The sequence below is a fragment of the Helianthus annuus genome, chromosome 15 (assembly GCF_002127325.2).
Source record: "Helianthus annuus cultivar XRQ/B chromosome 15, HanXRQr2.0-SUNRISE, whole genome shotgun sequence".
Lineage (NCBI taxonomy): Eukaryota > Viridiplantae > Streptophyta > Magnoliopsida > Asterales > Asteraceae > Helianthus > Helianthus annuus.
The window spans coordinates 67,831,469-67,903,557 of record NC_035447.2 but is presented as its reverse complement, the minus strand read 5'-3'; the positions used below and the strand labels follow the sequence as shown (position 1 = coordinate 67,903,557).

Sequence of the window (72,089 nt, the reverse complement as noted above, 5' to 3'; positions counted from 1 at the left end):
TCTTGGGGTTTTAAATTATTTTCATGATTTTTAACTGTGTCTTAAGCTTAGATAATTTAAAACAAAGTTATACAACTAACTTTAAACAAGAATCCTTAGCAAATAATCTTACAAACTTCACATAGAGGGTTGGAATCATGGAGTTTCCAAGCTTCCATGGAGGAAATGTTGAAAAATTTTGAAAGAAGAGGAAATGAATAAAAGTGGAAGGGACAAGATGGTCCTTGGGAACCTTCTTTTAGCACTTACCTAGGATGGTATGAGTGAAGATCCCAGGAATCTCTGTCTATTGAAGTGGTAAAAAATGAGCAGGAATCAGGCTGCATTTAAAGAAAACGACAGCGTACTGGACACGGCCCTGTGTCCGCTGGACACGGCCCCGTGTGCAGAGGAAATCCTGACACATTTTGTCCGTATTCAGACAAAATCAGCAGAGAATCTTTCAGGTGAGCACGGGGGCGTGTTGACCTGGACACGGCCCCGTGTCTGGAGGCTGTCTTATGGAGTTTTGTTGCTTCTAAGGATCTCGTTGATATCGAGTGGTTCCTTACTGGTTGGAACAACCCCAAAGTGCCTAAGATACCTTAATTGTCCTAGACTAAGGCGAGAACGCAAGAGGTTGTCGGTGAGGGTAATTCCTATTTTCATTCTAGGTGGACAAGTCCAACCCATTCCCGGGCTCTCGTTAAAGAAGGTGTATGCCGAATCGCTCAGGTCTATGTATGCACCGAACGAAGTCGATGGAGAGTCCTTCACGGCACAATCGGCACAGGGACGACTATCGTCCAAGTCTTCGCTAGGTATGAAGGTATTTTTGGGAGCAACGAGGTTGTCGGAATGCGGGTCCAACATTTCTTCATGGTCATTGTCTTGGGGCGGATCGATAAAATCCTTCCTAAGTTCTTTTGACCAATTTAGAATTAGCTCTTCTAGTTGAAATAACTCGTCAAGGAGCATTTCCCCTAGAATATCTGGCTGGGGGCATTCGAGGGAGAGATAGTGCTTATTTTTACTTTCGCCCCTCTTAAGGTTATAAGGAATTGGTGGGTCTATGTAGTGGGGCCTATAATAGAAAGTAACATTTTAATTCTTCATGTTCGCCTCCACACAATTGACACCACATACAATAAGAGTACCGAAAGTAAAAAGAATTACTATCACTCATGTTTATTTCAGAAATTACCAACCGCCGGGATCTAACGGTTCTGTTTTCAGTAAGTGAAACTTGAGCACGGGGGCGTGTTGAGTGAGCACGGCCCCGTGTTCAGCTTACTATCTGACTTAAAACAGGATTGGCAGTTCCAATGATTGAGCACGGGGGCGTGTTCAGCGGGCACGACCCGTGCTGAGCTCTGCAGAAGCTGAAAAATTAAGAAAATCCTAAAAAATTAAAAAGAAAAATAAAAATATGATTAGGCCGTTGATTCCTAACTTTCTTAAAATCCTTGTGTCCCCGGCAACGGCGCCAAAAACTTGATGTGCGTTCGGTGTAATATAATTTAGATGTATATTTAAGCCCTTTTTACACTTTTAACCAAGTTTTAAATTTATAAAACACGATATTTACTAACACTAAACACACATATGGGCAAGTGCACCCATCGTGGATGTAGTATAGTGTTGGTAAGATACCGAGGTCGTCCAAGGACACAAGAGCTTTTAGTACCGGTTTATCCTCAACGTCTAATCAAATCAAAATGTTAGAAAAAGGTTTTTAAACTAAGAAAATAAAAACTAACTAAATGCTGAAAAATAAAAATAAAATAAAAACAGATAGACAAGATGAATCACTTGGATCCGACTCGTGTATTAGTATAACCTTTGATTATTTTCGCACTTTTGCACTTGTTTAAGAGATTATCTTAGTTATTGTAGTAGGCCCCTCTTTTGAAGGCGACGTTACCCTCAACCCAGTAGTTTGAGTCAGCAAGGATACAATCCTAAAGGGTCGGATTATTGAAAGATAATGAATTAAGTTATTAATGCAAATTATGGTAGGCCCCGCTTTTGGCGGTGACGTTACCCTCGGCTAAGTAGTCTGAGTCAGCAGGGATACAGTCCTAAATAGCTGGGTTATAGTATTAATAGTAGTTAACTTATGAGGGGGTCAAAGAGTTTGGATCCCCGCCATCCAATACCTATGGGCATTGAAGGAGATCCTACTAAATTTGACCGAGGTCCCTTGCAGGACCTCTAAACGCTAAACAAGGGCAAGACCCTTACCAAACTGTTCCCTTAACCCCCGACCAGGTAGCCAACATACCTCCATATAGACCGTGGAGATATGAATGGTGAAAATCTTTTATTTTATATAGACAGTAAAATAATGCCAAGACACCACGAACAAACGATAAGGAAAGATCACCTTCAACATAAGCAACTAGTTATTAAAGTCATTAATACAAAACCAAATAAAAAGTGCAAAAGATTAAAAATAAAAAGTATTATACTAAACACTTGTCTTCACCAAGTGATGTAAGAGACTTAGGCAAACATGGCCTTGATTGTCAAGAACTCTTACGATCAATCTTGGATCCCGAGACGACTCACACACTCTATGATGGACAATGGATGATGGTGGTGGATGATGGTGTTATGGTGGTGGTGGGTGGTGGATGAAGTGTGAGAGAGGTGGTGTGCCAAGGGATGAGTTGAAATGAAACCAAGCACTCCTATTTATAGGCTGAACAGAAGGCTGGGCACGGTCCCGTGTCCGCTGGACACGCCCCCGTGCCCGTCTGACACTCTCTCTCTTCATTAATTGTAATTCGCAATTACAATTAATGCGCCTGCTGTACTTTCGCCACGCCCCCGTGCTTACTGGACACGGCCCCGTGGTGGGCAATGGAAGCTTCTATAGCTTTGTCTTTTCTGCTGCTTCTTGGGCACGGCCCCGTGCTGGCTGAGCACGGGGCGTGTTCAGTCTTCTGACTTCTCTATTCTTGCTTGGAAGGATGCCGTTGAGGGGTCGGGCAATCCACTTTTGTTCCTTTTCTTGTATTTATGTTAGATTTAGCTGTCTTTTTGCTTCTTTTGTGAATTTGAGCTCATTTCATCCTGAAAATACAAAAGGAAGACAAAAACACTCTTTTTCCAACATTAGTACTTAAAAAGGGTTAGTTTTATGCCTCATTTGATGTAATTTATATGTTGCATTTTACACACATCAGTCGCCGGAGGTGACGGGGTAAGGAGGCCGCTGTTGATCGAAGTTGAAGATGTGGTGTTGAAGCTCGGTGATGAGGTGACGGTGTGAGGAGGCCGACAGGGGGAGAGACGGAGAGGAGGGAGGCGTCGGAGAGTTGGTTGGCGGCGGAGGGGAGGGTGGCGGTGGGAGAGGAGAGGGGTGTAGGGTTTGAAGTGTTTTGTGATATTAGGTCAAGAAAGAAAAAAAGAGGTTTGAAGTGTTTAGAAGTGGGAGGTCCACATCTATTTGGGAAAGAGGACGCACAAACAATTTTAAATGAAATATCTTCTGAAAAACAAACAATCTGCAAAACAAAAGGTCTGTGCGTGATCTGCGCCGCACAGACAAAAGAGGTTAGGAAGCTCTTCTCTGAAAAAACAAACAACCCCTTAATAGTTGTCTCTATACATGGGTTCTTGACACAAAGCTCACCAAATATAAATGACTGTACCATTCCATATATCAACGTGATCTTATGGATTTACACAATCTACATGTACGCTGTTTTGATTTAGCCACCTTATAAGTCGCTCCACATTACATGTCTATTAGTCATGATCCAGTTAAGCTACTTTATAATTCGATCAATCATCGTTATTGGGTAAAACGTTAACACAACCTCTCTAGCAAAGTTCACAAGTTCAATTAAAAACATATACATAACCAAAGTCTAAACTTATGGTTGTGATCATGAAAAACAAACTACTCAGCCATAAAAATATATGATGCTAGGTTATAGATACACGACTATAAAATACTAGTCAACTATCATCGATTCCCTTCCAAATTTGATCTCAAAAACCCAGCCCAGGAAACTGTTTGTCAATCCTCCAAAACTAGGGCTGCAAACGAACCGAACAAACACGAACAAGACCTTGTTCATGATCGTTTATTAAAAAATATGTGTTCATGTAACACTTACTGAACGAGATTCTATGTTCGTGTTCGTGTGTAAAGGAAATGATGTTGTTGATGTTCGTTTGTTAATTTTAGGCATCGAACGAAAACGAACGTTGATGAACACAAATGAGCACAAACTAATGTTCATGATCACAAATTGAAACAAACAAACGTTGATGAACAAAATATATAATACATCGCCACTTATTAAATATTTTATTTGTCGGAAAAATGAAGTATTTAAATAAAATATAAAAACTAAAAGCACTAATGAACAATCAAACACAAACAAACACGTTACCGAACGATTACGAACATAAATGAACAAAATTGCTTGTTCATGTTCGTTTGTTTAATAAACAAACGAACACAAACAAACTTCCCACTAAACGGTTTATAAACTGTTCGTCGAATGTTTGGTTCGTTTGCAACCCTATCAAAAACTGTCGTTATTTTTCTTGTTTAATTATCCGCAGGCTTCACATTCTGTTGTGGGCCTCAGCTAACTTTTAAACGCAACCCAAATCATTTTTTAAATGCAGCCCAATATAATATTTTTGAAGTCCACCGGCACCACCTAGCTACAAAGTACAAATTGTTATGAATATATTTATTATTAATGTGGTTATCAACACCTATAATAGATTAGGCTTGTTCCACAAGTTTTCCTCAATTATATGTAGTCTTTTATATCTCTTGTAATATACCTCTCAATCAATGAAATATTATATCTCTTCTCCCTATTATTTTCTTCTTCTTTATTTGCTATTAGGCTAGTTTCACAACACGTTATCAGCACGAATTGCTTTGGGAGTTGGATTGCTTCATCATAAGGAATGCGGCGGTTGCGGTTGTTAGAGACGACCATGACCGATTAACCGGGACTGGTTAAGGGGTTTAAGGTGATGGTCAGTTGCTACCTACCTTCATGGAAGCTTGTCGCAAGGAAACAGAAAAGAAACTTGCAATCAACAAAATACAAGGTAAGTATACTGCTCTTTAAATATTACAAAACTCCATCTTGTTTGGGATATCTTGCGATGTGGGTACCTTTGGCGGCTAACTTACATATCATAAATCTAAAATAAAGAATATGATAAGTTTTCATGCATATTCATTGTTTAGGTTTTAGCACCACCAGATCTTAGAAGGGATATGTTTGTTTCCCATAATATGTTAAAATATGATCCTAAATTTCATTGATTAGTAAATATTAGACAATTTAGTATGTCATAAAAGTAATACAGTTAAATATAAGAATTGATCTTGTAATTGGCTTCATACTGATAATTCATTATGTTTGATGCATTGTTTTTTTTATGATTGTGATTTAGTTGGTCGTCGTTTGAAAAAAAAATATAGTGTTTCCATCCTATGGAGATCATTTATCATGTAGGGACCTATTTGTTTTATATTTTTAGAAACAATTTATTTTGGTTATTTTAAAAGGAATAATTACTTCAAAATAAGTAGGCGAATAAAAATATTCTCGTGATTCGTTTGCTTATTTGTTGTATTAACTTTAATTTTAGCTTACAATTAGTTTAGTATAATACAAAAGTATGTGAAAGACTTACAAGATATCAAATATGATGGAATTAGTATATTATGTTTCTAGAAAGCTTAATTTGTTATTTATTTTATCTGTTTGAAGAACAATTACATTTTGTTTACTTTCGTATTGGTATAATCATAATGAATTTGATATTAGTTTTCCTGCTTATATGTATATTCTTTTTTTGAACGGCAAATTTGAATCACTGACGGACCACTGGAGTATCATCGTGCCACCAGCGGAACCACCCGATCATATCCATCTCCACTAGGCATAATGCCTATACACCAATTCAGGAGGAAACCCAATAAATATGGGAAAACCCCCCTTGTGGGAATCGAACTTAGGACCTATTGGTTCCAAAGCCTTATCCCACACCCAAGATGCCACTAGGCTATAAAGCCATGGGCGCTTATATGTATATTCACAAACACTTTGAATTTGTTACAGTATACACGTAATTTGTCATGATTATTTTTCTAGTAAATGATAAATTTTGTTGCCAACGTTTTAGTTGAGTTATATATATCTATTCTAACAAAATCTAAAAACATCTTTTAAAAACAATGGTATTTTTCAATTTGCTACCTAGGTCTGAAGGTACGTTTCATATTCAACATAATTGATTTTATTTATTTATTTATTTTTATTTTTTCTAAACTAGAAATTTAGCGATTTCATTTCATGTAAACAAAGTTGCCAAGTTACATCAAGACAGAAGGTATGTGGGCAATAAGCTGCGCCACCACCCCTTTCTGAATTGCAAACCCTAACCTACCAAATACAAAACCCTGCCCTCTAGGGCTGAACAATTATTGTGGATGAACCGTTGGACCCTGGTCAGACCTAGGTATAAAATTTGATATTTGTGGATATTGTCATACCTGTTTTCATATTTAAGTTTATTAGAGTTTATGAATAGTATAAAATTTGAATATATGAATATGTGTGACACTTCTCAATATCATTTATATATGGACAAACATAATATATTATTGTAAAGAAATACTTAGTTAAAGTAATAAATGATCATATGTTATTGTATATTATGAGAAGATGCTAGAGATATTCGTTTATTCTTAAAAGTAGAGGAGCAAATATTTGTGATTGGTTATATCACGACAGATTATATCAATTTGTTTGTAACTGTGATGAAACATCTAGTTTCAAAAATTTTCTTTATTATAAGTTGTTTTAAAAGGTGACATGCTATTACATTGTGTATTTTATATTGATTCGATGGTATACCTTGTGTTCTATACATCAACATTAATTTATATAGAAAGAGGTACCGAAAAGAACAACTAAACAAAAGTTATGGTTTATAATCACTCATGTGAAAAGAGTATGAATATGCTTAGACATGACATTCAAAGTGTCATATTCCCTCCCTGAATCTCATTAAGTTTGTAGAAGGTCATAATATTTTATACTGATAAATTTTATATGACCTAGACATTATTTCCCAATTGATGTTATGAGAAGAACAAATTTGTCACACATCATATATACTCCTGAAGTAGTAATATCGTTAAAACGATAAGAAGGCTTGATATAACTTTATATCCGTATGTTTGAGAAATTAATGAAAAACCAGGAATGGTTTGATATGGTTTTTTTTATATGGATGAGAAAATAATGAAACACCATGTAACTTGTTTGGTTGTACAATCATCCGTGAAAGGAATATATATTGACAATTGTGATCGTTAACATAATTGTAACAATTCTAAATAAAACCAACACCCTCGTAATTTTTCCAACACCCTAATATATTTTAAAATATCCCGATATGTCCCAAAATACACCCCATACGCAAAAACGGGCCTCAAATATATTAAATAGTATTAAAAATAATTAAAATTTTTGGGCTGAGGCGGGCCACGTAAGCCCCACCCCAAGCCTGACGCGGGCCGCGTCAACTTAAGGCCTGGCACGGCCCTGGGCCGCCACGTGGCCCAACATCTGGCGAGCCTACATAGTGACCCAGCTAAGCTACGCAATGACTAGGGGTCAACACGGGCCGCATAGGCCCTTCTTTTGTGTTACGCGGGCCGCGAGAGAACCAGACTCAACAACTATAAATAGAATGCATCGGATCTTCAGTCTGTTCGTCCCATTTTCTTTTCTCAATCTCAAAATCAGAATAGTAGGCTTTATACACGGGTATTATACCCCCCCTTATTAGTAAGGTTCTGCTACGATGTAAGTATCATAACCCCTGGAGATGTATTAGATACTCTGCCCGATTGATCTAGGGTTCCGTAACGGCTGTCGTGGTTCTGCCCGACGTAGTCGTTGGAATGCCGTCTCGGGGAGGGTATTACTAATGTTAAAATGGGTTATTATACTAACACGCATGCATTTGTGTAATTTATAGATTGTCATCAGGAAACCCTTACGGATAATCTAAGACAGCAATGTGAGTAATCCTCTTTTTGTTAACTGTTTTTACAAAACCTCACTTAATTTAATTATACATTAAACAGTTATTGGGTATTTGTAAGGATACAATTACAGTCGGTAAATTTGGGGTTTTGTATACAAAATTTGTTACCACCTGGTAAAGGAGTAACATGACCATAAGTCGGAACGACAGTACCGTGTGGTGGTAATTGATATGACTTGGAAACAAATGTAATTGCGGATGCGCCCTCAATACTGTACAATGATTTTTAAAACTTGATTAAACTGGGATTCACTCACCAGTATTTCCCACTGACAAAATATTTTTAAAACGCGTTTCTGGTAACAAAATGTGAAAGTCAAACAGAAGCCAGCTGGACAGCACTGAAGGCTTGGAAAAGTGGCAATAAAGTTACCTAAATAAAAAAAAGAAATAGATGTTTTTCTTAAATAAAATAGGGTGTATCCCTATGAAGATATGTGTACTGAAAACTTGGGTTTTACCCATGTGTTTAATGTTATGAAAATGTGGTATTTTACTCTGATAAAATATTTCCTAACTACGGTCCTGATGTAATTTCCGCTGGCAAATTAGACAATAACAGGATACCACCGAAACTGGCTCACGGCTCCCGCTCCCAAGGTGGGATCAGGGGCTGTGACAGAAGGTGGTATCAGAGCTATGCCACTGATTCAGCCGCAGAAGTGTTCTGCTGACATCAAAATTCAAAGTGTTAGAAAATAAACAACGGGAATACATGCATAATTGTATTTTCTTGTTATGTGTTATCTGACTATTTGTTAGTTTACAGTATGAGCGACCAAGGACCATCTGACGCGTATCATCAATTGTCTGGTTCGCCTAGCAGCGAAGGTGCCTCTTCTCGGCCTGCCCTCTCGGGGTACTCTGCTGATACAGAAGAAGGAATATTCATATTTAAGGCTCAATCTGAAAAGCCATTTCCTCAGTAAAAGAGGGGATGGTTCAGTAGGGGAGCACACGAGCGTAGAAACCGTATGAAAAAGTTACAAGACCAGAGAGCACTAGCCGCAGCCAAAAGAGAAACCGATGCATATGCCCAAGGTATGCTTAATAGGGGTATACCCAATATCCATATTTTAGCAACCACTGCAGCTGACCCAAACCTGGAGCAAATGCTAGCACCCCAACCACAACCACAAATTCTTGACCAACCAATGGAGATAGAAAACCCTGAAAACCAAGTAGAAATGCATGATTTCAATCCGGAGGAAATACCTAGGGTACCTGCACCAAATCCCCTAGACCCAAATTACGACCCATGGTGGGATGACAACAGGGACTATGTGCAACATTACCCCATCCATGAAGATTTTCCCATGCCCAATCTAGGAGCCTACCCAGGGTTAGATCCTCTAGATCCCTATTTCGATAATGATACGTACATTAGGGAGATCTTAGAAAATCCTTACCCATACCAGGCCCCGTACCAGGAACCCACACCCCAGATTCCAAACCCAGTCCTAGAACCTGCACCCCCAATGAGTGCATAAAACGTACAAGAACTTAGGACTTTTGGTGAAGAAATTTTAGAAAGCAGTGAAAGAATGAGACAGGTGGGAGAGCGTCTCGTATGGAAATACGACAAACGCAATATGGATTTTTGGAAGAATCCATATCCTTGAATCGATGGTGGAAATGGTAGAAATAATATAATAATAATAATAATAATATAATATAATAATAAAATATGTGTGTATGTGTTTGAAAAAAAACTACGGATGCCTATTACTAGTAGTGTAGTTTTAATTTCAGTCGGTATTGTAATTTTTATTTTAGTACTGGTGTGTAATAGATGCATAGTATATGAATAGAGTAAAGTCGCAATGCTCGACGCTTTTGACCAAAGTGCGTGTCATGTGATTGGCTATATTCAAATATTATTGGTGATATTAATATGTGGTAAATGTTTAAAATTCAGATGGACAATGAAGTGAATCAGGAAAACCAGAATGATAATATCCAGAACGACAACCACTCGAATAATGATAATGTGAATAACGAGAATCCGAACAACAATAATAGTGGAAATCAAGTGGATAATAGTGCCATCCAACACATAGTGGCACAAGGAATCATAGATGCAATGCCATTTATTATCCAAACTGTTAATGAAGCAGATAATAAAAGTAAGCATAGCAGTAAGCGACCAATTGAACCGGAACACAGCGTGAACAATGGACCCTTACTTCAGGTGCCCATTCCTAAAAGAAGAAGAACCATGCCATATGGTTGTTCTTACAAAGAATTTTGGTCCTGCAAACCAATAGAATTCTCGGGCAATGAAGGACCCATTGCAGCTCTACGCTGTATAGAGAAGACGGTGGCTGTTCTAAAAATAAGCAAATGTGTTGACGAAGATAAGATAATGTTTGCTTCTAATCTATTTAAAAACTCAGCCCTAGAATGGTGGAACACTATCCTCCGGTCAAGAGGAAGTGATAGGGTATACAACATGGAATGGGAGGAGTTTAAAAATATGGTAGAAAGGAAATTCTACCCTCCCAATGAAAAGGAACAGATAGCGAATAAATTTTTGAACCTTAGAATGACCGGAGTAGATAGTAAGGGGTATACTACTACATTCGTTGAACATGCTAGAATAGTAACGACCCTTGCATAACCTGAACCGGTATTAATCTCCCGATACATCTGGGGATTAATCGGGGAGATTAGGAATGTAGTCAAGGCAGCTAGACCTCAAACCATAGAAGAAGCTGTAGAACTAGCCAATACCTTGACAGATGAATTAATTCGTACTAGAGAAGAAGACCAGAGGAGAAACCTAACACAAAGGCTTACTCAAGAATTCCGTTTCGGGAATTCCAACCTTAGGAATGTAGGTTCTACCTCTGCACCATACTGTAAAGCCTGCAGAAAGAAGCATTCAGGAAGATGCTCCACTTACTGCAATTTCTGCAAAGTACTAGGACACAAGGAAGAAACCTGCAAAAGGAAACCAACTAATGGATTGTGCTTCAACTATGGAGAAAAAGGTCACATCAAACAAAACTGTCCGAAATTGGCTCCAGCTGCGAACAACAAGAACACTAAAAATGCTAGAGCATTCGTTCTAACTGCAGATAAAGCCAAGATGATTCCAGACGTGATAGCCGGTACGTTTTTAGTTAATGATGTTTTTGCTAAAGTATTATTTGACTCTGGTGCAAACCAAAGTTTCATTAATACTTCGTTTTGCAAATTGCTAAATCAGTCATTAACTAAACTACCATAAGAATGTCTAGTAGAGACAGCTAATGGAGAAACTGTTAGGATTTCTAAAATCTTGCAGGGAGCAAGAATAGAAATTTTAAATCAAAAGTTTAGGGCAAACCTTTATCCCATGAATCTGGCAGGATTTGACGTCGTATTAGGAATGGATTGGTTAATAGCCAAAAAAGCCAGTATTTTATGTGATCAAAAGTCAATTCAAGTAAATTCACCAAAAGGTAAAACAATCACAATTAAAGGAGATAAACCATCTAGATCCACAAAATTCATCTCTATGATGAAAACTAAAAGTTATATAAGAAAAGGTTCTATAGTGTATTTGATTTCCATAATCACTAACACTAAAGGAAAAGAACTAAAAGACATTCCACTAGTGTCTCAGTTTTCAGATGTATTTCCAGAAGAATTAACAGGACTGCCGCCAGACAGAGAAGTCGAATTCAGAATTCACCTGTGTCACGGCCCCCGTACCCGGTTTGACCCGGTCCAGGAGCCGCGGGACAGAAAATCCCGTGGTACTTATATTTACAGCGGAAGTCTTAACAGGATCGTTTTAAACTTTGAAAAATGCCCGAGTATTATTTATTTACGTTTTGAGATAAATCCCGTAAATATCATAATTCCATTATTTTACAAACATGTTTATTTATTTATTTGAGCCACTATTTCAAGCTGGATGGTGCTCCGTAGCACGTGTACTGAAATCACAGTATGTCACATGAAACATGTTGTAAAAATGTTTTGTCAGCGGGGAAATACTGAGTGAATCATTCATTTTGATAAAATGACACATAGTTATAAATTACAGCATAAGAGCGATTACGATGGCAGTATCTTAATTAATATCTGGTCTTGCCACCCGTGTGACGATGGTCATACCACTATTGGGTCCAGTCACCCAATTAGTGACGTTTTGTCACTGTTAGGTCTTATTAGCCTAACCCGTGTTAGGGCTTATTGCCTAACTGTGAGAAATTAGTAATGTGCACAATACCCCACTAACCAGCGGTCAAGATAACCATGACTTAATCCCTGTAATTATAACGTTTGGAAAATACTTTGAGGTATTGTAAAATAGTTTGAGAAAAAGAGAATGACTCACATTGCAGATTTAACGGGCAAGGTATAAGCCTACTGATTAGCCTTGATTAAACCTAATTTGATAATAATGCACACACAATAGGTTAGTAACTAATTCAGCAGTTACGTCAATTCACGAGATCAAACCCTCACAATGATTAATAAGTGCAATTGTAACAACTGTCACTAAAACCCGTAATTAGGATAAAAATTATCCAATAAGAAAACCCTAATTAAGACACCCAAATAATTTGGCATGAACCCTGAAATTTCCAGAACAATCGGAATCAGGATCAGGGCCCCTAAAACTCGAGGGGGGCAAACCCTAATTGATAATTATCTAATTAAAATCGTTGCTAAAGGCTGATTGGCTGAATTTTTGACTCACCAAGGCTAAGACCCGAACTCAGCTAGGCTAGGAAATAGGTTGCACCCTTTACGGACCGTAAAGGTTAAGCCTTACGGACCGTAAGCCTACCGGTCAGCCTTGCGGACCGTAAGGGTTAGGTCATACGGTCCGTAAGCGAGTCGAATTTCTGGCTATAAATAGCCGACCTTGGCACTTAACTGTTGAAACAAAAGCGACGTAGAATCGCTGTCTGTACGTCGACTTAGATCGATTACAGTCCACAACACACACACGATCACGAGGTGCTGCCGCAATCAGGGTAATAACTCGATCGCTATTACGATTCAACGTCCGATCGATTATAACTATCCAACGATAGTCCGGGTGCTGCTCAAATTGAGCTTGTACTTTGATTATTCGTCGTGATTTCGACTTGAATATTAGAGTGTTGTTCGAATTCGGACTATGCTCTGTTATTCGTTGTGAATCCGATTGAATTATCGAGTATTGCACTGATTAATCGTTGTGAAGGTTTAATCTCGTGAATTGACGTAACTGCTGTATTAGTTACTAACTGCCTGTGTGTGCATTGTGTTAAATTAGGTTAATCAAGGCTAATCAGTAGGCTTATCTATTGCTCGTTAATCTGCAATGTGAGTCATTCTTCTTTTAAAACTGTTTTCTCACAGATTGTGAGTAAGTTGTACAAAACTCCAAAGTTATTTTCAAAGTTATAAATACAGGGATTAAGTCTTTGTAATCACCATATTACAGCCGGTATGTGGGGTTTTGTATACATTACTTGTTTCCCGTCACACTTGGACAAACGGGTGGCCAAGGGGTGATCTGACCACAGTCACAGACACCATTGGACAAATGGGCTAGCCAATGGTTGGTCGATTGACAAGTACTGTGGGTAGTTGGTTTGATATCAGAAACATTGTAATTCCCCTTAATACTGTAATTTATAACTAACGGGTCGTTTTAGAAAACAGAATGATTCACTCAGTATTTCCCCGCTGACAAAACCTTTTTCAAACATGTTTCAGGTGATCTGTGTGATCCAGGAAAAGTACAGTAAAGCACTACAAGCTCAGAGAAGTGGCTCATTGTGAATAAATAAATAAAACATGTTTTGGAAAATAATGATTTCTGTGTGAAATCAACTTATTGTAAATTATGGGATTTTATGCCTAAAAACTTTGGGTAATATATTAAACGAGCATTTTACGGTGAAAAGATCCTGTAATAAAAGACTTCCGCTGTCGCATAAATCAGATACCACGGGATTTCTGTCCCGCGGCCCCAGGAACGGGTCAAACCGGGCCGGGGGCCGTGACAGCAATACTTAATAATTCAATCGGATTCACAATGAATAACAGAGCATAGTCCGAATTCGAACAGCACTCAGATATTCAAGTCGAAATCACGACGAATAATCAAAGTAGAAGCTCAATTTGAGCAGCACTCAGTCAATCGTTTGATAGTTATAATCGATCGGACGTTGAATCGTAATAGCGATCGAGTTATTACCCTGATTGCGGCAGCACTTCGTGAATTGTGTGTGTTATTGAACTGATTTGTATATAACTCGACGTACGTTCAGGGAATTTCCGTCGTTTCAAGCACAGAAATCAAGTGCCAATGTCTGCTATTTATACACGAATTTGGAATCGCTTACGGACCGTATGCCACTTCCCTTACGGTCCGTAAGGGAAGCATTCTAAATATAGGGTGCCTAGGTTCGGGACTAGCTATGCTGAGTTGATAAAATGGTCCAATTAGATCTACACAACGTTTAATTTAGATAAACGTCCAACTAGGGTTTACCCCCCTTGAGTTTTAGGGGTCCTGATCCTGATTCCGATTGTCCTGAAAATTTTAGGGCTTGTGCAGAATTACTTGGGTGTCTCCATTAGGGTTTTCTTATTGACTAATTATCATCCTAATTATCGATTTTAGTGACAGTTGTTACATCCTCCCCACCTTACGAAAAATCTCGTCCTCGAGATTTACTGAAATAGATGAGGGTATTTTCACCTTATTTCTGATTCTAGCTTTTACATGTATTCTGGTCCTCTTTTGGCTGTGAACAGCACTAGTTGTTTTGTGCTTTGAAAGACTTGATCTTCTTTATCTTATTTGTAATAGATTCCCTATCATTTAAAATTTGCCATTTACCTCTTTACCTTGGAGAGATACTACCAGGGATTTATCTGATAGACATTTCTTAAGGTTGGATACATGAAACACATCATGTACTTCTGCTAATTCTTCTGGTAGTTATAAATGAGAAGCTACTGGTCCTAATCGTTGGATCACTGGGAATGGTCCTATGTATCTTAGACTTAACTTTCCTTTCTTACCAACTCTAATAATTCTTTTCCAAGGAGATACTTTCAATAGCCTTTTTGTCCCCAACTCGAACTCCAATGACTTTCGTTTATTATTCGTATAACTCCTCTAACCGTCTTCAACCTTTCCTTCGTAATACTAAATATGACAGTCGTAGTCACTTAAGATTTCCTTGTTGTTCAATTATGTATCTTAAATTCTTTATGACCCATAAGGATAGTAAACTTACTTCCCTACAGATAATGTTTCCTAATCTTAAGGGTAAACTTATGGCTTCTAATTTTAGGTTTACAAGTGGTATGGCTTTCTTCGTGCTTTTGTAATTGCCTTGATGCATACACAATTACTTTTTTTTTTGCGTTGCATTACCATACATCCAAATTCTAGTTTTGAAGTATCACCGTATACTTTAAAACCTTTTATTCCTTCTGACAAGGCTAGAATTGGAACCTTATGCTTAAAGGCTTCTTCTAGTTTAGGTTTTTATTCAACCTTAACTGTTTTAGCTTAGATATATCTATCTGGGAGATATTCTTAATAAACTGCCTATAGCATCTGTCTAAATTTACAGAATTCCTAATTTCCCTTTAGGGATTGCGGAATCTTCCATTTAGTAATTTGCTGTTATCTTAGCAGGATCTAAGTGAATACCTTCATGATTCATCATGTGACCTTACGTGGTTTATTTCCTGTAATCATAAACACTTCTCCGGCGGGTGCCTGGATTTTCTATAAAGTTCTCATCACCGAGAATTCGAGCAGGGTTGGTGACGGGTGGTCCGTAGGACAACCCTTAAAAGGCTTAAACATAACGCACATTCTACATTTTATCCGGTTATTTGCGTGAATTAGGTAATCACAAGATGCTATTGATGCAGGTGCTAAAGTGTACAAAATGAAGGTTTAAGGAAGCTTGAAGGATGTTAGAGGCTGGCGTGATCAAGATGTGTGGAAACAAAGGGAAATGAAGGAATTGGAAGCAAAATATCACTCAGAGCCGTAAGCTACGCCACCTGGCCGTAGCTTACGGTCCCTATAACATACAAGAAATGAGTGCCGTAAGACAGGAGCGAAGCAGCGTAAAGGTTCACTGCTCACCGTAAGCTACGGCCTCCTGCCGTACCTTACGGTGCTGATGGAAGGATTGTTGTTCGCTGGGTGGCGTAAGCTACGGCAGGCGCCGTAGCTTACGGCGCCGATTGTTCCAAAGTTGTAACTCTTGCATTAATTGGCCGTTTTATGGAGCTTTAAGGGTTCTAATCATGGGTCTTCGGTTACACCTGAATGGAACACGACTTGGGAGGATAAATTAGAGTCTTGAAGGCCTTGGAACACATCTTTGGCTTGATCTTTTCACTAGAATTTGGGGAAACAATCTTTGCACTATATTCTTGTCTTTGTTGGTGATACTTGTGAACTTGGTTTTTATTTCTTGTTTGTCATGATGTTAGCTAAAGCCATGAGTGGCTAGACACTTTAATGACTATCTTGTGGTGAAGGTTTGTTAGACTTTTGTGTTCTTATTTGCATTTCTAGAATATCAATCCTTTTTATTTAAATTGATTGTTATGGTGTGTAATCGATTGTTAGTAACAGGTTGAATCTTATTTTAAACTAATTAGAAACCATACGTTCTTGGTGCCGTTGGCAATCGAGATATCATGGGTATAGTTGGGTTTGGGTAAGGTTTGATTGATCATCGGGTGATAACCTCACGTTCTCGGAATCTGAGTACTTCGTCCCCTTTCATCACTGCAAATGTTTATACATGAACTATGTCTATGTAGTTCTTTCTAGTTAAATGATTAACACAAAAGTTGAAGCAAACCGGATACCCAAGATAGTTGTTTATTTCTCAATTGTTTACAATCTCAAATTTTCAGTTTGCAAAGTAGTTAATTAATCTTAGTTTTTAAAATCAATCAAAATCCAAACAACTCTTGAATTTTACTTTTTCTTGCAATTAGTTTAATTTTAGTTAACTTAGACAACTTTCAAATAACACATTTTCCACAAACTCCCTGTGTTCGATACCCGCTTACCACTATTTACATAGTTGTTTTTGGGATTAAATTTGCGTGACCACGACATCACGTCAAATTTTGGCGCCGTTGCCGGGGAGTAGTGCGCAACGTGTGTTATTTTTGTTTTTGCTTTAAGTTTGTTATTTTTCTGGTTTACGCGAGGTGTGTTAGTGTGCAGGTATTTACAGGTGCATGCGTACTAGGAGCTCTCACAAGCTATCACCGTTGGCGTTTGATCCGGAAATCGAGCGAACTTTGCGAGCAAACAGAATTTTGCTAAGGGAAAATACAATCAATAGTTCACCAACAACACCAGTTACACCAATTCGATACATGGATCCACCACCACCACCACCCACTACGGGTGAATTTACCTCATCATTCATACCAACATCCACTCAACCTTCACCTAACACTACCATTCCACCAAATACTACCGAACCCACCATACCTCAACATGTTACACCAACCAACACCACACAGCCCATTACTACCCAAGAAGAGCCAACCGTCACCTTTAACCCTTCCACTACTATACCACCATTATCCCATTTTTTCCCGGGTGCGGGTCCATCATATTCGAGCCATACTATGGCACCAATTTCGTCTATTGTCCATGCTACACCGTATCGACCACCAAATCAATCGGGTTTCCAATACTCGACTATTCCATTTGGGCAATCATCGGGAATTCAAGGAGATGGGTATGAAGAAGGTTATGAGGAATTTGAAGGTTTTGATGAAGACGGATACGGTTATGGGGGTGATGGAGAGCAAGGGGAGTACGGTTATACGCAAGGCCAAGTACAAGTGATTCCAAATGTTGGTGGGGTTCAACAATTCATACCTCAACATATTAGGCCAAGGCCACAAGGGCCGCAAATGCAACGCTCGGTTCCTTTGCAACAAGTTCGACCACAACAGGTGCAACCGCAAATTCAAAGGCCAATTCAACAACCAATCGTACCACAAGGGCCTATACAAAGACCAATGGGTCAAGTTCGTCCACGAGGTCGATTTGGTGTGCCAAGGAGGCATCTTAGGGAAAACGCAAGGGGAATTGAAGCACATTTTAGACCGGTGATTACTCACAATCCTTCACCGGTAGTCATTCCTCATAACAACCAAGGGAGAACTTTTGAAGTAAGAACCAATTCTTTACAAAGTTTGCCGAAATACAAGGGGCTAGCAACGGAGGAGCCTTATTTCCATTTGGAGGCATATGACTCAATTTGCAATACTCTTGGGAGTCAAGGTTTTTCGGCCGATGATATCAAGTTGGTATTATTTCAATTTTCTTTGGAGGACAAGGCAAAGAAGTGGTTCTACACTTTGCCTTCAGCATCTATTTATACTTGGGCGGAGATGCAACAAACATTCTTAGACGAATTCTATACCGCCCAAAAGACCAATGATGCGAGAAAAGGATTGAGGAGCTTTCAACAACAACAAGGCGAAATGTTCCATGAAGCATTCGAGCGGTTGAACATGATGATTAAAAATTGTCCACACCATGGGATTGAGCTTTGGGAGTTAATGAACGCTTTTCATGAAGGGTTGTGTGCCGAAGATGCACGAGATTTGATGTCCATCACAAATGGAACTTTTGGCACAAATTATGAGTATGAGGATTGGGAATTTTTGGAACAAATGGCGATCACCTCAAAGAGAAAAGCTCAAGCTTCAAGGAGAGCACGACCGGCCGTTACTCGAACACAAGTGCACGCGGTTGATGACGGTAATATACAAACTTCTAATCAAATTTATGACGTTTGTGCATTGTGTAATGAAATAGGTCATGCGGCGGAAAATTGCCAAGGAATGGTTGAAGGGCAATTTGAAGAAGTTCATGCCATTCAAGGTCAAGGAGGGGGTGGTAGAAATTACAACATGAATTCTAACACTTATCACCACGGGTTGAGAAATCATCCGAATTTTCGTTATGGGAACCCTTCGAATCAATCGAACCCGAACTTTCAAGGTAGCCAAGGGAATTATGGTTCGCGCCAACCTTACAATAATCAAGGTGGATATAGAGGTGGGAACAACCAAGGATACCAAAGGCAATACCAAGCGGGTCAAGAAAAAGGGGGGTCTTCGGGTGGAAATGAAATGATGGAAATGTTGAAGAGTATGCAAGCGGAGATGCAAAAGAGAAACCAAATGGATGACGCACGCATACAAAAGGATGAGGCGCGAGACAAAGCAATCCAAACTTTGACCACTCAAATGGGTCAACTTGCAACCGAAGTGTCCGAATTGAAGAAGGGTAAAGGTCAATTACCAAGCGACACTAAGGTAAATCCATCTCACGGTACGTCAAGAGGTAACAATGTTAATATTCATCATGTGAGTGTTTTGAGAAGTGGGAAAGAGTATAAAACCAATCCTTCATCGGATTTGGTTGAAGGGGTGGTTGAGGATATAACGGGTCAAGAAAGTGAGGAAGAAAACGAACCACCCATTGTTTCTTCTAAAAAACCCAATTTTGAAAAACCCGAAATTATTAAAGAAAAAGAAAAAGTAAATGAGGGTGAGGGGTCTAGTGAAGTACCGTTTCCTTCGGCTTTGCTAGATCCGGGTAAAAAGAATTTTATTTCAAAACGGGGTCCTCAAAAAGAGGAAATGTGGGAGGTATTCAAACAGGTTAAAATTAATCTTCCTTTGCTTGAAGCTATTAAACAGGTACCCGCTTACGCCAAATTTCTAAAGGAATTGTGTACTCAAAAGAGGCAACAAAAAGTGCCTAAATTGGTAGATTTGACGGAGCGGGTAAGTGCGGTATTAAAAGGTGACCTTCCTCCTAAGTTACAAGATCCGGGAACGCCTTTAATAAATATTCAAGTTGGAAATTTTCAAACTACGAGGGCATTATTGGATCTTGGAGCCGGAGTAAGTATCCTACCGGGGGGGTTATATGACCAATACGATTTTGGTCCATTGAAGCGGGTTGAGACAACGGTTGTATTAGCCGACTTGTCTCATAAACTTCCCCGGGGTATCGTGCGGGATGTTATAGTTAAAGTTGATGAATTTTATTATCCCGTTGATTTCCTTGTGTTAGATTACTCATCCGCGGACCCAATTCAACAACAAAATGTTATTTTGGGTCGGCCATTTTTGAACACCGCACATGCTATTATTGATTGTCGCTATGGCACAGTTGACATGACATTCGGTAATAGAAAAATGAGGTTGAATGTTTTTACTAACGGTACTAATGTGTATGGTGATGAGTGTTTCTTGGCAGATTTTATAGATGGCTATGACCCGAAGGTGTTCGAAGAAGAAATTTTGGGTTCTTGTGTTTGTGATATGTCTTTGCAGGTTCATACATGCGAGTTAGAGGTTGAAGAGAAGGAGCAAGAAGCTCTCGCGGTGAAGGAAGGAAGTCCACCATGGACTTACCAAACGGATACATTACCGGTGGAAATCGATTCGGGCACCAAGCCTTCTTTGGAAAGTCCACCAAGTGTGGAGTTGAAGGAGCTACCAAAGCACCTAAAGTATGCATTTTTGGGGGAAAACGATACCTTACCGGTAATCATTGCTTCCAACTTGGAGGTAGCTCAAGAGGAAGAATTGATGCGGGTGTTGAAGGCTCATAAGGCGGCAATTGGGTGGACGATAGCCGATTTAAAAGGCATTAGTCCATCAATTGTGATGCACAAGATTATTACAAGCGAGGATGTGAAGCCGACCCGTGAAACACAAAGAAGGTTAAATCCGAATTTGAGAGAGGTGGTGAAGAAAGAAGTCATCAAGTGGTTGGATGCGGGGATCATTTACCCCATTTCGGATAGTGCATGGGTAAGTCCTACACAGGTAGTGCCTAAAAAATCCGGCATCCAAGTAGTGAAAGATGAACAAGGTGAGCAAATCGCCACCCGCCCGGTAACCGGGTGGCGAGTGTGTATTGATTATCGCAAATTAAACGCGGCTACCTCAAAAGACCATTTCCCGTTACCCTTCATTGACCAAATAATTGAAAAACTTTCCGGTCAAAAATATTATTGCTTTTTGGATGGGTATTCGGGATATAACCAAATTGCTATTCACCCGGACGACCAACACAAAACCACGTTTACATGTCCATATGGTACATTTGCTTTTCGGCGAATGCCATTTGGATTATGTAACGCCCCCGCCACGTTCCAAAGATGTATGATGAGTATATTTTCGGACATGGTCGGGGAGTCTCTTGAAGTGTTTATGGACGATTTTTCCATTTTTGGTCCAAGTTTTGATTCTTGTCTTAATGAATTAGAAAAAGTTTTAAAAAGGTGTGTTGAGACAAACTTGGTACTAAGTTGGGAAAAGAGCCATTTTATGGTTCAAGAGGGTATTGTTTTGGGGCATGTCATTTCGGACCGGGGGATGGAGGTAGACAAAGCAAAGATTCGGGTAATTTCATCTTTACCCCCACCAAAGAATGTAAAGGGGGTGAGATCTTTTTTGGGACATGCGGGGTTCTACCGAAGGTTTATTAAAGGCTTTAGTGTGATCACAAAACCTTTATGTAACTTATTATTAAAAGATGTTCCCTTTGATTTTACTGATGAATGTTTGCAAGCGTTTCATGTGTTGAAGGAACAGTTGGTGAAGGCTCCCATTTTGCAACCACCGGATTGGTCAAAGCCGTTCGAGATTATGTGTGATGCTAGTGATACAACTATTGGAGCAGTTTTGGGGCAAAGGGTAGATAAAAAGCCGGTGGTGATATACTATGCAAGCAAAACATTGTCCGAGGCGCAACTTAACTACACCACAACCGAGAAAGAATTATTAGCGGTGGTGTATGCCTTGGACAAGTTTCGATCTTATATTTGGGGAAGCAAGGTGATAGTGTATTCGGATCATAGCGCGGTCCGATATTTGATGGAAAAGAAGGATGCAAAGCCCCGGTTGATTCGTTGGGTGCTTTTACTACAAGAATTCGATCTTGAGATTCGGGACAAAAAAGGGTGTGAAAATGTTGTTGCGGATCATTTGTCCCAAATCCCGTTGGAAGGTGTCGATGACCCAAGTGAAATAAATGAACGGTTCCCCGATGAAGAATTGTTGGCCGTCTCCACTTATGTTGCACCTTGGTATGCCCATTATGTCAATTATTTGGCTAAAGGTGCAATTCCAAGTCATTGGACTAGGAAGAGACGACAACAATTCCTTAGTCAAGTGAAGCAATATATATGGGATGAACCCGACTTGTTCAAAATCGGGGCCGATCAAATGATACGGAGATGTGTTCCCGAAACGGAAGTTTTAGAGATCTTGATTCATGCTCATTCATCGGCGTGTGGTGGGCACTTTAGTGGGAACAAGACGGGTTATCGGGTGTTATCGAGTGGGTTTTATTGGCCCACGATTTTCAAGGATTCTTGTGAGTACGCCCGGAATTGCATCAATTGTCAAAGAATGGGAAGTATTTCGAAACGTGATGAAATGCCGTTAAATCCGATTTTGGTAGTAGAAGTATTTGATGTTTGGGGAATTGACTTTATGGGTCCTTTCCCAAACTCAAATGGGTTTTTATACATTTTGGTGGCGGTCGATTACGTGTCGAAATGGATTGAAGCTATTGCCACAAGGACCAATGATCACTCCGTTGTATGTAAGTTTGTGCAATCTAATATTTTTGCTCGTTTTGGTGTGCCTAGGGTGATAATAAGTGATGGCGGGTCGCATTTCAAGAATTTCAATTTTGGGAAGTTGCTCAAGAGATACAATGTGAACCACCGCGTTGCTACACCATACCACCCGCAAACGAGTGGTCAAGTCGAAGTATCTAACCGGCAAATTAAAGAGATTTTAATGAAGACGGTGAGAACGGATCGGAAGGATTGGTCAAGCAAGCTTGACGATGCATTGTGGGCCTATCGAACGGCTTACAAAACTCCACTTGATACCACTCCTTATCGGATGGTTTATGGGAAAGGATGTCATTTGCCCATGGAATTGGCACACCGGGCGTATTGGGCAATTAAAACGGTGAATGCAAACTATGATGAAGCGGGTCGGGCGAGAAAGCTTCAATTGAATGAAATAGAGGAAATAAGAGATCAAGCCTATGAATGTGCATCCGCGTACAAAGACAAACTTAAAAAAGTTCATGATGCGAAAATAAAGAAAAAGAACTTTGAAGTGGGTCAAAAGGTGTGGTTGTATAATTCAAGGCTGAAATTGTTTGCGGGGAAACTGAAAAGCAAGTGGATGGGTCCTTACATTGTCCGAAGAGTGGGAAGGTTCGGAGATGTTGATATTCAAGACGAACGAACAAACAAGCAACAAACGGTTAACGGGCATCGCCTCAAACCGTACTTGGAAGGGAATGATATCAACAACCTTGAGCTAGATAAAGTGGGCTACATTTTACGCCCAGTGGATGAAGAGGAAACGTGAAAGAGGCCCAGGTTTGGTATTTGTAAATATTTAGGATAGTTTATTTTATTTCAAATAAGTCTCGTTCAAACCAGTGTTCGAAACAAGTGTGGGGAAATTTTCACGAATTTCCCGAACATAGTGTTGAGGACAACACGGGTTTTTAACGGGGGGTAGGGTAAAATTTATGTTTTTCTTAAAAATTATGAAAACTCATAAAAAAAAAAAAAAAAAACAAAACAAAACAAAACAACAAATTCCGAAAATAATAATAAACCCTTCTATTAACCCCAACCACACCTTTTCCCTTATCCCCAACCACACTTTTTCTTATTCTTCTTAACCACACCTTCTCTTATTCTTCTTCTTCTTCACTAGAACCTTAAGAACCCTAATTTCACACTTCCATATCTTACTCAAATCTAGCCCGATTTTAGTGATTCTTGGGTCTATTTTGGGTGGAATTTCACAAGGAATTCAGATTTAGTACTGAATATTGAAGATTCCTTAGTTTTCTGGGTCGAATTTCAAACCCTAGGTGCCGAAAATTTGGGTCTTTTTGTGGGTTTTTGTGTGAACTTCAAGCTTTAGTGATTCTCATCTTCTACAACACCAAGGTATGCAATTTTTGTTCATTCTTTGAAGTACATTGAGGTTTGTAAGTTTCCATCATGTTTTTACTTACACACTTGCTTGTATGAGATAGATGATAGAATTTGTAAACCATTGATTGTTATTAGTATAAATGTGTTGATGTTTTATAAAACTTTGTTGGAAAATTCTGATTTTAGGAGACATCATGCCAAAATTTTGTTTGAAAAAATAAAAATTTTGGGTTTTTGCACATTTATATCTATAACATGAAGCAAGTGTGGGGAAGATGGGATAAAAATAACTAACTTGAATTGTTTGCGTGGTTGTGAATGTGTGTAGGTATGGCATCTAGGAAAGGAAAGGGAATTGCAAGTTCTTCCCAAGGGGATGCGGCACAACAGAAAAGGAGGAAATTGGCTCGGATTGGTGACCCGGATTCGGAGGAGGATGCACCGCCAAGGGGGCCAAAGCCGGATTGGACAACCGGTTCATTGTTAGACCAACCCGCGGAATGGAGAGAGGAACTTTTTCACGATCAAATGAACAAGTTAAAACAAAGGGGAGAAGCGTTTATTTGTGAAAAAGAAATCCGGGAGGCGGATTTTGCCCCGTTTGGGATCATCGCCAAGTTTAACGCGTTGGGTTGGGGAGCGGCCACAAAATGCTATGATGGTGAGACGAAGAAAATGTATGACAAGCAAATTCAAGAGTGGGTGGCATCACTCGAATGTCCCCCATTCAAGGCTCCGAACAAGATGCGGTTAGTTGGGAAGTGTAATGGTGTGAAAGTGGAAATGTCATATGATTCTTTGCGCCGGGTGGCGAAGTTCGATGATGGGCCGGCCAATGAATATATCTACCCGAGTCTTAGGGATCTTTATCATGAGCCCGCGAAACATGAACAATGGCAAGCCATGCTTGATTACCTCTTCCTTCCGGGCACAACACATGGGAAGTTATATAGAAGAAATTTAAGGATGGAAGCAAAGTTGATATTGACGTTGTGCATGTACAATGTCATGCCTAGGCGGGGTGACAAGATGGAGGTGCGGTTTCAAGAAGTACTAGTTTTGTATATGTTGATGAATGGGTCACCAAAGGTTCCTTTCCGATTTTTGGTACTAAACAACATCTGGTTGAGCAAGATTAGCGGGGAAAGGAAGATTATACCCCATTGCCGGTTGATTACGGCATTACTCAAGAAGTATGGGGCAATCAAAGGAGATGAAAGAGGTTCTTACAAGAGGTTTAGACCATTCGACCTTAAGAACCTTGGGTCGGATTGGACGTACACCGAATCGGATAGGTTTCATAAGTTGAAAACGGATGGTAGAAGGTGGAGAGCGTTAAAAGTAGACGCGAGACCGTTACGACCGGGGGAGGAAGAGGAGCCCGAGTCAACGGATGATGAAGTGAGCGGGGATGATGATTACCGCGAAGACACATTCACGGTAGATGCTCAAGTAAGAGGTGTTGGTCAAGCGGGGGTTCAAGGAGCCGGCGTACAATCTGGCTATGTGGGAAGTGCATTTGACTATGCACAACAAGCTTACGACCCGTATTGGGCCCACTCGGGGGATATGGGTCAAATCATTCAACAAAGGCGACCACCCACATTCGGCAATTGGAGTGAACCAAACCAAGTGTTATTTGATCATCAAACTTTTTTGGGTGCTAGTGCGGAAAGGGCTATCAAAAGAAGCTATGATAGGAATGAGCAATTGAACCGCGCTCATAGATATGCCCATGAAGAAGAGATGAATAACCGTTACTTGGATGATCGACAAAGGCGCATGCATGATCAATGGCATGCGGGGCAACCGGTTGTGGGAGATCCACCCGTTGTGGACTACACCACACTTCCACCATATGATGGTAGTGTGTCATACCCCACCCCACCATTGCACCACTCTCAATGGGTGGATCCGCATGCTATGAGTTACCAACAAGCAAATCCAAGTAGTGATCAAGGAAGCAGTAGTGGCGGTGGAGCATTTGGTTTTGGTGAATGGACGGATGTGATGACGTCCATCTTTGGGCCTCCACAGCCGAAGTATTACTAGCCAGGTCGTATTCCGCTCCTTTGTACATTTTTGTATATATGTTTATGTGTTTATGTTTATGTTGCGGTTGGGAGGTTGGGTGGTGTTTGTATTAATATGTTGATGGGTTGTGAGAGTCGGTGGAGTTTCTAAAAAAAAAAAAAAAAAAAAAAAAAAATATTTGGGTTTGAGAATATAAGCCATTGGGGATGTTTTTGTTGAAAGCGATCTTTCCCTCAAAACCATACATTGGGACAATGTATCCCAAGTGTGGGGATGGGGGAAATTTTTGAGAAAATTCAAAAATTTTTGCAAATCCAAGCGAAAGTGTAAAATTTTGAACACTTGATATTGTTCTAGTTGACACACCGACACCCATCTCTAATCCTTTCTTGGTGAGAATTGAGCCACGCATGATTGTTAGTGATATTACCTTGTTTGAGTGGCGTTGTGTGTTGTGTGTTAATAGAACTTGTGTGTGAATACTTGTTAAATCCTAGAGTCAACATGCTTTTGAAGATGATAGGGGACTTCTAGGATGCCTCGTCTAGATGAGTGCGAGTGTGGGATTTGGGGGGTTGGACCTCATTAATTATATATATGAGCATGGTTGCGAGAAGGGTGGGGGTTTGGACATTTAGTTGCCCATTTTGTGCTTAAAGCCTATCATTTGTTACCCCCTAGTTAGTTACCCAAAAATTTACCCGATTTGACCCGGTCTTATAGTATTAGTGGTTGTTTAGTAATTTGTGATTTAGTTATTTGAAAAAAAAAAAAAAAAAAAAAAAAAGAAAGAAAAAGCAATGAAAAAAAAAAAAAGGGTAATGTTTAGTTGTTTGTATATAGTAGTTAAGTTTGATAGTTGTTCGTTTCATGGTGTAATAAAAGACCGGGTTAAATCCTTCGCTACTACATATATATTCCTTTTCCTACCCTTGCACCTAGCCCCATTACAACCCGTAAGTTTTTTTGATTCAAAAGCATGCTAGACATTGGTTAGGAGGCAACTTGGTTTTCATACAAGCTTATTGTCGCACACACACATATACGCATTGAGTGGTTTAGCATAATTTGCTAATTTTTCTTGTCACCGAGAGTTTTGTGAGGGGTGTGTCTTGTGGTTCGATAAAAAGCTAGTAAAAGGACGGCACTTTGGTTTGGTTTGCATGATTGGTTGCTTATAGTTAAAAACAGTTTTTGAAGTGGTTGCTTGGGACAAGCAACGGGTAAGTGTGGGGATGTGACGGGTGGTCCGTAGGACAACCCTTAAAAGGCTTAAACATAACGCACATTCTACATTTTATCCGGTTATTTGCGTGAATTAGGTAATCACAAGATGCTATTGATGCAGGTGCTAAAGTGTACAAAATGAAGGTTTAAGGAAGCTTGAAGGATGTTAGAGGCTGGCGTGATCAAGATGTGTGGAAACAAAGGGAAATGAAGGAATTGGAAGCAAAATATCACTCAGAGCCGTAAGCTACGCCACCTGGCCGTAGCTTACGATCCCTATAACATACAAGAAATGAGTGCCGTAAGACAGGAGCGAAGCAGCGTAAAGGTTCACTACTCACCGTAAGCTACGGCCTCCTGCCGTACCTTACGGTGCTGATGGAAGGATTGTTGTTCGCTGGGTGGCGTAAGCTACGGCAGGCGCCGTAGCTTACGGCGCCGATTGTTCCAAAGTTGTAACTCTTGCATTAATTGGCCGTTTTATGGAGCTTTAAGGGTTCTAATCATGGGTCTTCGGTTACACCTGAATGGAACACGACTTGGGAGGATAAATTAGAGTCTTGAAGGCCTTGGAACACATCTTTGGCTTGATCTTTTCACTAGAATTTGGGGAAACAATCTTTGCACTATATTCTTGTCTTTGTTGGTGATACTTGTGAACTTGGTTTTTATTTCTTGTTTGTCATGATGTTAGCTAAAGCCATGAGTGGCTAGACACTTTAATGACTATCTTGTGGTGAAGGTTTGTTAGACTTTTGTGTTCTTATTTGCATTTCTAGAATATCAATCCTTTTTATTTAAATTGATTGTTATGGTGTGTAATCGATTGTTAGTAACAGGTTGAATCTTATTTTAAACTAATTAGAAACCATACGTTCTTGGTGCCGTTGGCAATCGAGATATCATGGGTATAGTTGGGTTTGGGTAAGGTTTGATTGATCATCGGGTGATAACCTCACGTTCTCGGAATCTGAGTACTTCGTCCCCTTTCATCACTGCAAATGTTTATACATGAACTATGTCTATGTAGTTCTTTCTAGTTAAATGATTAACACAAAAGTTGAAGCAAACCGGATACCCAAGATAGTTGTTTATTTCTCAATTGTTTACAATCTCAAATTTTCAGTTTGCAAAGTAGTTAATTAATCTTAGTTTTTAAAATCAATCAAAATCCAAACAACTCTTGAATTTTACTTTTTCTTGCAATTAGTTTAATTTTAGTTAACTTAGACAACTTTCAAATAACACATTTTCCACAAACTCCCTGTGTTCGATACCCGCTTACCACTATTTACATAGTTGTTTTTGGGATTAAATTTGCGTGACCACGACATCACGTCAGTTGGCTACTAACCAATCTATTTCTAACACAACATCAAACTCGGCTAATTTTATAGGAATTAGACTGGCGAAGAATTCTATGACCTGAGAGTTCTATATTTTCCTTTTTGCCTATTTCGACTGTAAAGATTTGCCTAAGTTCGATTAATGATAGGTTAAGAGTTTGACAGAATGAAGTATTTATAAAACTTTGGTTTGCACCAGAGTCAAATAATACTTGCATAAATGTTTGTGAACTAAAACGTACCAACTATGATGTCAGGAATTAGTTCAGCTTCCTGAGTAGTTAATTGAAAAGCTCTTGCGTTTTTCTTAGTATTCCCTTCTGCAGTCTTTTCGTTTGTTGGATTGCCTAATTTCGGGTAGCTTATTCTGAAGTGTCCGGGTTCTCCACAATTGTAGCAAATTATTGCCTTCTTTTTCCTGCAATCCTCTTCTTGATGTCCTGGAATTTTGCAGTAGTTGCAGCATCCTCTGCATTTTCCAAAATGTTTTCCCTTGCAGGTATTGCAAAATGGAATAGTGGAAAATCGCCCATTTTCTCTTTTCTTGAAATTGTTACTAGTACCTATATGAAATTCTTGGGAAATTTTCTGGGCCAAATCCTTTCTCCTATTTTCTTCCCGAGTGCGTACCAGTCCGTCAGTTAGAGTGTTAGCTAATTCTACCGCATCGTCAATCGTGCGGGGTCTCGCAGCTTTGACAATGTCACGAATCTCACTAATCAAACCCCAGATATAGCGAGAGATAAGTACCGGTTCTGGCGAAGCCAAAGTAGGTACAATTCTGGCATACTCAAAGAATTTTGAAGTATACCCTCGACAATCTACATCTACCATTCGGTGACTTAAAAAATTATTCGCCATCTGCTCTTTTTCATATTCGGGAAAGAATTTTCTTTCTATTATTTGCTTAAATTCTTCCCAACTCATGGCATAGGCCACGTCACTTCCTTTAGCTTGTAATACTGTATTCCACCATTCTAACGCTTCTTCCTTGAAAAGGTGCGAAGCGTACATAACCTTATCTTCCTCAACACATTTACTTATTCTGATCACTACCTCGGTTTTCTCTAACCAACGCAGTGCCGCAGTTGCCCCTTCATTGCCTGCGAACTCTACAGGTTTACAGGCAAGGAACTCCTTGTAAGTGCAACCAGGCGTTGCAGCTTTCTTTTTCTTAGAGAGCGGAGCTTGTCGTAGTTCCTCATCATGATTAACATGATTATTGCCTCCGTTTACGCTATTACTGAAGTTATCTTCAGAAATACGTTTGCTAGGAATGATTTGTTGTGGTTCTATTGGATTTTTAACAGCAGCAACGATTGCTGGAATAGCGTTGGCTATCCCTTGAGCTATCATTGTTGGAATAGTGTTAGCTATCCCTTGAGCAACAATATTTTCTATATCCTGCCTAGTCATATATTGATCCCCTGATTGTTGCTCGGATTGATTGACCTCGTTGACAGGTTCATTATTAGTGTTTTCCATCGGATCACTAATTTATAGATAAATAATTAGTATACCAGAAGTAATTTCAATGTCACCCTTAATTGCACATAATTACGTAAACAGCCAAAAGTTGTAAATTTTCTAAAATTTTCATGGTATTATACTTCTATATACAACCGTCCCATTACTTATTTTACACATACTAATTTTACTATTACTATTATACAATCATTTTTATAAATCTCCTATCTTTTTGCCAAATAATATTCTAGTAATGGTGTTTCTTCTGATCGTATTTCCAGGAGATCTGTTTCTCAATCTCTTGGATCCTATTCCCAACATTCATTAATTCTTTAGTCAAAGTGGCGAAGTCTAGCTATATTCTCGGTTACTTATTGGTGGATTTGGTTCTGGATCGTACTGAGGAAAAAGCTTATAGGGATAATTTTGAATCTGTATTTCATTAGTCAACCATTCGTCTATTCCTAAAGGTTGCGGGTGGATCGAAGGGTTTGGAATAGCTGGTTCTACATCTATTACTAGTTGTTTTTCATTAACAGACTTGATAGAATTATAATCTGTCAATGAAAAATCAAATTCTTCCTGGGATGGTAACCCCTCAATTTGCCTAGAGCTTTTCCCGATTTCTATTTTCTTAGGGGTGGGTTTTTCGAGAGGTACAGCGTTGAATTCTATAGGTTCTTCCCTTTCTGCTATATATCTATTGAAATCTCTGGAAACTTCTATTCTTACTGGATAGAGATTTAAATTCTGAAGGGCGTCAGACAAGTCACTCATGCTGTTTAACATAACACAGTTACTAAGTCAGAAGTTATAACAAATTTGATAGAAAAATTTGAAATATCCTTTTATACTGTTTAACTATCAAAACAACTAAAATTTAAAATACCCTAGGTTTTATTTGTAAGTTTATTTACTTACTGAATAAGACTTCTAGACTATGAATAATAAAGGTACTAAAACTTTGGTCTAATTTATTTAAAATTTGTATTAATTGCTATGTTGGCTAGCATATAAAGATCTGCCCTATGCTGTATATAATTAGTCAGATAATAAAACACATAATCATCAAATAACAATTAGAATTTCCTAAGTATTTCTCAATTACTTTAATAGGCTGAAATCAATAGTAAGCTTAAATCAGTGGCTCTGATATCACCTTTTTCTGTCACGGCCCCCGTACCCGGTTTGACCCGGTCCAGGAGCCGCGGGACAGAAAATCCCGTGGTACTTATATTTACAGTGGAAGTCTTAACAGGATCGTTTTAAACTTTGAAAAATGCCCGAGTATTATTTATTTACGTTTTGGGATAAATCCCGTAAATATCATAATTCCATTATTTTACAAACATGTTTATTTATTTATTTGAGCCACTATTTCAAGCTGGATGGTGCTCCGTAGCACGTGTACTGAAATCACAGTATGTCACCTGAAACATGTTGTAAAAATGTTTTGTCAGCGGGGAAATACTGAGTGAATCATTCATTTTGATAAAATGACACATAGTTATAAATTACAGCATAAGAGCGATTACGATGGCAGTATCTTAATTAATATATGGTCTTGCCACCCGTGTGACGATGGTCATACCACTATTGGGTCCAGTCACCCAATTAGTGACGTTTTGTCACTGTTAGGTCTTATTAGCCTAACCCGTGTCAGGGCTTATTTCCTAACTGTGAGAAATTAGTAATGTGCACAATACCCCACTAACCAGCGGTCAAGATAACCACGACTTAATCCCTGTAATTATAACGTTTGGAAAATACTTTGAGGTATTGTAAAATAGTTTGAGAAAAAGAGAATGACTCACATTGCAGATTTAACGGGCAAGGTATAAGCCTACTGATTAGCCTTGATTAAACCTAATTTGATAATAATGCACACACAATAGGTTAGTAACTAATTCAGCAGTTACGTCAATTCACGAGATCAAACCCTCACAATGATTAATAAGTGCAATACTTAATAATTCAATCGGATTCACAATGAATAACAGAGCATAGTCCGAATTTGAACAGCACTCAGATATTCAAGTCGAAATCACGACGAATAATCAAAGTAGAAGCTCAATTTGAGCAGCACTCAGTCAATCGTTGGATAGTTATAATCGATCGGACGTTGAATCGTAATAGCGATCGAGTTATTACCCTGATTGCGGCAGCACTTCGTGAATTGTGTGTGTTATTGAACTGATTTGTATATAACTCGACGTACGTTCAGGGAATTTCCGTTGTTTCAAGCACAGAAATCAAGTGCCAATGTCTACTATTTATACACGAATTTGGAATCGCTTACGGACCGTATGCCACTTCCCTTACGATCCGTAAGGGAAGCAGTCTAAATATAGGGTGCCTAGGTTCGAGACTAGCTATGCTGAGTTGATAAAATGGTCCAATTAGATCTACACAACGTTTAATTTAGATAAACGTCCAACTAGGGTTTACCCCCTTGAGTTTTAGGGGTCCTGATCCTGATTCCGATTGTCCTGAAAATTTTAGGGCTTATGCAGAATTACTTGGGTGTCTCAGTTAGGGTTTTCTTATTGACTAATTATCATCCTAATTATCGATTTTAGTGACAGTTGTTACAACCTGCTACCAGGAACAGCACCGATTGCCAAAGCACCTTACCGTTTGGCACAACTGAAGAAACAATTAGATGAATTACTGAAAAAAGGATTCATACAACCAAGCTCATCACCATGGGGAGCGCCGATTTTGTTCGTTAAAAAGAAGGACGGATCAATGCGTATGTGCATTGACTACCGTGAATTGAACAAAGTCACGATTAAGAATCGGTACCCATTACCGAGGATCGATGATCTGTTCTCGATTTTTCTCAAAAATCGATTTAAGGTCAGGATATCATCAATTAAAGGTATAGGAAGAGGATATTCCTAAGACCGCATTCAGAACAAGGTATGGTCATTATGAATTTACTGTCATGCCATTTGGTTTAACCAATGCCCCAGCTCCATTTATGGACATGATGAACCGAATATGTAAGCCATATTTGGATAAATTCATAATTGTCTTCATAGATGATATTCTAATTTACTCTAAGAGTAAAGAGGATCATGCAAAGCATTTGCACGCACTTTTAAGTCTATTAAGAAAGGAAAAGCTTTGCGCTAAGTTTTCAAATTGCGAGTTTTGGTTAGAACAGGTACAGTTTCTTGGACACTTAGTCGATCATGAAGGAATTCATGTGGATCCAACAAAGATCGAGGCAATTACCAAATGGAAAACCCCTGAATCACCAACCGAGGTTAGAAGTTTCTTAGGATTGGCCGGTTATTATAGAAGATTTATTCGAGATTTCTCTAGAATAGCCATTCCTTTGACTAAGTTAACCTGTAAATCCATTAAGTTTGAATGGGGACCAAAACAAGAAGAAGCATTTAGAATTCTTAAGCAAAGATTAACCCATACACCCATACTAGTGTTACCATAAGGAACTTAAGACTTTGTAGTCTATTGTGACACTTCTAAGTTAGGTTATGGATGTGTATTAATGCAACGTCAAAAGGTTATTGCTTACGCCTCTAGACAACTTAAGAATCATGAAGAGAATTATTCAACCCATGATCTTGAGTTAGGAGCTATAATTTTTGCCCTTAAGATTTGGAGACATTATCTTTAATGTAGTAAGTTTACCATATTCACTGATCATAAAAGTTTAAGGTATGTTTTCGGCAAAAGGAGTTGAATATGAGACAAAGACGTTGGATGGAATTGCTTAGTGATTATGATTGTGATATCCAGTATCATGAAGGAAAGGCGAATGTAGTAACAGATGCTTTAAGCCGAAAATATCACGAAAAGCCAAAAAGGATACGTTCTCTTAAATTAAATCTACAAGTAAATTTAAATGATCAAATAAGAGAAGCACAAGAATCAGTAATCAAGGATGATACTGAAAAATTGAAAGGTATGATTAAGGAATTAGAACAAGGAACAGATGGAATTTGGAGATTCCATGAAAAGAGAACGTGGATACCTAAATTAGGAAATCTACGTCATCATATATTAGAAGAAGCCCATAAGTCTAAGTATACGATGCATCCAGGAAGTGATAAGATGTATCAGGATGTAAGGAAAAATTTCTGGTGGATAGGAATAAAAAAGGATATAGCAGCCTACGTTTCTAAATGTTTAACCTGTTCACAAGTTAAAGCTGAACATCAGAAACCCTCAGGATTGCTGCAACAGTTAGAAATACCAGTGTGGAAATGGGAATTAATAACAATGGATTTTGTTACCAAATTACCCAAAACAAGAAAAGGTAATGATACAATCTGGGTGATTGTAGATAGGCTAACCAAGTCAGCTCATTTCCTACCAATGAAGGAAACTTTTAGCATGGAACAATTAGCCAAATTGTATGTAAATGAAATTATTTCATTACATGGAATACCTTTATCAATTGTTTCTGATAGGGATAGCCGTTTTAACTCTCATTTTTGGTCAAGTTTCCAAAAAGCAATGGGAACCAAGCTGAATCTAAGCACAGCTTATCATCCTCAAACGGACGGACAAAGCGAAGGGACAATCCAGACGATGGAGGACATGCTTAGAGCTTGTGTAATTGATTTCGGAGGTAATTGGGACGATCACTTACCTTTAATATAATTTTCTTATAATAATAGTTATCACACAAGTATCGATGCTGCACCATTCGAAGCACTTTATGGACGAAAATGCCGAACCCCAGTCTGTTGGGCAGAAATTGGGGAAAAGCAACTATCTGGACCTGAGATAGTGCGGGAAACAATCGATAAGATCATTCAAGTCAAGGAACGACTGAAAGCAGTACGTGATTGACAGAAGAGTTATGCCGATAACGGGTGTAAGCCGTTAGAATTCCAGGTAGGTGACAAGGTATTGTTAAAAGTCTTTCCTTAGAAAGGAGTGGTAAGATTCATCAAACGAGTAAAGCTAAATCCCAGGTATGTTGGACCTTTTAAGATTATTAGAAGAATAGGACCTGTAGCCTATCAGCTACAACTGCCAGAGGAAATGGCAGGAATACATGATGTATTTCATGTATCAAATCTCAAGAAATGCCTAGCCGATGAATCACTTATAGTACCTCTTAAGGATATAGAGGTAAATGAACAACTCAAGCTTGTAGAGAGGCCTCTACAGATCAAAGACAGGAAAGTCAAGAACCTCAAGCATAAGAGATTAGTTCTGGTCAAAGTGAAGTGGGACTCCAAAAGAGGACCTGAGTACACATGGGAGCTTGAATCTGAAATGCAAAAGAAATATCCGCACTTGTTCTAGTAGATCTCGAGGACGAGCTCTAAAACAAGGTGGGGAGGATGTAACAATTCTAAATAAAACCGACACCCTCATAATTTTTCCGACACCCTAATATATTTTAAAATATCCCGATATGTCCCAAAATACACCCCATACGCGAAAACGGGCCTCAAATATATTAAATAGTATTAAAAATAATTAAAAATTGAATTTTTGGGCTGAGGCGGGCCGCGTAAGCCCCACCCCAAGCCTGACGCAGGCCGCGTCAACTTAAGGCCTGGCACGGCCCTGGGCCACCACGTGGCCCAACATCTGGCGAGCCTACATAGTGACCCAGCTAAGCTACGCATTGACCGGGGGTCAACGCGGGCTGCGTAGGCCCTTCTTTTGTGTTACGCGGGCTGCGAGAGAACCAGACTCAGCAACTATAAATAGAATGCATCGGATCTTCAGTCTGTTCGTCCCATTTTCTTTTCTCAATCTCAAAATCAGAATAGTAGGCTTTATACACGGGTATTATACCCCCTTATTAGCAAGGTTCTGCTACGATGTAAGTATCATAACCCCTGGAGACGTATTAGATACTCTGCCTGATTGATCTAGGGTTCCGTAACGGCTGTCGTGGTTCTGCCCGACGTAGTCGTTGGAATGCCATCTCGGGGAGGGTATTACTAATGTTAAAATGGGTAATCTAAAACGCGTGCATTTGTGTAATTTATATATTGTCATCAGGAAACCCTTATGGATAATCTAAGACAGCAATGTGAGTAATCCTCTTTTTGTTAACTGTTTTTACAAAACCTCACTTAATTTAATTATACATTAAACAATTATTGAGTATTTGTAAGGATACAATTACAGTCGGTAAATTTGGGGTTTTGTATACAAAATTTGTTACCACCTGGTAAAGGAGTAACATGACCATAAGTCGGAACGACAGTACCGTGTGGTGGTAATTGATATGACTTGGAAACAAATGTAATTGCGGATGCGCCCTCAATACTGTACAATGATTTTTATTAAAACTTGATTAAACTGGGATTCACTCACCAGTATTTCCCACTGACAAAATATTTTTAAAACGCGTTTCAGGTAACAAAATGTGAAAGCCAAATAGAAGCCAGCTGGACAGCACTGAAGGCTTGGAAAAGTGGCAATAAAGTTACCTAAATAAAAAAAAAGAAATAGATGTTTTTCTTAAATAAAATAGGGTGTATCCCTATGAAGATATGTGTACTGAGAACTTGGGTTTTACCCATATGTTTAATGTTATGAAAATGTGGTATTTTACTCTGATAAAATATTTCCTAACTACGGTCCTGATGTAATTTCCGCTGTCAAATTAGACAATAACAGGATACCACCGAAACTGGCTCACGGCTCCCGCTACCAAGGCGGGATCAGGGGCTGTGACAATAATTGAGAAAATTGTAATGATGGTCATATTAAAATGAGACCGACCATCAGAAATGCAACGTGATTATGTAAATAATGAGATTGAACACCACAAGTGGCAAATAAAGAGACTAATTATAACATATTGTTTGAACTTTGAAGTTATAATATATTCTCTCTTATCTTACTTTTGTATTACATATGTGCTAGTAATACATCTACGATCATAAACTAGACATTTATGGATCATGATATTTGATTGGCATGACCGGTTAGACCACGCTGAATCAATGATGATGTGAAACACAATGAAGAACTGGAAGATTCTTCCTGACAATTAAAGATGTCTTTGCTCTCAAGAAGAAATTAATTATTGACCAACCAAGATAGGATGTGAATCCCTAAATATTCTGGAATAAAGAAAGGACACGTATATCCAAATATGATACCATTTAGTGTTTTAAATCGATGCATCGTTTAAATGGTTATCAAATCCACAACCTGAACTTTGTGCAATTGTGGCTTATCTAATGTGATAGCAAGCATATTAATCTAGATTAGTATATCTATTTGGTAATAATGAATTTGATCCCAAGTTATTAACGATCATTGGAATAAGTGTTACTGTTGAGATGATCACTAAACGACTACTATTGATTACAAAGCCAATGATCATGAGAGGAGCAAAAGTTCATTTAGGTACATGTAATTTTACATATAGTACCATTAATTGACATCAAGCCAATAAGTTATAGTTCTCCCCATACAGTTGGTTTTTGGTCAAGAACCAAAGATGTCTCATCAAAGATTTTGGTTGTGTGACATATATTGAAACTCATCCACCACACCGCACAAAGATGGAACTTCTAAAAGGGATGAGAATATATGTTGGGTAAAAAATAATTGTCTATGATTAAATAGTTAAAGCCATTGGTGAAAGATTTGCTTACGGCTCATTGGTTTTCACTTTTGTGAATGAATGTTCCCAACATTAGGGGGAGATAACACGCAGTTGGAAAGTGAAAAGTGGAATGAATTATCATGTCATCTTGATCCTCAGACTATAAACGGTGAACCAAAAGTTCAAAGGATAATTCATTTACCAATATTAAAGAACAAATTAGCAGACAAATTCACTGACCTAAATAGAGTGACTAAGTAAGTCACATAATCAACTGCTTATGCTCCAGTCATATTTGTGTCCCAAGAGGACAACCACATGTTTTCTAATGAGTCTATTGCACGCCTGAAGCGGGGTAGACTAGTCAATTCCAGTAATACAATTCCTCACAAATTGGAGCAAGTAATTAAGATGGTCAAGTCGAGGTTACAATAATAAAATCTTCTGGAAAGACAGTAGACATGATGGTTCAAGAAGAACCATAGGTACCTGAAAATAAAGAGATCTCGATAAACTGTGTCATGTCTAAGATATATATGGAATCGAAACAAAATCAACGTCGTTATACTTTTGTATATAATATAGCGCTTGAAATGATGAAATGACGAGGATCAAGATTTAAGATCTGCCTATGAATGAAAATACATAAATGATTGGCCAAAATGGAAAGACGCAAAGTATGGCAGATTTAAATTATCTAATGAAATGGAAAGTTTTCGGACCAACAGTCCATACAACTGAATTTGTAAAGTATGTTGGATATTAATGGGGCTTTTATGCGAATCATGTGAAAATCAAATTGAATGAGATAAGGCAAATATGGTGCACAAGGATTTTCACAAAAACCCATGATTGATTATAATGAGACACATTCTCTAGTGGTGGATGTAATAACTTTCCAATATTTTATTAGTTTGGTAATATAAAGAGAGAATTGATATGCGTCTTATGAATGTTATGTATCACTTGATACTAAAAGTTTACATGAAAGTCCCTCAAGTATTTGAATTATCAAAAATCATGTAAAATGAGTTCTCGAGAACGATATGATCGTTGTATACAAATTCATATTTAAATACGTTGAATATAATTGGAGCCCCTGATGAGTATAGTAAAGCATTTAAGTGTTTATAAGGTTAGTTAAAACATCTCAAGGATGTAATTCTTGTGCACCAATAACTATACATAGAAAACTAGTGCCTGGTTATTATGGCATCTTAATGTACAATGTATAAGAAGTATGTATATGATTGCAAATGCCTAAAGCATTGATTTCAAGTCCTCAAGAATGTATCTTTATAAAGTTAAAGATAGTATGAACTAAAATAGTCAAGTTGAGTGTTGTACAACTCATGATATATTCTGATAAAGAGCAATATAAGTTTGATAATATTATCCATCTTTATCAAATGTTCTTTCTTAAAAGTTCACTATAATCGCAATTTACAGTGATAATGTCTGAGCATCATCAAGAGAAACTGACGAGCTTTTAGAAGGGGAATTTTTTTAATGACCCAAGCACAGCCTAACTATTACTCGGCTTGCAGTTCGAGTATATTTGTAATCATACTTTTATTCATCTATCAAACTACATCTAGAAGATGTTGGTGGGACATTTTAGTATGTAGAGAGCTCAACTTTATAGTATGTTAAAGGTTGTTCAGATACTTTTTATAAGAAATGATTATTATCATCTCCTACCAAAGTAGAGATTCTCATTTCAAAAGTACCATGGCTAAAGTGCAATTGTGCATTAACTTAACTTTCTAGTTATGCATGATAATATAAATTTTTATTTGAATTTATCAACATGATATTGCACATGTCCAATGAGGAGACATCTGAATGGTAAAGCAGATATGTCGATACCCTAAAGGTAAGAATAATATGTGCTATATTTTACTAACCCATGAAAGCTAGTTCTGTTATTCTTGTAGATATAAAGAATGTAACACAAATAGTCTTGGATCATATGGTATTTGTTCGCAAGAGGAAGCACTAGAAGTCTCACAAGAAGATTTTACAGCATTACTCAATATAAAGGATTGCACTTCAAGGCATCAAACGACAAATCATTCTACAAAAGTTTTGAGCAACTTTCGAGGATGATGGACACACTTTACTTAAAAGATACATATTATAATGATGGGGAGATTTATTCAAGTTGCACTCTTTTTCCCTTAACTAAGTTTTATCCCAATGGGTTTTCTTAGTAAGGTTTTTTAATGAGGCAACATACCTGATCCAGAAGTATCAGGGGGAGATAATGCGTATTACACGCTGCACTCTTTTTCCCTTAGCTATGGTTTTGTCCCACCGGGTTTTCCTAGCAAGGTTTTTAACGAGCTAGCATCAAGCGTATTATGTTGATAACCAATGGGGAATGTTATGAATATATTTATTATTAATGTGGTTATCAACACCTAAAATAGATTAGGCTTGTTCCACAAGTTTTCCTCAATTATATATAGTCTTTTATATCTCTTGGTAATATACCTCTCAGTCAATGAAATATTATATCTCTTCTCCCTATTATTTTCTTCTTCTTTATTTGCTATTAGGCTAGTTTCACAACACATATAGTGTTTTTTGTAATACCCAGTTCCAAGTATGGAACCGACACCGAGTATGATTACTATTGGAAATCGAGTATTGAGAGAAACCACACCTTATGTACCCTGATAGGGTATGATCGGTCTCGGGTATAACCGGGTATTGGTTTAAAAAAGTTTTTTTTTTCTTATTATTTTACACAAAAGTAAATTCATTTAAAAATTAAATTTGGTTTGTAATTTGTAAAAGTAATTAAAATAAATTACAATAACATAATTTCACTCAAGTACAAATTATTTGCTTTATAATATGCATTTTTTATAAACTTAAATATAAAAGTTGTAAAGTAAACATAAAAATATACTTTAAAATTCAGGTATTCTACCAGGTATTAAAAAACCCGGTATCGGGTATAGGGCAAAATTGTTCCGCGTATAAATCAGGTATGGTTTCGGATATGGGTATTGAGCTCAAAATGTGTACCCTATCCATATCCTACGGATACGGGTACAATACACACCCTCCAGTCTAATAGAAATCTTTTCTTTTTAATTTTGTTTAATAGGGGGCTTCATCCACACTATGCAAATAAAAGGGGGCTCCATCCACACCATGGATCCCACGTGTCGCTTACATGGCCTGATAAAGCCCCTAGGGGGCTCCAACCACACCCTCCAGCCTAATAGAAAAATTAACTTAGTTAGTGGTTGGATGAAAATTTATAAAAATTATGCGACAAAGCTATTATTTTTTTCATATAAAAATTGCATGTATATTCTTTTTTATTATATATGTAACAAAATTAATTAAATAAAAGAAATTTAAAAGAGTTTGAGTAAATTGCCAAAATTGTCCTTGTAGTTTTATATTTGCCAGTTTCATCCAAATATCCTCAACTTAACAGAAAAAATAAACTAAGTTAGTGGTTTGAATGAAAATAGCAAAAAGTTACAAACGTTGGGGGCAGTTTGGTACAAAAGTGTCATTTTGGACGAAAATGGCAAACCTGCCCAAACCTCAAGGACGATTTTAGCAATTAGCTCTAAATAAAATATAAAACTAAAAGCACTAATGAACAATCAAACACAAACAAACACGTTACCGAACGTTTACGAACATAAATGAACAAAATTTCTTGTTCGTGTTGTTTGTTTAATAAATGAGCGAATTCGAACAAACTTCCCGCCGAACAATTTACGAACTGTTCGTCAAACGTTTGGTTCGTTTGCAACCTCATCCGAAACTACCGTTGTTTTTCTAGTTTAATTATCTACAGCCTGCAGGTTTCACATTCTGTTGTGGGCCTCAGCTAACTTTTAAATGCAACCCAAATCATTTTTTAAATGCAGCCCAATATGATATTTTTGGAGTCCACTTGCACCACCTAGCTACAAAGTACAAATAGTGTTTTTTAATACCCTGTTACCAGTATGGAACCGGCACCAAGTATTATTGGTATTGGAAATCGAGTATTGAAAGAAACCACACATTATGTACCCGGGTAGGGTATGATCGGTTTCAGGTATCACTGGGTATTGGTTTAAAAAGGTTTTTTTTCTTATTATTTTACACAGAAGTAAATTCATTTAAAAATTAAATTTGGTTTGTAATTTGTAAAAATAATTAAAATAAATTACAATAACATAATTCCACTCAAGTACAAATTATTTGCTTTATAATATGCATTTTTATAAACTTAAATATAAAAGTTGTAAAGTAAACATAAAAACATACTTTAAAATTCAGGTATTCTACCAGGTATTAACAAACCCGGTATCGGGTATAGGACATAACCGGTTCCAGGTATAAATCAGGTACGGTTTCGGATATGAGTATTGAGCTCAAAGTATATACCTTATCCATAGAGGTGGCAATCTTGACCCAAAGGCTTTCAAGTGGGTTAGTTTGGGTTGCTTTTAAAATTATATGGGTAAGATATTTTAACTAAACGGGTCACAACGGGTCAATTGAAATTTCATCTTGTTATTTTCGGGTCAAAGCGGGTTGACAACTTTAAAGAAATGGGTCGATGTGGGTTAGCACCTTAAAGAAACGGGTTAGATTTCGGATCAGAATGGGTTTCGAGCCGGCACAAGTATCCGCACAAGACGGGTTACGGCACGAAATAGGTTTTGGATCGGAACGGTTTCAGTTCGAATTGAGTTTCGGACCGAGACGGGTTTTGGCACGCGGCTTGTTTTGGATCGGAACGGGTCGGTTCGGATCGGGTTCAGACCGACACGGGTTTCCGTATGGGACGGGTTTCGGATCGCAACGAGTTTTAGGCCACATGAGTTTCCGCACGGGACGGGTTTAGGCCGACACGAGTTTCCGCACGAGATGGATTTCGGATCGCAACGAGTTTTCGCACGGGACGGATTTCAGATCGCAATGGGTTTTAGGCCGACACGAGTTTCCGCACGGGACGGATTTTGGATCGCAACGGGTTTTAGGCCGACACGAGATTCGGCACGGGACGGGTTTTAGGCCGACACAAGTTTCCGCACGGGACAGCTTTCGGATCTCAACAGGAGGTTTTAGGTCGACATGGGTTTCCGCACGGAACGGGTTTCGGATCGCAACGGGTTTTAGGTCGACACGAGTTTCCACACGGGACAGGTTTTAGGCCAACACGAGTTTCCACACGGGACAGGTTTCGGATTGCAACCGGTTTTAGGCCGACACGAGTTTCTGCACAGGACGGGTTTCGGATCGCAACGGGTTTCAGGCCGACACGGTTTCAATATTTTCAATTTTTTTTGTTTCGTTTCACTTCGGTTTCACAACTTGTAATTGTAGGAAAATGTGAATTGTTGTGAAATCAATTGAACTGAGTATTGCACAGTCAACTGTGAACAATTAAATCATCGAACACAACGCATATGTGTAGACATATAATGGAATTTCACTGTATAGGCCTATAGAATCGTTTTGAAATCAAATGACATCTGTATAACAACTAAGCAACTAAGCATGTAATAACAGTATTTACGGGCCGTATAAACACCAAAGTTATATTGTAAAAAAAAAAAAAGCAAAACCTGACCCGACCCGACCCGAAACCCGTTCTGACCCGGACCCATTCTGACGCGGACCCGTTCCGACCCGGACCCGTTCTGATCCGGACCCGTTTCAACCCGAACCAAAACAACCCTTTTTTATAATTGACCCGTTTTGACCCGAACCCGCTTTGACCCGAATCCGTTTTGACCCATGACCCAACCCGGCCCGACCCGACCCGTTTGCCAGGTCTACTTATCCATACCCTACGTGTACAGTTACGAGTATAAAATACATGGGTGGGGTTTTTTGGGGGTCTGGTTCCGGTTCCGTTTTCTTGCGTTGTATAAATGTTTGGTTTGGTCTAAACGGCAAATACAAACTAAACGTATAAATTTGTTTTGCTTTGACGAATTTATTTTGCATATCCTCCTCACACCAATAAAATCGTTTATCAAACCCAACGGTTATTCTGCATCAGTACGCCCTTGATCACAATCTCCAAAACCATTTGCTACTCCAATCGCAGCTAGGCGATGATTAGTGCTCCAATTTCACTTCACAATGACCAGGTAACAGTTGTAATGTCTTCATGTTTTATGGGGAGAGTTGTGCACGTAAGGTGTTCGATCAAAGTCCTGATTGAGGATTTTGAGCTTAATTGTCAAAAAAACCCTCACCCTTGCTGACTAATCTTGCTTTTTATTCTTAAATATTGAATCTTGCTGTTGTTTGATGCATTATATGTTTTCTTGTTTAAACAGTTATAGATTTTGTGGTGAGTCCTTTTTGTTTTAGTTGGTTACAATATCATTTTCCTTGTGTTGTTATTCACCACCAAGTGTTGGACGTTTTGTCTCAATGAATTTACTTTCTTTGTCACAGATGTAGCAAACCATGAAGAAGATGATTCTGCACCCAATGAGCTAATTCAAATCCCACCAATGAGTCGCAATCTACTCACGAAACATGTAGCCACTGTTCTAAAACACCAAAAAGACCCAATCAAAGCCCTACAAATCTTCAATTCCGTCAAAACCAAAGATGGGTTCACTCACAATCTCACAACCTACAACTCTATAATCCAAAACCTCGCCAACCACAGTGAGTTTGCAGCAATGGAAGACATGTTCAAACAAATGAGATCCCACATCGATAACCGATTACTAGAACAAGCTTACATATTCGCCATGAAAAGTTACGGCAGAAACGGAAAGATTCAAGAAGCTGTTAACGTTTTCGAACGTATGGATTTCTATAACTGTGATCCGGGAGTTCATTCGTATAACGCGATCATGAACATATTGGTTGAGTTTGGGTACTTTGATCAAGCGCATAAGGTTTATATGCGGATGAAAGATAGAGGAATTGTTCCTGATGTTTATACTTTTACGATCCGGATCAAGTCGTTTTGTAGACGGAAACGTTCGGTTGCTGCGGTTAGGCTTTTGAACAACATGAATGCGTTCGGATGTGAGTTTAATCCGGTTGCGTATTGTACGGTGATCGCTGGGTTGTACGAAGAAGGTAATCAAGCGGATGCACGTAAGGTGTTTGATGAAATGCTTGAGAGAACTATTTTTCCGAATGTTGTTACTTTTAATAAGCTTTTGCATACCCTTTCCAAGATGGGAGATGTTGGAGAAAGCGAGAGGCTGTTTGGCAAGGTGTTGAAACGGGGTTTGTCGCCGAACGTTTACACGATTAACATCTTTGTTCAAGGTTTGTGTAAAACGAAACGGATCACCGAGGCTGTAAGAATGTTCGACTGTGCGAATAGAGATAATTTAACGCCCGACGTTGTGACGTTTAACACAGTTATACGCGGTTTATGCAAGAACTCGAAGGTAGTCGAGGCCGAACAGTGGTTGAAAAACATGATCAATCAGGGGCTCGAGCCTGACGATTTCACATATAACACAATCATCGACGGTTTTTGCAAACTTGGCATGATGGAAAACGCGTGCAAGATTTTAAACGATGCGGTTTTCAAGGGGTTTAAACCGGATAAGTTTACTTATTGCTCGTTGATCTACGGATCTTGCGAAGACGGTGATATAGATAGGGCAATGGGTGCTTTTCGAGACGGTTTGCGTAAAGGTGTGGAGCCCACGACATTCATGTACAACACTTTGATCAAAGGTTTATCCAAACAGGGGCTTATTATACAAGCAATGGAGCTCATGGAAGAAATGCCGAAAAATGGATGTTATCCCGATATATGGACGTATAACCTACTGATCGACGGGCTATGCAAGATGGGTTGCGTGTCGGATGCGAGTATCTTAATGGATAATGCATTGGCTAAAGGTTTCATCCCCGATATTTACACGTTTAATACCATGATTGACGGTTACTGTAAGCAGTTAAAGATGAACGACGCGATTGAAGTTATGAACAACATGTGGGATTATAACGTGCCCTCCGACGCGATCACGTATAACACAGTGTTAAACGGGCTTTGTAAGACATCAAGATTTGAAGATGTGATTGGAACGTTTCGGGAAATGGTGGACAAGGGTTTTGTTCCGAACGTGATTACTTACAACTCGTTGATTGAAAGCCTATGTAAAGGTCGAAAATTAGAAAACGCGATTGAAATCTTTAGAGAAATGGAGAAAAGCGGTGTAATTCCGGATGAAGTTAGCTATGCTACATTGATCAATGGATTTTGCGAGAATGGAGATGTTGAACGTGCGTATGAGCTGTTTCGAGAACAAAACCGACATCATATTTCGCACACGACTCCCACTTTCAATATTATGATCAAAGGTTTTAGTGAGAAGCAAAAGATGGATATCGCACACAACCTGTTCGATGAAATGCCTGACCAATGCTGCACACCAGATGACTACACATTCCGCTGCATGATTGATGGGTTTTGCAAAACCGGAGATGTTGATGCGGGTTACAAGTTTCTTCTTGAGAAAATTAAACGTGGGTTCATACCGACACTTGCGACATTCGGGCAGGTGATAAATTGTCTGTGTGTGAAGCACAGGGTGGATGAAGCGGTTGGTATTGTTCGCATCATGGTGGGTAAAGATGTAGTCCCGGTTGCCGTAAAGACGATATTTGAAGCAGATAAAAGGGTGGTGGCAGCTCCAAAGATTGTTGTGGAAGACTTGTTAAGGAAGAGTCATATTACTTATTATGCATATGAACTTTTGTATGATGGTGTAAGAGATAAGAAACTTTTAAAGAAAAAGGTTCAAATACCATGAATTAGTAATCCAAAAAGTGTCATTAAACTTTGTCATTTGAGATCTCATTCAACAATTGAAATAATGAGAACCAACAAATCATGACAAATGAGGGACGATCGCGATTCATGAAGTAGAATGTCATGAAATAATGAGAACCAACAAATCATGACAAACGTCACTGAATCTGGTTTGGTTCGGATTTCTTCATGAGTTCATACACTCGTAATCCTTGTAATTCATATCCGTGTTGAGCATAGTTGTTAATCATCGCGGTCCACCTGATTACATTAGGTTCTGTTATCTGATTAAACCCTTTTAAACCATAATCAAAATTTCCATATTTTGAGTACATCATGACCAGTGAATAGCCAACATACCCATTTTGTGCATAACCCCAAACCAACAAAGAACATGATGTTTGATCTTTTACCGGCATCAAATTAAACATCTTTTATTCCTTTTCATTGATTTCAAATCACAAAAGAGTAAATTACGATTTTGGCCCCTGTGGTTATACACTTTTACCCTTTTAACCCAAAAGAATTTTTTATCATCTGAGCCCCCAACGTCTTTTTTTCTAACCCTTTTGGGCCCCTAACACTAACATTATCCATTAAATTTTAGGGGCCAAAATGGTTTAAAAAAAAATACGTTGGGGACTCATATGTTAAAAAAATTCTTTTTTTAGGCTAAAAGGGTAAAAGTGATATAACCAGAGTAGCCAAAATCGTAATTTACTCAATCACAAAATGTTGAATGTTGGAAATTTAGTAAAAATGAGTTTTTCACTAAATATTTTGGACATCAACAATATTTATATATGTGTCGTATAAATAATTATTTATGGGTTTGTGTTCAAACTATGTCCAAATAGAGCTAATAAGATGAATGAGATATCGAAGCTTGAAGTTGTATGTTTGGAACAAACAAAGATGAGAAAAATGGATTGAGATTTGTCACCTTATCCCACATAGGTGGAATGACAAAACTCAAAGTGATATATAAGGAGGAGCACTCCTTGTAAATTGTTTTCCTTAAAGGCAAACACTAGTGGGGACCAAAGGGTGCGCCCCACCCGCACATATGCACGCGTGGCTAGGCTATAAGCCCAATGTGGTGCGCTTTGAACTTCGCACGCCGCCATTGTATTTTTGCCCATGAGTGCGTGGTCAGATACATGGCGGGTCCGCGTATGGCGCACATTTGGGTGGCGTAGGTGGACGCCATGGCATGGCACATGACGATGCGGCACAAGCTTCTTAGGCGCATGCGCACGTCATTGGGTATGGCGAAGACTGCAAATGGCGCACGAGTTTGGATGGCGCATGATCAGGTGGCGTCCCGGTATGCGTAGTGGCATCCGTGTGGCGTGCGACTTAGTTAAGTCAGTCAATCCGGTCTTCACTAGTTACTAGAATGTAATGAATTGATATGACGGTTTCATTTGACCACATCAATTCCATTTTATTGCAAATCAATATTGTTTATTACTAGATTGATGATCTTGTTAATTACAATATTAATGGTACATTTTATTACAAATTAATATTGTTTATTACTAGATTGATGATCTTGTTAATTACAATATTAATGGTTAATATGTTTCATCTTTTGTAAGTATACACATATATGAACGTTAGGTTCATATTGCATGAGAAATACTAGAGAATCTCAATAACTCAAAAGTGCTAGAAACAAGTTTCTGTCACATTGAGAGGAGAACTCTCAAACTAAACAACTTCACATTTTTCTATTAAATTAGAACACCATTATACCCGGTGGAATCTTGGGCGTGAGAGCCATCTCTGATAGTACACATACTGTTCCGGTTGTTGTACCCTGGGAGACAAAACCGTCTGAGAGGAGGCGCGAAATCTGTTTTAAGGGAAGCGTGTTGAACACGTGCCTCAGCCAAAACCGTCAACAATTTTGCTTGTTTTGCAGCGGAGTTTCGATCTGGAAGGTGCGTTTGAAGTTACCAAAGGCGCTTGCTTGAATCAAGATTGGTACAATTATATTGTATTTTATATTCGTTTATTTAATTTTTCTAACCGGTATTGTACTAGTCGAATTTCCCACAAATAACGAGAGTCTTGTTATTATATATTTTGTAATATATTTTATTAAAAAGTGAACCTAGTTCCTACAATCTTAAAACAGACTTTCGTGATGATTGTTACTACAATTTTTAAATCCCTTCTCTACAAGGATTTAGGTTCACGAAAGTTAAAATTTTAATTGAGATTTTGCTAAAATCTTATAAATTTTTTGGGAAATATTTATTTAGTACAATGAGTCGGATTAATTTTGATGATTGGAGTACAATCTTTAATCCGAATACCGTGCTATAAAACCGTACAATTTGATTCAAGATTGTTTGGAGTTCATGGGTTTTGTTCGTGTTTAGATAAACTGAACCATATACAAAATAATATGTATTTCAATATGTTTTGAAATACTAAATTTTCTAATGAGCGCATTAGAAAATTTTATTTTGTAACCCCTTTCAAATTAAATGTTTGTAACGTTTAATTTATTTATAATAAGCTTTTAGTAACCATAATTGAGAGATTAATGTTGGTCTTTAAAAGTCTTGAAATTTTTATATTTTCCAATGAGCATATTAGAAAGTAATTATTTTATAAATTAACTAGTTTTAATCTTTTCTAACGAGCGTGTTAGAAACGTTGTTGGAAGAATAACAAGATTAGAACTTTTTATCTCTAACGAGCGTGTTAGAATTTTATAGAATAATAAGTTTTAATATCATCATTTATATCTAATGAGCGTGTTAGATACGATGATTGTGTAAAACAAACTTGTTAAAAGACGATTAGATTTTCTAGCGAGCGTGCTAGAAAATATACGTGTAGAATTTCTAACGAGCATGTTAGAAAAGATTATTATTTCAAATAATTACCGACGGGCGTGTTGGAGACAATTATTTTGGATAATAAACCTTGTAACGGTTTCGTCTAAACTATTAAATTTCTAACGAGCGAGTTAGAATTGGATTTTTTTCCCCACATATGTTTAAACGATTTTTATTTGTTTATTTCTAATGAGCGTATTAGAAATAGTTTATATTTTTTTATAAACTTTGAAACAAATTTTGTAATCGATTATTTCTAACGAGTGTGTTAGAAATGATTTAAAGAGTTTAATAGTTGTTTATTTTCTAGCGAGCGTGTTAGAAACGATTTAACGACTTTGTCAATTGTTTATTTCTAACAAGCGGGTTAGAAAACGTTTATTTTATATAAACCAAAAACGGCTTATGGCAGTAAATAATCGTTTAATTTTCTAACGGGCATATTAGAATTACTTTATCTTATAACCAACTATTTTAACGATTTGCAATCGTTAATTTCTAACGAGCGGGTGAGAAAGGGTTAACTATGATAAACTATTTAAGATGATTTGTAATCGTTTTATATATTTTCTAACGAGCGTGTTAGAAAAGATTTGTGTTCATTTCTAACAAGCGTGTTAGAAAACGTTCATTTAAATAAACCAAAAGTGAATAATTGTATTCGTTTCATTTCTAACGAGCGCGTTAGAAGCGGTCTACTTTATAACAACCAAATATTTTTGGAATGTTTGTTCAACATTTAAATTCTAATTAGCATATTAGAATTGGTTATCATACAAACCACTCATTTTAACGATTGATGATCGTTATTATCTAACAAGGGATAGAAATGGTTTGAATATGATAAACCATTTATTAAAACGATGTGTATTCGTTTTATTTTCAAACGAGTGAGTTTGAAATTGTTTTATTTATTAAACTATTATAAGGTTTATTGTCTTTATTTGTAATCAAAACATAAATATATAGTTTAATATTAAAACACTTGCAAAAACGAGAAATGTTTTGAACGAATAAAACATGCCTTTGCGAATTATAAATGATTCGATACTTCCACGAGAAGCATAACGTCTTCAACCATATAATGGTCTTGGAAAGACTATTTTGTGAAAAACAACTCGATGTTGTTATAGACATAATAAGTTGCTTAACTACTTGCGAGTGGTTAATTGTAAACAACTTTATATTTTGGACAACTTGTGATTATTCAAGTTTAGAGTTCCAAGATGAGGGAGTACCTCAAAACATGACACCAAACGATATAAATGTGCTTATTTCGGTCAAAGTGTTGAAGATAATAACACTTTGGCATTTGATGTTTAGACATATTTAGTGTATCCGTTTTACTTTTGTCCACTTTTAGTTTATTATAAATGGTAGACTAACATTTATGTTTATTTCACATAAACAAATGGTTTAAATATAATAAAAGATAAATATTTATTTTGGATTACTAAGAATTTGTCAAAAGGATACACATTTTGGTACAAAGTGTAAAAAGTAATTTACACAAACACAATGAGCGGTTTGTGATCATGACTTATTCACAAATCAAACATCAAATGCATAACGGCGTCGTAAGAAACGTGGTGAATGGTTTGAGATGAAATACACGAAAACGAGATATGTCATCTAATGTTGAGAGCATCAACATGGAAATGCACATGTAAGTTTTTCATAGAATATGTTATATGAAAGAAATATATGTTACTATTGTAAATGATTTTAATAAATTTAGAAAATTTATTAATGGAAATTTACAATAGTGATGGACTTGTAGATGTTTCTACCACCATCAGTGTTGTTTAAACTATGTGGAGGCTTGGTCCTCAATTTGGGAGAGTATCCCAATACATGGTATTAATGAAACAACAACGTAAATGTATATATCACTACTAGGTTATTACCCGGGAATGCTTCCCGGGTTGTTTATTTTTATTAGTTAGTAAACATGTTTTTTTTTATTAAAATGTAACATATTATTTCATTAAACTTTTACTCGACGTTGATTAATTGTTAATCTTTCTGTACTAATAAACAAAAATCCTTTTTGTACACGTGTCATTCTCTGGTAATTTCTCACCCTTATTTTTTATTTATCTCTTTTATTAAATAATAATAATAATATTAAACATCAATTTAACTAAATCTATTTATCTCTTTTTTTTTTTATTGATCTCTTTTTTAACTCTAAAATTTCAATCTTTGGCAATTTAAATCTAAAGTTCTAATCTTTGGTATTTTAACCCATTTGATTAATTTGATTTTTCACTTCTAATTCAAAAGTTTTCATCTTTTGCAATTTAACCCCTTTAATTTTTTTATTTTCAACCCAAAGCTTTTCATCTTTTGCAATTTAATCTCAACACTTTTTTTACTTTCAACTTTAGTCTCTTATATACTTTTCATCTTTCATAATTTCTCCGTTTAACGTGTCGTTCTAAATTTCCGACTTAACACGCCGCAACGTGCGTGTGGGGTTCAACGTTTTTTCATCTATTTTTTTCCTGTTTGACATGTACGTCGCAATGCGTCTATTTTTCCCCGTTTGATAGGTCTGTTGTAGCGTGCGAGTCAGAGATCGACTTAGTTATTTTTTTCTCGGTTTTACACACAGGCTCGTGGTCATGAAAGAACATTTGCCTTTCATCTAACATGATATATAACTAATGAATCCCCGCCGCATTGTGGTGGGTGATAATTCTAGTACAATAATAAATTAAAAAATGTCTTCATAGATGTTAACAATAACAACTTAAGTAAATAATGTCATTCAATCATCATAAAATTAATAATAGCATACCACAAAATCATTGAAAAAAACATCTACCGACATCAAATCAATCAAAGCATCAAAGAACGAAACGAAACGCGAATTCAGATTAACATGAATCAAAATAATAAATAATAATCAGATTAACTAAATATGACATATGAAGAAAACCATCGCCATAACCATCATATACCATAATCCTCTTCACCGAAGTTCAAGCCTAACTCATCATGTTTAAAGTTTCCTAATTTTTTCTTCCTAGAATCAAGAAATAATAAGCAAAATGCACATAACAGCCCTTATTTTATATTTATACCTGATTCAATCAGAGCTACCACTTTTTATACAAACACAATGCAACAACCGACCACTATAAACTGTCCAACATTAAACGCCACCGGCCACAACCACAACACCTCGTCGTCTGCCAATCATTACCGATCACCATTACTGACAGAAAAAAAATACAAAGAAGGATGTGGTTTCGTGTTTTAGTATTAAAACTAATCTTTTACAGGCTGTTGAGATTAGTGCAAGAGCTCAGATTCTGAGGTACGTGCCCCTCGAGTTTATTCCCGGCAACATTACTACAATCACACACCATAATTAACTTCCGAAAGAAAAAAACAGAATCAGGTTAAATAATTGGGAATTGCAGAATTTACAGGTCAAACAGGTCGGTGAGTTTTCCAAGCTCCGGTGGAATATGACATGTAAGCTGATTATCATTCAGTTCCCTATATAACAGAAATGCACGCGTTAAAGATTCGTAACATATATATATTATTCTAAGACTGATAATAAGTTAAATGGGTATTTGCATCATTCAGTTGTCATGGGTATTTGCATCATTTTCAGATAGAACTTATAAAAAAATAACGAAAAAAACCAAAATCATCCGACTTATAGTTAAATGGGTCGAGTTAAGGTGATGAAAGGCATTTACCTTAAGTGTTTCCTTTAGCAGTTGCATATCAGATGATTATCGCCTAGGCGAAGACGCTTACAAAGTGAGGGCCCAAGATAAGCAAGGCACACGACATAAACATACCACTTTAGCTGTTTTAGGGTAGTTTATACTTGTTAAAGTCGGTTCCATGCCATTTTTAAATGTTTCAAACCAGCTTTAGATCTTCTTAACAATATACAAATTAGGATGCAAAGGCCTGTTACATTTTACATGAAAGATTCTCTTTATATATTAACATTAAAGTGTAAATACCTAGTTTTAACTCAAACTGACCACAAATGAAATTTATTTTTATTGCAACTTTTTTCATTCCAACATTTATAACTGATCACAAGATGCTGACCTTTGATTTCATTTCTTTACTGGGATCTAATATCCGACCAAGAATATTCAGGATCTGCATTTTTCATAGAATCATTAATACCACAAAATAAACGCATATAAAGGTAAAATACAATATTTGTTATACCATACGAGTTGAACTTTCTGAAGCATCCGAATTCTTCAGTGATCTTATTAACGGCTTCAAAACACCCTCAGCTTGAATTTTCTGGCAAACATCATTGTTGCATTTACACAAAAAAAACGTGCTTATAAATGAAACTATACTCGTAAACTTTGACAAAAAAAAGTTTAATCAGAAAGAAAGAGATTCCACCTAACTGAAAGCCTTTCTAAAGCGCGAATAACGCCTAATCGAATGGGTTCGCTGTCATAATCAAGAAGCCGAAAAAGATTCTTGACGACACCCGCTTCCTTAAACGAAGTCCTCATATGCTAACTAACTGAAGCATCCGCAATAGCCTCTGCCGCTTTTCCAATAACCAATTCTTAATCATTTTCCTTAAAAAAAATTACATATTGGTGTTGGGATAGATCGTTCAGATTGGTTACCGGGCCAGAACAACTTCGGGCCAACTGTGTAGTTAGTGTGGGTTCAAACGGGCCAGGCCAACCGGCCATTGACACCTTATTGTTAATAAACTTATTAAATAAGAATGGTAAAAACTACGTTTCTAAATAATGACTGAAATTTCTAATAAAGCAATTTGTAATGAATAATACCAATTAGAAAATAAGGTTTCTCAACTTCAAGTATTTTCGAAATGTTAGTGCAAATTTATTTTAACGTTAATTTAACGCGTCTTTCAAACCCCTTTTTATTTGCTTCAGGTCCGTATAAATGTGGCACCCTTTAATTATATACTAAACTTTTTACAAGAAAAGGATTTACATGCTATATGTCAGTTTGTGAGCAAACTTGTGAACTCAAATACATAAGTAAAAATCCATTTGTTGTTGGTTTCTTTTCTAAAATATCCAATTTGTAAATTAAAACTTTAGACCATTTAGAGGCAATGTGTGGGGTTTATATTCATATAATGCTTATTACGTTTCCTAAACAACATGTTACCATGGCCTCTTTCCACTTGATTAAAATACCCAAATGTTTTTACAATCATAACCTATACTCCAATTATCCACACATTCAATTCGACCTTTCCTCATATTACAGTAGCATTTGACAACCCCACAATTCTAAAGAATAACAAATTTTCTCATACCAAAAAATTATTTTCTATCCACCAAGGTGAATATGCTAGTTCATTAGACTAATATAATGTACACTCAGCAAGTTGTAAATACAATTTAAAATACTACCAAGGTGAATATGCTAGTGCTTTACACCAACATTTTCCCTAGAAAACAAACATTAGGAAAAAAAATAATAGAGCTCACAGTTTGAAGTAGTTTACTTATGAAGGGTTAATCTGGGTCATGTAATATTCCTAAAGGCCAAACTTGTAGAAAATTGCCTAAACATAACTTTAATGCATACATAACTCCTGAATTGATTTAAATAGATTATCAATGTAACTATTCTAGGTTGTTGATTATTTTTAAAATTTTAAAATAGACAAAAGTATTTTTGGTCAAACCAAACCAGCCCATTTCAACATAGATGAAGGAACTGTAAAAATGGTAAAAAATATTTTGGGTCAAACTTAAACAACTCGTTTTAACAAAGATGAACGATCAAATCATGGTTTATGAGCTATTACCTTGTCCAGCTTTAGATTAGGTTCTCTGTTGCTAGCTGGCTTGTCTTCTTGAGCCACATTTAATCATTTTGAACATCAAGATTTGGTGGCTGAATGGGTCCCACGCCATCTTGTCCCCAACAACGTCTTTTATATGATAATACGTATCATCCTTCCTCATTTCTGTATGTAGATGTTGCCTGGTAACACACTTTACATTGGCAAGGATAATTTAGTCATTTTTAGTCCTCTTTATGTCTCATGAAAATTGAAATATTTTATGGTATTACACGTTAACCAGATCGATAAGATCCACTTATTCAACATTTATAAGAAGGGTACTCACATGGTTGACAACTTATATGAGTCATAGTATCAAGTCTTACATGACCTCTAAACATTTGTGGCTCGAAAAGAACGAACAGACAACAACCTAGATGAAAGAAATCTTGCTTTCACGCGAAACGTTCACAAATCACGCCGCTAGTGGTCTCTGCAGCCCCTATACAGCCGTAAACATGTGAGAAACCGTCGGATCTGGACATGGGAGACCGATTAAGAAACATATCACCGGGAGGCAAAATTAAAATGGTTAGAACTTACCTATATTGGAGAATCGACTCGTAATTGCTGATTCAAAAATCATATCGGAAGATCCTTCTTGCCGGAATCACCATGGAACCCTACATAAATCGTATATTTCACAGAGCACATAACAAATCCAACAAAAAGTTAATATCAACACAACTGTAATTGTCATGAACACGTTATCAAGCATGTAATCAATATGGTGAAAAACTCGTATGCTACAGGTTCAAGATCACAGTCATTGACAGCCTGTATCATGTAGAGCCAGAAAAGGTCAGAGAAAATATGAATATATTAAAAACTTTAATTCATAGACATACCTTAGCACATTCCAAATATAACCTCAATGCAAGCTTGGGTACCGGAACCATTGACAAAACTTAATTGTCTGATACAATAAGCCAAAAAAAACATGCATGTGAGCAGGGGCGGACTTATTCATTAGCCAGGGGGTGCGGGCGCCCCCCCTTGAAAAAAAAAGTTAGTGGTACACATACAGTGAAAATTCTTAGCGCCCCCTTGAAATTTTACAATCGCACCCCTTGAGCATTCAAAACCAAACTCACACAACGATCTCAAATAAAACCAAGAGTTGATTCAGATCGTTACCTGGTTACGAATCAAGAATATAACAGAGATTAAAATGTGAGCTAGTTGGAAAGACGGTCATGGGTCACTTACATTTCTAAAAACTAAAAGTGTGTGGTTGTGATCTAGACTTGGTCTCAATGTAGAATGATTCATTAGCGCCTACCAGATTGTGTTATGATTAGAGAAGGAGAAGAAGACATGGGAAGATAAAGGAAATAACATAGAAACATTAAAATTGAAACACAAAGAGCCGAGAGAGAGAGAGAGAGAGAGAGAGAGAGAGAGAGATAGCTAAGAGAAGTAGCAGGTGAAGGAATTGGTGGAAAATGAAATATCAAATGAATGCTTACCAAAAGATGACTCAATAAACTATAATCTTGGAAGTCAGTTACAATTTGAAAAGGAAAATTGATCGTCTTTATGATCATTAAAATATCAAATTGGTTGTAAATGGCATTTTAAAACTTCCATTTATACTAAACAGTCAAAATACAAAAAAAAAATCAACAAAACAAATGAATTTTCTATATAACTTAGATTATTAGGATTTCCATTTAGGTATGTAGTTTATATATTTAATTTACATCCTAGACTTATTAATATAAATCAAAGTATTAATATATTTATGTGTTATATCGTAATATATAGTTGATTTGTTCTAATTTTCTAATTAAGGTATATCAATTATTTTTTGAAATGATTCTCTAAAAAGATATTCGGTACACAAAACATAAAACAGTAGTTGAGTTTTCACCATATTTTTTGAATTCTAAGAATTTTGATACTCAAGCAAGCAAAAATAAAAATATGAGTTTTTGAAGAAAATTAACTTATAGGTAAGAATTTTTGCCTCCGACCCGACCCGAGTCGGACCGGAAAAAATTATTGTATAGCAATAAATAAATGAACCTTACAAAAAATCCGCACCCCATGAAAAAAATTTCTGGGTCCGCCACTGCATGTGAGAATCATAATTTGACAATTCTAAAAGCTTTGAAGTTTTAGTTCTCCGTTGCTCTTGGTTTTTAATGTTGATGCTAGAAAAAAATGAAGAGTTAAAGTTCATTACATGAAAATGGTATTTCCTATGAAATTTAAATTCAATCACGGGTCTAAATGCAATCACGAAACTAAAAACTAATTGTTCCTAGTGAGATGAAAACACACTTGATCTAATGTAGAAGATACCATACCACAACCTCACCAATCGCAGCCTATCTCTTCGTCGTCATCCATTGTCGTCCTCGCCTCCACCTGACCCACTGCATGCCCACAGAAAAAAAATGTAATAATAGTAATTAATAACCTCCGGTTATAAAAAAAAATTGAGGTTTCAAGGTTTAAAGCACCTAGGCCTTAAAAGTTAATACTTTTTCTCATAAAATGTTAAAGTTTTTTGGTACTGAAATCTATAGAGCAACAAAAATTCATATTCACTATCAAGAAAATCTGAATAATGCCTCAAAAATATAGGATTTCCATAAACTGGTTTTAGAAATCAAGTTTGACAAACACACTATATACACTCAACGTATTTTAAGTACATATGCATTCTTTATTCCCAAATTCAAAGGGTGGTTGATATCAAGAAGCAAAGGCTTAGAAAAGTATTATATCTTAAATTCTTTTACACATTAAGAAACTCATAATTAAGAACCCTAAACGCCAAACAACATCTCAAACGAAACAAACAGATTACCAAACAACAATCAGCGAATTGAATCAATTGATTCGATCAACGAATAGAAACATACCTACACAACAATCAACGAACTGAATCACCATCGTTGCCCCCGGAACCTGACACCAGTGACCGTTTGGTGCATTAAGAAGATAGATGTAGATTGATGTGTGTAAAATGCAACATATAAAACACATCAATTAAGGCATAAAACTAACCCTTTTTTAGTACTAATGTTGGAAAAAGAGTGTTTTTGTCTTCCTTTTGAATTTTCAGGATGAAATGAGCTCAAAATCACAAAAGAAGCAAAAAGACCACTAATTCTACCATAAATACAAGAAAAGGAACAAAAGTAGACTGCCCGGACCCTCAACGGCACCTCCCAAAGCAAAAAGTAAGAAACAGAGTCTGAACACGCCCCGTGTCCAGCGAACACGGGGGCGTGCCCAGGAAGCAGCAGAAAAGACAAACCAGTAGAAGCTTCCATTGCCCACCACGGGGCCGTGTCCAGCGAGCACGGGGGCGTGGTGAAAGTACAGCAGGCGCATTAATTGTAATTCGCAATTACAATTAATGAGGAGAGAGAGTGTCAGGCGGGCACGGGGCCGTGTCCAGCGGACACGGGGCCGTGTCCAGCCTTCTGTTCAGCCTATAAATAGAAGAGCTTGGCTTCATTCTCTCTCATCCCTTGGCACGCCACCTCTCTCACACTTCATCCACCACCCACCACCACCATAACACCATCATCCACCACCATCATCCATTGTCCATCATAGAGTGTGTGAGTCGTCTCGGGATCCAAGATTGATCGTAAGAGTTCTTGACAATCAAGGCCATGTTTGCCTAAGTCTCTTACATCACTTGGTGAAGACAAGTGTTTAGTATAATACTTTTTATTTTTAATCTTTTGCACTTTTTATTTGGTTTTGTATTAATGACTTTAATAACTAGTTACTTATGTTGAAGGTGATCTTTCCTTATCATTTGTCCGTGGTGTCTTGGCGTTATTTTACTGTCTATATAAAATAAAAGATTTTCACCATTCATATCTCCACGGTCTATATGGAGGTATGTTGGCTACCTGGTCGGGGGTTAAGGGAACGGTTTGGTAAGGGTCTTGCCCTTGTTCAGCGTTTAGAGGTCCTGCTTGGGACCTGGGTCAAATTTAGTAGGATCTCCTTCAATGCCCATAGGTATTGGATGGCGGGGATCCAAACTCTTTGACCCCCTCATAAGTTAACTACTATTAATACTATAACCCGGTTATTTAGGACTGTATCCCTGCTGACTCAGACTACTTAGCCGAGGGTAACGTCACCGCCAGAAGCGGGGCCTACCACAATTTGCATTAATAACTTAATTCATTATCTTTCAATAATCCGACCCTTTAGGATTGTATCCTTGCTGACTCAAACTACTGGGTTGAGGGTAACGTCACCTTCAAAAGAGGGGCCTACTACAATAACTAAGATAATCTCTTAAACAAGTGCAAAAGTGCGAAAATAATCAAAGGTTATACTAATACACGTGTCGGATCCAAGTGATTCATCTTGTCTATCTGTTTTTATTTTATTTTTATTTTCAGCATTTAGTTAGTTTTTATTTTTCTTAGTTTAAAACATTTTTCTAACTTTTTGATTTGATTAGACGTTGAGGATAAACCGGTATTAAAAGCTCTTGTGTCCTTGGACGACCTCGGTATCTTACCAACACTATACTACGTCCACGATGGGTGCACTTGCCCATATGTGTGTTTAGTGTTAGTAAATATCGTGTTTTATAAATTTAAAACTTGGCTAAAAGTGTAAAAAGGGCTTAAATATATATCAAAATTATATACACACCGACACACATCAAGTTTTTGGCGCCGTTGCCGGGGACACAAGGATTTTAAGAAAGTTAGGAATCAACGGCCTAATCATATTTTTATTTTTCTTTAATTTTTTAGGATTTATTCTTAGATTTTTAGCTTCTGCAGAGCTCAGCACGGGGCCGTGCCTGGTCGGACACGGGCCGTGCTCAGCAAAGTTACTGGCAGTTTTTGTTTTTCAAGTTACAGAAGGCTGACCACGGGGCCGTGCCGGTGCAACACGGGGCCGTGTCCAACTTCCAGTAACTGGGATCTGGAAAATAATCACTGTATTTCCGACCACGGGGCCGTGTTCGCTCAACACGGGGCCGTGGTGAACCTTCTGACCGACATTCTTTTTTGTTTTTATTGCAGGACTTGGAACCCGACACCATCCTCACGTAGTGTATGAGCTCCAGTTCCAATAAAGACATAAAAGAACCGCTAGAAGAACCCGAACGCTTTCTCAGAAAAAGGTTAAAAGCCAAAAACCAAGAGAAGGTTTCGGGTGATCCACCCCCAATGGCGGACCAACGCACCCTTATGGATTATCTACGGCCCACCGTAGGTAATCTAGGCGCCGCTATCAATGCTCCGAATGTCGAAGCCAATAACTTCGAGCTTCGACCGCATTTGATACAAATGCTCCAAAACTCCGCAACCTTCCACGGGCTTGCGGACGAGGATCCTCATCTACATATAACTAATTTCTTAGAAATATGTGATACCTTTCGGATCAATGGAGCATCAAACGGCGCCATACGCCTCCGTATGTTTCCGTTCTCACTAAAAGACCGAGCGAAAGCTTGGCTCAACACCCTCCCAGCTGGATCGGTAAACACCTGGGATGAACTAGCCCAAAAGTTTCTATATAAGTATTTCCCTCCTTCTAAAACTGCTAAATTAATGGCTGAAATTAACACATACTCACAAGAGGACGGGGAATCCTTATATGAAACATGGGAAAGGTTCAAGGAGCTATTACGCAAGTGTCCCCATCATGGCCTCGCAATATGGCAACAAGTATCCACTTTCTACAATGGATTGTTGCCACACACTAGGCAGACACTTGATTCTAGCTCCGGGGGACTTTTAGGTAATCGACGCCCACACGAAATATATAATCAGATTGAGGAAATTGCTCAAACCAATTTTCAATGGCACACTCCCCGGGGAAATAAGTCTATCGCCCCGGGCGCCCATAAGGTCGACGAAAGCACCTCTTTACAAGCCCAAATCGAGGCCCTTTCTTCAAAAATAAAAAAAATTAGAAATGACAAAAACAGTCTCGGTTATGGCTTGTGAAGGGTGTGGTGGGTCACATGAAAATTGGAGTTGCATGAAAGAAACGGACGATCAACAAGAAATGGTAAACTACATTGATAATAGACCTAGGCCGTCGGGTCCTCCAACGGGAACTTACAACCAAGGATGGCGAAACCACCCAAACCTTGGTTGGAGGGAACCCGACAATAGTAGTAACCAACAAACCCAACGAACAAACTTTCAGCAATCAAGAAATGAGTCACAAAATTTCACTCAACAACAAGGTGGACGAGAAAGGCTCGAAGATACTATATCTCGCCTCGTCTCCGACACTGAAAAGAAAAACTCGGAAAGATTTCTACAATTAGAATCTAATTTTAGGAATCAACAAGCTAGCATTCAAAACATAGAAAAACAAATAAATCAACTAGCACAAAATTTTTCCGAGAGACCACAAGGCGCATTACCTAGCAATACCGAAACAAACCCAAAAGCGCAAGTTCACCTCATCACACTACGAAACCGCACCGTAGGGCCTGCAGAAGTACCTCCACCAACGGAAGAAACAATGCCAACACATCTGCAGGAAAAGAACTCTCCCCCATCACCAGAGCCTACCAAGGCTCCTCGAGTTCCATACCCCGGTAGGTTAATTCGCCAAAAGACCAATGAGCAATTCGCAAAATTCGAAAGTCTGTTAAAACAATTGCATGTCAATATTCCTTTTATCGAAGTCCTAACCCAAATGCCCAAATACTCTAAATTTATGAGGGACTTCCTTACACATAAAAAGAAAATTGAAAATTTGCAATTAGTTAATTTAGGCGAAGAATGCTCTGCCCTCGTACTCAATAAACTACCCCAAAAGAAAATCGATCCCGGAAGTTTCACGATTCCATGTTCAATAGGGGAATCACCCGTTCGCAATGCCTTGGCCGACTTGGGGGCTAGCATTAACCTCATGCCCTCATCGATGTTCAAAAGGCTTGGCTTGGGAACCACGAGCCCTATAAAAATAAGCATACAACTCGCTGATCGATCAGTCAAGTTCCCACAAGGTGTCATCGAGAATGTCTTGGTAAGGGTAAGCAAATTCGTTTATCCCGTTGACTTTGTCATACTCGACATGGAGGAAGACACCGAGGTCCCCCTTATCCTAGGGAGACCCTTCCTTGCCACAGCACAAGCAGTGGTAGACATGAATGAAGGGACACTGACTTTGAAGTATGGGGACGATGAGGTGAAGTTCGGAGTTGGGAAGAAAATAGAGGACGACGACCCAGTCAATTACATGAAGGTTATTGATTCAAGCTTGGATGCCGCTCTCCGACGGTGTAACTTAGGAAGCAAGGCACTCCACTCAGAAGATATATAACTAGGAATCGGGTCTAGCCAAGGACCCTTATAAACGTGGCGCACCACGGAGGCATTCCGCGGATCTATCCTTAGTTTAGTTTAATTTAATCTTTTAATTTTTGCAGAATAAAACACACTCATGGTGGTAATGGGTGAAAAAGGGAACGAGAAAAAATGGAACCATGCACGAAGAACAGAGCAACCCGACAAAAATCTCCATCACAGAAGGCTCAACACGGGCCGTGCCCAACCAACACGGCCCCGTGCTGAGCCCCTGCAGAAAATCACCCAGTTCAGGTAACTGGACACGGGCCGTGTTCAGCGGACACGCCCCCGTGTCCAGGCTTCTGTTTTAATTCTGTAATTTTTTGTTACTGGCACTTGACCACGGGGCCGTGCCCGGTGAACACGGGGCCGTGTCCAGAATGCCAGTAACATAAATCTTTGCTTTTTAACACACTTTTATACATTCTAATCAACCAAAAATATTATTTTTGGACACATTGAGGACAATGTGTAATTTAAGTGTGGGGGGGATGATAAAACCTTGAAATTTTGCAAAATCCTAAACACAAGCCTTACACAAAACTCTATTGGAACCGCTAAACACCCCAAATTTTTCAAAACTTTTTCATTTTTATTTATTTATTTACTTGTCTTAGTTTAAGTTGGGAATAACAAGATCTAAAAAGGTTATATTTTTTTACAAGTTTACAACCGATAGCGTCGTGATAAAAAAGGAACCAACATAAGAAAATTATGAAACGGCATAACAAGTCTAGTTTAAAATTCGATTATATATGCTTGGTCACATTAAAAACCCATTCCCACAAAAGTGAGTTTTGAGCCTTTATTGAGCATAAAAATACACATATTTAGATTAAATGCTCATTTTTCGTTTCTTGTGTGAATAGCCGCTCGGTCCTTACAAATCTAGAACTTGCCACGACGATACATTCCCGGTCCTTACCAACTTAAACCCAAGTAAGTAAATGATGGAGGCATTAGGACTAACCATTTTTCTTTCAAAACCATTATTTTTCATTTTTTTTACCTACCCAAAATCCCCCTAGATAGCCCCTTTGAGCCTAAACCTTTCATTTCATTACCCCAAAACCCTTTTTACCCACCAAAAACCTTTTTATTTTTTTTTAGTAACAAGTTCGCTTTTTCGTAAAAATCGCCTTTTTATGTGACGAAAAAAAAAAAATTTTGATGAAGTCAAAAACAAACAAAAGCTATAAAAGCTTGTTTGGAGAAATACTTCAAAATAAAAAGTCACTAAAAATAAGGTACTTCACGAAAACCGACGCTTGTTACGATTTTCGCCCTTTTTACTAACCACTAACCAACCACCCACCTTTAAACCCAAGCCTTCACCCAAAAAGTCCTCTTGATATTTACAAAGGTAAAAAGTTAAAAAGGAGGAGGATTGATTGCTTGGCAAGCCTATGGAAAGACGTAAGTTCCGTGCCGCTCTCGAGTGATTCACTAAAATATACACCTTCGGCCGAGTGTTGAGTGATCTCCCGTGAGGTATGTGAACTTGTATATAAATGGAATTTTAATAAGGTATGCTATGCCCAAATAAGTAATTTATCTTATGAAAAGTTCAAAATAAATCATAACGAATAGGATTGTAAATAAATAAAAATAAAGCCTATAAAAACCTTGGATTCCCGACACTCTAGGACAAGCTAAAAAACTTCTCTTCTACCTATTCCATTTGGGAGTGTAAGCCACATTTAAAGAGTTTTGCTTGAGGACAAGCAAAAGTTCAAGTGTGGGGGTATTTGATGTGTGTAAAATGCAACATATAAAACACATCAATTAAGGCATAAAACTAACCCTTTTTTAGTACTAATGTTGGAAAAAGAGTGTTTTTGTCTTCCTTTTGAATTTTCAGGATGAAATGAGCTCAAAATCACAAAAGAAGCAAAAAGACCACTAATTCTACCATAAATACAAGAAAAGGAACAAAAGTAGACTGCCCGGACCCTCAACGGCACCTCCCAAAGCAAAAAGGAAGAAACAGAGTCTGAACACGCCCCGTGTCCAGCGAACACGGGGGCGTGCCCAGGAAGCAGCAGAAAAGACAAACCAGTAGAAGCTTCCATTGCCCACCACGGGGCCGTGTCCAGCGAGCACGGGGGCGTGGTGAAAGTACAGCAGGCGCATTAATTGTAATTCGCAATTACAATTAATGAGGAGAGAGAGTGTCAGGCGGGCACGGGGCCGTGTCCAGCGGACACGGGGCCGTGTCCAGCCTTCTGTTCAGCCTATAAATAGAAGAGCTTGGCTTCATTCTCTCTCATCCCTTGGCACGCCACCTCTCTCACACTTCATCCACCACCCACCACCACCATAACACCATCATCCACCACCATCATCCATTGTCCATCATAGAGTGTGTGAGTCGTCTCGGGATCCAAGATTGATCGTAAGAGTTCTTGACAATCAAGGCCATGTTTGCCTAAGTCTCTTACATCACTTGGTGAAGACAAGTGTTTAGTATAATACTTTTTATTTTTAATCTTTTGCACTTTTTATTTGGTTTTGTATTAATGACTTTAATAACTAGTTACTTATGTTGAAGGTGATCTTTCCTTATCGTTTGTCCGTGGTGTCTTGGCGTTATTTTACTGTCTATATAAAATAAAAGATTTTCACCATTCATATCTCCACGGTCTATATGGAGGTATGTTGGCTACCTGGTCGGGGGTTAAGGGAACGGTTTGGTAAGGGTCTTGCCCTTGTTCAGCGTTTAGAGGTCCTGCTTGGGACCTGGGTCAAATTTAGTAGGATCTCCTTCAATGCCCATAGGTATTGGATGGTGGGGATCCAAACTCTTTGACCCCCTCATAAGTTAACTACTATTAATACTATAACCCGGTTATTTAGGACTGTATCCCTGCTGACTCAGACTACTTAGCCGAGGGTAACGTCACCGCCAGAAGCGGGGCCTACCACAATTTGCATTAATAACTTAATTCATTATCTTTCAATAATCCGACCCTTTAGGATTGTATCCTTGCTGACTCAAACTACTGGGTTGAGGGTAACGTCACCTTCAAAAGAGGGGCCTACTACAATAACTATGATAATCTCTTAAACAAGTGCAAAAGTGCGAAAATAATCAAAGGTTATACTAATACACGTGTCGGATCCAAGTGATTCATCTTGTCTATCTGTTTTTATTTTATTTTTATTTTCAGCATTTAGTTAGTTTTTATTTTTCTTAGTTTAAAACATTTTTCTAACTTTTTGATTTGATTAGACGTTGAGGATAAACCGGTATTAAAAGCTCTTGTGTCCTTGGACGACCTCGGTATCTTACCAACACTATACTACGTCCACGATGGGTGCACTTGCCCATATGTGTGTTTAGTGTTAGTAAATATCGTGTTTTATAAATTTAAAACTTGGCTAAAAGTGTAAAAAGGGCTTAAATATATATCAAAATTATATACACACCGACACACATCATAGATGAAGAGGTTTGGATTTAGGGTTTGTGAGAAAATGGAATTGTGAGAAAGAAGGAAGCGTTAATGGATATATAGGATCCAATTGATATGACCGATATGTGGTAGAAGACAACGATGAATGGATGGAGGAAAGATGAAGAATCGCATTGAGATGAGGACCGAATTCGTATTAATGATGAGGATTCAGAGAAGAATTTTTGCAATTGATGATGGGGATTGAAAGAGGGATGGATTGGAAATTTGTGGCTGTTAGGGTTTCTTGTGACAATAGATAATTATATAGGGTTCGAATACATGGGTTCGGGTTGCTCAAAACGGGATCTGCGTGAAACATTTGGACTGCATTTTCGTTTTCCCGCCAAAACCCATTCCTAGAGGCTCTAATCTAATGCCACATCAGCCCAAATCTTTATGTTTATTATATATAATAGATAGGCATACGTGAATGTCTTGTTGTTGAGAGTCAATCTAATTGACTATATCTCAAGACTCGAGTGATTTTATACAAACATCTTTCATCAAAGTGACTTGGATTAAGACTTATGTTTAAGTCTTTAGGAAGTCAATGGTGAAGCCTTGGAGATAAAAAGGCAAACGAGTTATGATCCTAATGGATGAAGTTAACTATGGTTTTGAGGCCTTCCTAAAAACCGATGGGTATGGAATGGTGAAATAAAATTTCATTATTGTGTCTAAACTAAGAAACGAATGTTCGGAAGAGATAGTGTGTTATCTCTTAAGGCTGTGAAGAATCAGAATTATGCATCTTCTATTCACATGCTAAAGTATTGTGGTCTAAAGCATGCTAGACTAATACTTGTTAATTTATATGCTCGACGGAGATTAAATTAACTTTAAACATTCAAAATATGGGATGACACAAGAACGAATTTTGTGCTAAAACAAAACTATAAAGATAAATTCATTTTAGTCCTAAAGGATAGTTAATTAAAATGCAAGTAATGTGGGGGGAGGAACCATTTAAGAAACAAACCCTTTAGGGTATGAAGAAATGGTAGTTGAGAAGTTTTCTCAAACTCAAAATGAAAGGGAGAACCTTTCATCGCCCCATTTGGATGTTATCCAATTACACTTAAATGTGGGGGTGACTTGCATTTGAATGTGGAAATGGGAGTTGAGAAGTTTTCTCAAACTCGAAATGAAAGGGAGAACCTTTCATCGCCCCATTTGGATGCTATCCAATTACACTTAAATTTGGGGGTGACTTGCATATATTGCAAACGCATGACCAAGTGGAGTACACAATGGTTATATGGAGTCAATCGAGTAGATTGGACTCGAATGCCAATTGGTTAGATTCAAAATCTAGTAAGATGTCAGTCATGACACACCAAAGGCATGGTGAAAACGTGTCTAGCCATGAATTGAGTTTCATGTCATTCTAAAGACAAGGTACATAACTGGATCCAGGTTGAGATCAAGAGTTATAAGTCTTATGAATCGACTAAAAGGAAAAAGTGACTAGCGAGTCAAGAACACGTTAGAACAACTGATCTAAACTGAAAATTATTGTTGATGACTTAGCGAAGTCAACAAGTAATTTTGGATCCAACAACCAGTGGGTTGATAAGAGATCAAGTTGTGGAATGAGACTAAAGCCCATGGAAAAGGGACATGAGGGAAACCTAACCTAGTTGACTGGAGATCCCAAGATCTAGGTTCAATAGGACAACTTAATCATGAACCGAATGGTATTCACTGTGGGGGCATAGCTAATATATATGTTTATATATAAGTTAGTGTATATGCTCATATATCCCCCTAAAACTATAAAAGGGTGTTTAAATACGTCCTAGTCCATTCCAATATTATTCAGTGACATTGTTGTGAGGCTAAGCATAATATATAGCTAATTGATTTGTGAAAATCATAGTAAGCCATAATGCTTTTAATGATTCAGATGAATCACCTATGTGAGAGAGAAGTAGGGTCGCTTCGAATGACATTGTGGGGTGCGCAATCCTAGAGCTCTCGCAGAACCAGGCTAGTGTTCCAGGACCATAACAGGACACGATAGTGAGGGGATGGCCCGGCTAGGGAAAGTATTGTGTGAATGTATATTGTCGTTTACACAAATGGGGGGTTGTTCAAGGACATCACGTCTACAAAACCCTAGTAGACTAAGTATGCTTCACAAAGGAAGGTTTAAAGGCAAAACCTACCTATCCTGCAATACTGTAAGACCCTAATACGTATTTGACTAAAAGTCGCAGCGGAAGTTCAAGCCATAAACTTTCTTTCATTATAAACACCTTAACTTATTTAAAAATTAACTTTAACATAACTCTTTCACATAAATCCATCAATCGACTTATTTACTAAGTAAAAACATAGCTTATGTTTACTACATTATATACATCAACGTTCCCGTACAATCTCACTAGTGACTCGATCCTCGATCTCTGTTCCTTGATGATCCGCGTGACTCGTACTACCTGCGCTCACCACATTAAATTCATAACATTAGTACGCATTATAAACATACAAGATTTATTCACGTTTACTTTTTGTTCCGTTAACTCTTTACATCCCAGCTTTCCATCTGATCGTACATTCCGTGGTGAGACTTTCTCATTGTACCTGCGTTACACTTCGTTCACAAGGCACACTATTATTATCGTCAATACTCAATTTCATTGAATACATGCGTATATACTTTCATACATACTTACATATGTGCATCCGTTCACACATAACTACTTACAAATCTACGTACCTACATTCATACGTACGTTCCTACATACGTGCATACCTACATACATACACGCATACATGTCTACATACATACCTATTACATGCCTTCTCACAACCCTACATACGTGCACACACTTTCGTACATACTCACTTGGATATATATATATACACCTGCACATACTACCTACATACACACCTACATACATACATACATACATTCATTCATACATACCACTTATATTCACACATACATACATACATACCTTCATACGTATCTACTTAAGGAAATTCTTAACTTAGAATCCCACATTTAGATACCATATTACTACATATTCTTTAGGATCCCACATTTAGGTACCATATTACTACATATTCTTTAGGATCCCACATTTAGGTACCATATTACTACATATTCTTTAGGATCCCACATTTAGGTACCATATTACTACATATTCTTTAGGATCCCACATTTAGGTACCATATTACTACATACTCTTTAGGATCCCACCTTTAGGTACCATATTACTACATATTCTTTAGGATCCCACATTTAGGTACCATATTACTACATATTCTTTAGGATCCCACATTTAGGTACCATATTACTACATACTCTTTAGGATCCCACCTTTAGGTACCATATTACTACATATTCTTTAGGATCCCACATTTAGGTACCATATTACTACATATTCTTTAGGATCCCACATTTAGGTACCATATTACTACATATTCTTTAGGATCCCACATTTAGGCCCCCTACCCGTCGGCGACGCCCTCTAGTTTCTTTATTTGCAGTTTTCTGCAGGTTCGTTTCGTCGTCCGTACGCACTAAAACGCACGTAACTTTCGAACCGTTTACCCGTTTAACCTCCCGTTTCTTCCTACATGCTTGTAAATTCACATCCTGTCGAATGAACTTAAAATCCCATAACCGCCTTAAGGGAAATCTTAACTTACACGCTATCGGCTTATTACCCTCTTACCCACAATTCGACCCGTTCATGCATTCATCAACGTAACTTGTTTGTTTTACCATAAACTCTTATAAACCTAATAATATCAGTGACATCTATCATAAAATAATAAGTTCTTAGACATTTTGCATCCTCTTAACACATTATCGTTCATATACTTAGTTTTGACCCGTTAAGGGTATTTGCGCGTTAAATGGTTTATGACATACCAAGACCATACTCTTCGCTTCCATACTTGTCCAAGACATTACACTAATCAATAACTTGCTTCTAAACTACTTATTAAGATCGTTTGCCCAAAATACCCATCAAGGGCATTTTGGTCAACTTTAATCCCATCATTTACGACGAAAGCCTTTCCTACATATTTAACCTCAAACATCATGTTTAATTAATTTCAACACTTTATTACTTACTTGAACTAAGAAGTGATTACGGAAATCACTTACCTTGAGCGTCCAAGTTCAAGCATAGGTTCCATGCTTTCTTTTGACCCATTAGCCTCCGTGCTTGAGCCCGTAGACATGCTATCTATCCTTACATGACCATACATTGATACCCTTGTTAGTAAACAAGGCCACACAAAGCATCAATCACAATAAATCTATGCTCAACAATTGACTTTCATTAATGGATTTCTTGCAACTCATAGCATAGATTAACAATGAGATCCTTTCTACTCGCATAATATAAACACGCCATTACATATCTTGCTATAAATATTTCGTGCATCACTTTGACTTCCTAAACCGTACGTTTATGATAAGAGATCTACCTCACAACATTCCTACCATTGTTGACTTTCCAGAAAGTCAACTATCAAGCATTTCAACTTCCAACTTGGACACACATTCATTCACAAATTAACATGTTAGAATATAGTCATTATGCCATCTATGCTTCATACTCATTTTGTAGGACATATTTGGCCGCATAATCAAATAGTTACACATACACATATACATACGATTCCGTTCATATCAACATCTTTATAGTTAACGCCAATATCAATTAAGTTTACTCTTTTCTAGGATTCTCATTCGTTCCATAACCATTCTTAAGTTGAAACTAATACGATCAAACATTCCATATATATTCATCACATCATTCAAGCGTATGGTACGAATTTCACATATTATTGTCATTTAGGCATTTCATCAAACACCTTGTGTGCGTACTACCATCTAAGCTTAATGTACAACTAATTCATGCATATCCTTCTAACCTCATACATAATTCACCAAAATTCTTCCTTCTAATCATCATGAATCATTTCTACATAATCATTAAACATACTAGAATCACATTTCTTTCAATTCCTCTAACAAGAATCTACCATGCATGCCAAAATACATCAATATTAAGCAAGAATTGGACATGGGTGATCATTCAAGTTGTTATCATCACCATAACCAAATGGGTTTCACATATAAACATCAAATTAACCCAAATCTTACATAACCCATGTTCTATATGATGTTTCTAACCCTTATACATAATCAGTTTCATATTATCTCACGGATTAGAGCATAACCCACTTCACCCATGATCACCAATCTTAAATTTAAAACATACCTTATGATCTCCTCATGTTGGTGATCATTAATCCATGCTCGGTTATAGATTTAAGCATCATTTAGCCTTTCAATTTGGATGATCTTTCATGTTTAGGGTTTGGAGTTCTTGAGAGCTCCTGAAGCTTCACGAACACACACGTATGTGTGTTTGTGTGTGTGTGTTGATCTTTTAATTAGTAAACAACTTTCATTTGTTTCCACTTTAGCCCCTCGGGTTTTCCTTTAAAACATAAATGACACTACCTTTCATTACTTAATACTTTTGACCATACCCTTAACTATGTTAAATAGCCTAGTTATTTATTTCATGACGTGTCATAAAGGAACATCCGACAAATATTAACATTCAGATTTTGGGGCGTTACAAGTCTACCACCCTTAATTGAGGTTTCGTCCCCGAAACCTTTCTTACCTTTATTTAACACTAATTATTCCTTCTCTACATACACTCGACACAACCACAAGCTCATCACAATGACTATCATTCAATTTCAAAAACATTCCTATTAATGTTTCTTTCATGTTTATTTCATTATTCATATCATTGACTTCTCCCTAACAATTCCATACCTTCCTTATCATAATTTCGCATATCATTTTCATTTCCTTGGTCTGACAACCACGGTTCAATATACATACTTCTTTGACTTGTAATCACACACACCTATGTACTTAACTCTAACGTGATCATCCTTCTACGTTTTCTACAATTACTTGTACCATGCATACCTTTACGTTACTTTCTAACCATCATTTTCATTTCACTTTACAATTATTCTCACTTCGTGCATTATTTAGTTTACATACGTATGTGTATCATGTAGTTCATCTTACGAG

At 37.7% G+C, this 72,089-nt stretch overlaps 2 protein-coding genes, 1 long non-coding RNA gene and 2 other non-coding genes across 21 annotated transcripts; 2 read left to right on the top strand and 3 right to left on the bottom strand.

The window, feature by feature from the left end:
• Positions 1–18,541: 18,541 nt before the first annotated feature.
• Positions 18,542–18,647, bottom strand: LOC118487868. The gene has a single exon (XR_004882811.1). It is a non-coding gene; the product is annotated as a small nucleolar RNA R71 (small nucleolar RNA).
• A 5,360-nt stretch (positions 18,648–24,007) lies between these two features.
• On the top strand, positions 24,008–26,223 carry LOC110918292. Its single transcript, XM_022162630.2, has 2 exons — positions 24,008–24,122; positions 24,439–26,223. The coding sequence occupies exon 2, from the start codon at positions 24,441–24,443 to the stop codon at positions 26,160–26,162; it is 1,722 nt and encodes a 573-aa protein (XP_022018322.1). The 5' UTR covers positions 24,008–24,122; positions 24,439–24,440; the 3' UTR covers positions 26,163–26,223.
• Positions 26,224–43,611: 17,388 nt separating this feature from the next.
• On the top strand, positions 43,612–46,560 carry LOC110916553 (putative pentatricopeptide repeat-containing protein At1g74580). 2 transcript variants are annotated; one of them, XM_022161259.2, is made up of 2 exons: positions 43,612–43,873; positions 44,193–46,560. In XM_022161259.2, exon 2 carries the CDS (start codon positions 44,246–44,248, stop codon positions 46,523–46,525), a length of 2,280 nt encoding a protein of 759 aa, XP_022016951.1. In that variant the 5' UTR covers positions 43,612–43,873; positions 44,193–44,245; the 3' UTR covers positions 46,526–46,560. The 2 variants fall into 2 exon arrangements, with proteins under 2 accessions (XP_022016951.1, XP_022016950.1); XM_022161258.2 differs by having other exon boundaries at positions 44,187–46,560.
• A 5,859-nt stretch (positions 46,561–52,419) lies between these two features.
• LOC110917019 lies at positions 52,420–58,167 on the bottom strand. Of its 16 annotated transcripts, none has more exons than XR_004880902.1 (12): positions 58,098–58,167; positions 57,537–57,605; positions 56,250–56,361; positions 56,073–56,140; positions 55,768–55,847; positions 55,511–55,666; positions 53,781–55,375; positions 53,592–53,672; positions 53,466–53,519; positions 53,099–53,318; positions 52,818–52,889; positions 52,420–52,739 (listed from the first exon to the last, which is right to left on the bottom strand). It is a non-coding gene; the product is annotated as an uncharacterized LOC110917019 (long non-coding RNA). The 16 variants fall into 16 exon arrangements; XR_004880904.1 differs by having other exon boundaries at positions 53,597–53,672; XR_004880905.1 differs by having other exon boundaries at positions 53,786–55,375.
• Positions 58,168–60,773: 2,606 nt separating this feature from the next.
• Positions 60,774–60,880, bottom strand: LOC118487752. The gene has a single exon (XR_004882695.1). It is a non-coding gene; the product is annotated as a small nucleolar RNA R71 (small nucleolar RNA).
• Positions 60,881–72,089: the final 11,209 nt, after the last annotated feature.

Bases quoted from the DNA above. Each gene is read 5' to 3' on its own strand.
- LOC110918292 (XM_022162630.2), top strand. From the start codon at position 24,441: ATGGCATCTAGGAAAGGAAAGGGAATTGCAAGTTCTTCCCAAGGGGAT.
- LOC110916553 (XM_022161259.2), top strand. From the start codon at position 44,246: ATGAGTCGCAATCTACTCACGAAACATGTAGCCACTGTTCTAAAACAC.